The sequence below is a fragment of the Mus caroli genome, unplaced genomic scaffold (assembly GCF_978045245.1).
Source record: "Mus caroli unplaced genomic scaffold, Mus_caroli_1 scaffold_2, whole genome shotgun sequence".
In the NCBI taxonomy this organism is placed as follows: Eukaryota; Metazoa; Chordata; class Mammalia; order Rodentia; family Muridae; genus Mus; species Mus caroli.
Window position 1 is genome coordinate 29,223,519 of NW_028227257.1, and position 72,089 is coordinate 29,295,607.

Below are 72,089 nucleotides of genomic sequence, written 5' to 3' on the forward strand. Positions count from 1 at the left end.
CATTGAGAAGAGTGTTGTTCAGTTTCCATATGAATGTTGGCTTTCTATTCTTTATTTTGTTATTGAAGATCAGCCTTAGTCCATTGGTGGTCTGATAGGATGCATGGGACAATTTCAATATTTTTTATCTGTTGAGGCCTATTTTGTGACAAATTATATGGTCAATTTTGGAGAAGGTACCATGAGGTGCTGAGAAGAAGGTATATCCTTTTGTTTTAGGATAAAATGTTCTGAAGATATCTGTTAAGTCCATTTGTTTCATAACTTCTGTTAGTTTCACTGTGTCTCTGTTTAGTTTCTGTTTCCACGATCTGTCCTTTGATGAAAGTGGGGTGTTGAAGTCTCCCACTATTATTGGGTGAGGTGAAATATGTGCTCTGAGCTTTACTAAAGTGTCTTTAATGAATGTGGCTGCCCTTGCATTTGGAGCATAGATATTCAGAATTGAGAGTTCCTCTTGCAGGATTTTACCTTTGATGAGTATGAAGTGTCCCTCCTTGTCTTTTTTGATAACTTTGGGTTGGAAGTTGATTTTATTCGACATTAGAATGGCTACTCCAGCTTGTTTCTTTAGGCCATTTGCTTGGAAAATTGTTTTCCATTCTTTCACTCTGAGATAGTGTCTGTCTTTTTCCTTGAGATGGGTTTCCTGTAAGCAGCAAAATGTTGGGTCCTGTTTGTGTAGCCAGTCTGTTAGTCTATGTCTTTTTATTGGGAAATTGAGTCCATTGTTATTAAGAGATATTAAGGAAAAGTAATTGTTGCTTCCTGTTATTTTTGTTGTTAGAGTTGGCATTCTGTTCTTGTGGCTGTCTTCTTTTTGGTTTGTTGAAGGATTACTTTCTTGCTTTTTTCTAGGGTGTGATTTAGGTCCTTCTATTTTTTTTTTTTTTTTTCTGTTATCCTTTGAACGGCTGGATTCGTGGAAAGATAATGTGTGAATTTGGTTTTGTCGTGGAATACTTTGGTTTCTCCATCTGTGGTAATTGAGAGTTTGGCTGGGTATAGTAGCCTGGACTGGCATTTGTGTTCTCTTAGTGTCTGTATAACATCTGTCCAGGCTCTTCTGGCTTTCATAGTCTCTGGTGAAAAGTCTGGTATAATTCTGATAGGCCTGCCTTTATATGTTACTTGACCTTTTCCCCTTACTGCTTTTAATATTCTATCTTTATTTAGTGCATTTGTTGTTCTGATTATTATGTGTCGGAAGGAATTTCTTTTCTGGTCCAGTCTATTTGGAGTTCTGTAGGCTTCTTGTATGTTCATGGGCATCTCTTTCTTTAGGTTTGGGAAGTTTTCTTCTATAATTTTGTTGAAGATAATTGCTGGCCCTTTATGTTGAAAATCTTCATTCTCATCTACTCCTATTATCTGTAGGTTTGGTCTTCTCATTGTGTCCTGGATTTCCTGGATGTTTTGAGTTAGGATCTTTTTGCATTTTCCATTTTCTTTGATTGTTGTGCTGATGTTTTCTATGGAATCTTCTGCACCTGAGATTCTCTCTTCCATCTCTTGTATTCTGTTGCTGATGCTCGCATCAATGGTTCCAGATTTCATTCCTAGGTTTTCCATCTCCAGCGTTGCCTCACTTTGGGTTTTCTTTATTGTGTCTACTTCCCTTTTTAGGTCTTGGATGGTTTTTTTCAATTCCATCACCTGTTTGGTCGTGTTTTCCTGCAATTCTTTAAGGGATTTTTGTGCTTCTTCTTTAAGGCCTTCTACCTGTTTAGCAGTGTTCTCCTGTATTTCTTTAAGTGAGTTATTAAAGTCCCTCTTGATGTCCTCTACCATCATCATGAGATATGCTTTTAAATCCAGGTCTATCTTTTCGGGTGTGTTGGGGTGCCCAGGACTGGGTGGGGTGGGAGTGCTGCGTTCTGATGATGGTGAGTGGTCTTGGTTTCTGTTAGTAAGATTCTTATGTTTGCCTTTCACCCTCTGGTAATCTCTGGACTTTGTTGTTATAATTGTCTCTGGTTAGAGCTTGTTCCTCAGGTGATTATGTTAGCCTCTCTCAGCAGACCTGCGTGACTAGCTCTCTCATGAGTTTCAGTGGTCAGTGTACTCTCTGCAGGCAAGCTCTCCTCTTGCAGGGAAGGTGCTCAGATATCTGGTGTTCGAACCTGCCTCCTGGCAGAAGTTGTGTTCCACTCACCAGAGGTCCTAAGATCCCGTGGAGAGTCCTCTGGGGACCTTGGGGGTGTCCGCAGACTTCATGCCCAAGGTGCGTTAGTGTTGGAGCTGACTGGAAGGGACTCCTCTTAGTAATCTTGACAGACGATAGGGGATGCTGCTTTTTTTGTTTGTTTTGTTTTTTTTTTTTTTTTTCCGAGACAGGGTTTCTCTGTGTAGCCCTGGCTGTCCTGGAACTCACTCTGTAGACCAGGCTGGCCTGGAACTCAGAAATCCACCTGCCTCTCTCTCCCAAGTGCTAGGATTAAAGGTGTGTGCCACCACGCCCATCTGGGGATGCTGCATTTTGTGTTCTAATCCAATGCTATAGAAAACTGAAAATTGCATCTAGGGTAACTGTGGCAAATATATGGACAGCCTAAGTTGTCTTCTGCCAAGCATAGCATATGGTTGAGAAGGTGTTTCTTTGTGAGTAGGGGCTGGGACACATAGATGGAGCAGAAAAAGAAGGGCATTTGGGGATTATCTGTGGTATTTATTGGGACCATGGAAACTGGGACAGAAAGCTTTCCCTGATATTGTGCTTTAGCAACTAAGAGCTTATCACCATTAATGTGAAGGCCATTGCTCTGGATTTGCAGCCTAAGAAGGTGCCCTAAGAGTAATAATTTCTTCTGCCATGCCTTCAATTAATGGAAGGAGTTGGCACTCCCAGGATGGAACTACATATAAAACCTGCTACAACTAAGGTACATGCGTGGCATGCTCCATTCCAATTGAGGAGCCAAATTTCTCAGGCTCATCCATATTGTGCTCGTTCTGAAATCAAGAAAGTTGTGAAATTATGGTCATGGATTCTTCCTTTCTAGTTTCAGTTCAGCACTAGTCCATCCTTCTATATTTGTCAGAGTTGCAGCCCCAGTGAGGATACTGTGAGTGTTCATGTTATGAAGCTGTGCAGATGATGCCTAGCTGAGACCACAAGATGTTGAGATACTTATGATATGAGAATCTGCCATGGAGAGATGCATATAGGGAGTGGAAGTACCAAAACTGAAAGATGTATGAGAAGTATCAGGGATAGAGCCCTTTAAGCACTTTAAAACTGAAGCATCATGTGGCTGGGACAGAGCTACAGGATTTAGAGTTTGCCCTGTTGGGTTTCTTGTCATGGTCCAATGTACACATTCTTCCATATTGGAATGTAAAGGGTTGTTTATGCCATTGCATATTTGAAAGATATAATGTTTCCTGATTTTACAAGGTGTGGCAGTCACAAGATTGCTTTGAGTGTCAAAGGAGTCTTTGGAAGTTTGAACAGGGCAGGGGCTGTTATAGCCATTGAATTTAGACAAATATATTTTCATGAGAGAATGACCATGAATCTATAATGACCTGAGTCACCATGTACTCAATACGTTGAAATATGTCTACTATGTTGTGGTTGAATCAGTTTCTTTCTTCTGCTGTCATAGCCTCATCATTATAGACTCTATCACTAAATCATATAAGACACAATAGAAGCAACTGTAATTCAGTGCTAAGGTATTTCACTGATATTTTTATAGTTTTGGTTTTGTTGTTTTTATTTTTGATTTTGAATGCAATGTATCCATGTGCGGCCCTGGCTGTCGTGAAAGTAGGTTTGCAGACCAGGGAGCACTTGAATTTAGTGATCCACCTGCCTCTCTTTCTAGTGTGCTGGGTGGGATTAGAGGTGGGCCAAAATGCCTGGCTTGTTTTGTTTTTATGTTATTAGCTTGGAATATAAATTTTGTATATGCATGCATAAGCTGATGTGCTGAACTTCAGGCACACTCAGATTTTGAAACTTGACAGTCTGTATATTATATTTCTCAGGATGTCCTGTGATAACTACTACATGGATATTCCATTGGATTGCGGGTGTGTGGCATTATTACTACCTGTGGGATTTGTTTTGAATTTTTGTGTGAATATGAGTATTTTCCCTGTATGCATGAATGCATTTATCTTGTGTACCTGATGCTCACAGTAGGCAGAAGATGGCCTAACAGCTCCTGAACTTGGTCCAATGGACGGTTATGTGCCTCCATGTAAATATTGGTAATTTGCTCCAATTATATGTAACATAAGAAATACCTGTGGTGAGCCTCTCTCCCTCCCTATGTTGCTAATTCATGATCAAGACTTATATAGCAAAGCTGGGCGTGGTGTCACACGCCTTTAATCCTAGTACTCTGGAGGCAGAGACAGGCAGATTTCTGAGTTTGAGGCCAGCCTGGTCTACAAAGTGAGTTCGAGGACAGCCAGGACTATACAGAGAAACCCTGTCTCAACAAACAAACAAACAGACTTATATAGCGAATATTTAATTTTTTTTCTTTTTTTCTTGCTAATATTTTCATTTGTCCATTTGTAAATGTTTAAACATGCATACCTTATTAATAAGCACTTATTTATTTTACTGTTGAAACTGGGTCACTTGAGGCTTTGGAAGATGAATACAGACCTGCAGTGAATATATAATTCTTTGTAGGAACTTCAGTGAAGACCTCTGAGTTCTTTCCATCTTTTTTGGTTTCTTTGTTTGATTTGTACAGGGGAGTTAGTGTCTTAATATGGACCTCCTGATGTCGTGGAACTAATGGCATAGACCAGGCTTACCCTACCATTCAAGGAGATACACCTGGGTCTGCCTCCTGAGTGTTGGGATTCAAGGCACAAGTAATACACCCAGCATGCTCATCATTTTCTTAGTTAGTAATTATTAATACATTTTATCTAATGTGTGCTCGGTACTTTTGAACTGTTTACTTGTGAGTTAATGTCTATTAATTACCACTTTCTTGCAGGGATTTATCCTCTTCAAGGGGTGTAGAAATGACAGAGGTGAAGTTCATTCATTATTCAGTTTCCTTCTTAAATGCCTTGATTGCATTAAGGTGTTTGTGTCAGGAATTAAGTGCAGGAAGTACCAGAATGATATGACTATATTCTCAATGAAGTATGTATTTACAGTGTTCTCAGTAATATGTTTTCTCATGCACACATGCCTGGGATATTTTAGGGTAGAGTGACCTATGATGATGTGCATGTGAACTTCACTCGGGAAGAGTGGGCTTTGCTGGATTCTTCTCAGAAGAGTCTCTACAAAGATGTGATGCTGGAGACCTACAGGAATCTCGCTGCTATAGGTAAGACACTGAATTTCCTTTCACTTTGTAAAAGTCATACAACTGTTTTTCTGTTATTGTTATTTGTTCTTGTAATTTCAATTGAGAATGAGGAAGAATGAGGTGAATTAATCAGGCATGGTTGTAAAGTTCACTGAAGTTAGTAACCTAAACTTTCCTAATTTCCAATAGTATAACATATGGCCTCTATATTTTAGGCTACGTTTGGGAAAACCATAATATGGAAGAACATCTTCATATTTCTAGAAGATATGGAAGGTAATTTTTATGTGCAAACTGGTAAGAATATGCCTTGGAAGCACTGCTTTAAGTTATGAATGATTATTAAATTGTGATAAACTGTGTATGTCAATGCCAGGCATCTATTTTGTGTTTTCAAACCATTCCTCTAAGTACAAAAACAAACAAACAATGAGTTAACAGATTTACCATTTAAATCATAGCCCAATAGAGCTATGCTGAAGAACTGCCAGTGTGTTTAACCTCCTACCACTTAGACATTGTAAAATATACACATTGAATAGGTGGTAAGTTTATGTACAAAACCTTCTAAATCGTATATACTCCATACTAAAGCTGAGTCAGTCATATACTTGTAAAAACATTGCTAAGTTTAGTAAGATGGGCGGTTTATGATAGTCAAGAATGCTGTGCTGGAGAAACCTTAATCCCTATAACAAAATTGTATGTGGAAAAATACCAAACTGTTAGTACATTGGAAGCCTTTTACTTGTTATTCTTTTATTAGGGATGTCATATGTTACAATGGATATAAGCCATGGGACAATAGGAATATATTGAAAGAAGCAACACACCTCTCTTATCTTCCTGCACAATTAGAAGATATGTAGTACTCCCCACTTTGGGTAGGCTTTCTAAATGTGCTACAAGTTTACAAATAATTGGCTTTCCAACTGTATTGTGGACATCTACAAACTAATACTGCGGACCATCTCTGTAATATTAGGAACGTGGAAATTCTTATATTTGCCTTGGTTTGCAAACATAGTATTACTTTCACAATAGCAAAATTTATGTGTTCAGTGTGGTAAAGTTCTTCCTGTTCTATTGAGATATATGAACCACCTCTTACCTCTTAGAGTTGAAAGGTGCTGTAATATAAGCTATGGAATCAATGCTCTTCTTAGTCCAAGTATCCTCAAAGATACAAAACCATCCATAATGAAGGGGAACTCCATGAGTGTAAACAAAGTGATAGTACATTAAAATCAGGTTGTTCTTTACAATTAGACCAAATCCTAAAACATGTTCATACAAATGAAAAGATTCATCAGTGTAAAGGTGTGAGAAAGATTTCACACGTGCCAATTGTCTTTGCAGGCATGAAAGAAGTCATACTGAACAGCTGCTCTCTGAGTTTATCCAAGGTGATAAAGCCTTTGCATTTCATAACCAAAGACAAGAAAGAATTCATACTTCAGAGACATCCTATGAATGTAACCAATGTTGTAAATCCTTTGCAAGAAAGAGTCATCTCCTAAGACATAAAAGAATACATACTGGTGAGAAACCCTATGTGTGTAACCAGTGTGAGAAAGACTTTGCAAGTCCCAGTTATCTTCAGTACCATAAGAGAGTTCGTACAGGAGAGAAACCTTATAAATGTAAACAATGTGGTAAAGCCTTTGCATTTTCAACTGGTCTCCGAATACATAAAAGAACACATACAGAAGAGAAACCCTATGAATGCAATCAATGTGATAAAGCCTTTGCAGGTCAAAGTGGTCTCCTGTATCATAAAAGAACACATACTGGAGAGAAACCCTTTCAATGTAACCAATGTGGTAAAACTTTTGCTCCAAATACTCATCTCCTACAACATAAAAGAGTACACACTGGAGAGAAACCCTATGAATGCAATCAATGTGACAAAGCCTCTGTATGTCATAAAAGAACACATGCTGGAGAGAGACCATATGAATGTAATGAATGTGGTAAATCCTTTGTATATCACAGTTGTATTAAACATCGTAAAAGAAGACATACTAGAGAAAAACCCTTTGAATGTGACCAATGTGGTAAATCCTTTGCAAGAAAGAGTCATGTCCTAAGACATAAAAGAATACATACTGGTGAGAAACCTTATAAGTGTGACCAATGTGGTAAATCCTTTGCAAGAAAGAGTCATGTCCTAAGACATAAAAGAATACATACTGGTGAGAAACCTTATAAGTGTGACCAATGTGGTAAAGATTTTGCAAGTCCCAGTTCTCTTCAATACCATAAAAGAATACATACTGGTGAGAAACCATATAAGTGTGACCAATGTGGTAAAGATTTTGCAAGTCCCAAATCTCTTCAATACCATAAAAGAATAATACATACTGGTGAGAAACCTTATAAGTGTGACCAATGTGGTAAAGACTTTGCAAGTCCCAGTTCTCTTCAATACCATAAAAGAGTTCTTCATACAGGAGAGAAACCTTATGAATGTAAACAATGTGGTAAAGCCTTTGCATGTTCAAGTATTCTCCGAAGACATAAAAGAACACATACTGGAGAGAAACCCTTTGAATGTAACCAATGTGGTAAATCCTTTGCAAGTAAGAGTTATCTCCTAAGTCATAAAAGAATACATACTGGTGAGAAACCTTATAAGTGTGACCAGTGTGGTAAAGACTTTGCAAGACCCAGTTCTCTTCAGTACCATAAAAGAATACATACTGGTGAGAAACCTTATAAGTGTGACCAATGTGGTAAAGACTTTGCAATTCCCAGTTCTCTTCAATACCATAAAAGAGTTCATACAGGAGAGAAACCTTATGAATGTAAACAATGTGGTAAAGCCTTTGCATGTTCAAGTATTCTCCGAAGACATAAAAGAACACATACTGGAGAGAAACCCTTTGAATGTAACCAATGTGGTAAATCCTTTGCAAGTAAGAGTTATCTCCTAAGACATAAAAGAATACATGCTGGTGAGAAACCTTATAAGTGTGACCAATGTGGTAAAGACTTTGCAAGTCCCAGTTCTCTTCAATACCATAAAAGAGTTCTTCATACAGGAGAGAAACCTTATGAATGTAAACAATGTGGTAAAGCCTTTGCATGTTCAAGTATTCTCCGAAGACATAAAAGAACACATACTGGAGAGAAACCCTTTGAATGTAACCAATGTGGTAAATCCTTTGCAAGTAAGAGTTATCTCCTAAGACATAAAAGAATACATACTGGTGAGAAACCTTGTAAGTGTGACCAATGTGATAAAGACTTTGCAAGACCCAGTTCTCTTCAGTATCATAAAAGAGTTCATACAGGAGAGAAACCTTATGAATGTAAACAATGTGGTAAAGCCTTTGCATGTTCAACTAGTCTCTGAATACATAAAAGAAGACATACAGGAGAGAAACCTTATGAATGTAAACAATGTGGTTAAGCCTTTGCATGTTCAACTAGTCTCTGAATACATAAAAGAAGACATACAGGAGAGAAACCCTATGAATGTAATCAATGTGATAAAGCCTTTTCTTGTCGAAGTGGACTCCTGTATCATAAACGAACACATACTGGAGAGAGACCATATGAATGCAATGAATGTGGTAAATCCTTCATACATCACAGTCATTTTCGAATGCATAAAAGAACACATACTTTGAATGTGACCAATGTAGTAAAAGCTTTGCACAAAACACTTATCTTTTACAACATAAAAGAGTACACACTGGAGAAAAACCCTATGAATGTAAGCATTGTGGCAAAGCCTTTGCATATTCTAATAATCTCCAAGTGCATATTGGAACACATACTAAGTATTTAGTATTGTAAAGCCTTTTCAAATGTCACAAGTCTTCATAATCATGAAAGAGAAACCCTATGAGTGTATTCAGTATATTTAAACCTTTGCACATTTCTACAATCTTCATCATGAACGTATTCATATTGTAGAGAAAGTCTGTGAGTGTAAGCAATGTGGTAAAGCCTTTGTGTAATAGGGTCCTCTGAGATCCAACACAACTCAAACACATGTAATGCAAGTGACTAGAATTTATTGTAACGAAGCTGCTGCTGATGGAACAGGGCTAGAGAACACACTTGAAAGCTGAACTGTGACAGTCCCCACACTCACCTTGATACTGAACCAGAGTGTTATATATAGAATTTTTATGTTTGAAAACCAGAAACATTTGTGCCAAATTACAGCTATATTTTCCCACCACTCAGAATTTAATGATAGGGGCTTTCCTCATGTAGTCTTCTATGTCAGCTGATACAGAATGTGGGTGTTACAATCTAATCAATCATATCCATTTGTTGTTTTGTGGTTAGGAATAGACATTGTTTTGATGAATAAAAGATGCATAGAAAAAGAAATTGTTAGGGACAGTCATGGTTTTTATGAACAAAAGATGCATAATTGAAGCTGGTCCCCTATTTGTAAGTCTCCAGCTCCTCTAGGGCCTATCAATTTGACCTTAGATTCAAATATGATTAAATTGATGCTGATAACAAAAAGGCAATTCTTAGGACAAGTTTCATTTGCTTATTCCCAAGATTTGCATACCACAGTCATTTTTGAATACATAAGAAAAAAATCCACATTGGAGAGAAACCCAGCAAATCTAATCAATGTGATAACAATTTTTCACAACACAGCCATTCACAAATTCATAAACAACATATAGTGGATAGGAATCTTATGAATATACAATTTGTAAGTCATTTGCATGTAGTAGTAGTGTGAACAGATAAAGAGTCATAGTGCAAAGGAAACCCTAATTGCAATCAGGGGTGTAATACTTGCACTTCATGGTATATTCATACAAAATGTTTTGTGTATAATCCATCTTTTAAAGCCTTTGCATATCAAAGTAGTCCTGGAGAACCTAACGAACTCATATTGAAGGCAATTTATGACTAAAAAATTTGGTAACATCTATACCTGACACACTTATATTCAGTTACACAAGATTATTTTTCTGGATTCTATATATATTTTACATATTAGCTGTCTATTGGATATAGGGTTAGTGAAGATCTTTTCCCAATCTGTAAGTTGCTGTTTTGTCTTACTGACAGTGTCCTTGTCTTACAGAAACTTTTCAGTTTTATGTGGTCCCACTTGTCATTTGTTGATCTTAGAACCTCAGTCATTGGTTTTCTATTTAGAAAATTTTCACTGTGCAAATGTGTTCGAGGCAATATCCCACTCTTCTATTAGGTTCATTGTATCTGGTTTTATGTTGAGGTCTCCAAAACCCAATTAAAAAAATGGAGACAGAACTAAACAAGATTCTTGACATATCATGAATAGGTGAGAAGCCCTTAAAAAATCGTTGAAAATCCTTAGTCATCAGGGAATTGCAAATCAAAATGACCTTGAGATTTACCTTACACCAATCAGAATGGTGAAGATGATAAACTCAAGTGACAGCACATGCTGGTGAGGATGTAGAGCAAGAGGATCACTCCATTGCTGATGGACTTGCAAACTGGTACAACCACTCTGGATATCATCCTGGCAGTTCCTCAGAAAATTGGAAATCAATCTTCCAGCTATAGCACTCTTGGACATATAGCCAAAAGATGCTCACCTATACCAAAAGGACAGGTTCTCCACTACCTTCATAGCAGCTTTATTCATAATAGGCTGAAGCTGGAAACAACCCAGATGTCCCTCAACCGAAGAATGATTACAGAAAATGTGTTTCATTTCTGTGTTTCATTTCAACTATTAAAAGCATGGACCTCATGAGATTTTCAGGCCAATGGATGGAACTAGAAAATATCCTGTGTTCTGTAAGCCAGACCCAAAAGACATGCATAGTAAGTATTTACTAATAAGTGGATTTAACCAGAAAGTTCAAACCACCCATGATAAAACTAAGACCTTTTGAAGTTTAACATAAAGGCCCAAGTGAGGATGCTTCAATCCCACTTAGAAGATTGAACGAGCTGGGCTGTGGTGGCTCACACAGCACTTGGCAGGCAGAGGCAGGCAGATTTCTGATTTGGAGGCCAGCCTGGTCTACTGAGTGAGTTCCAGGACAGCCAGGGCTATAAGAGAAACCCTGTCTCGAAAAACAAACAAAAGACAGCAACAACAAAAAAAGAGTGAATGAAATAATCACTGTAGGCAGACAGAAGGGGGATCTTTGTGGGAGGCAGAGGAAAAAGGGGGCAGGAGAGAAGCTTAGATTGCCTGGAGAATGAAAGGAAGTGTGCTGCTATGGGGTGTGGGGTAAACTCCAGAATGTCCTAGAGTCCTGTGATGTGAGAGGCTTTTAGGACTCGATGGTGATAACCTTAGCTGAAATGCACAAGATGGGGAAGCTGGAACCTGAAGAGACAATCTGCAGTAAATAGACAGAGCCCCCAGTGGAGAGATGGAGTCACCCACCCATCTTCAAAATGTTTAACTCAGAATTGTTCCTGTCTAAAGGAAACAGACAAAAATGGAGCAGAGAATGACTGAAAGGCCATCCAGTTACCTGCCCACCTTAGGATCCATTCTATGGGCTTGTACTAAACCCTGACACTATTACTGATCCCATGTTGTGCTTGCAGATAGGAGTCTAGCATGGTTGTCATCTGAGAGCCTCTACCAGCAACTGACAAATGCATATACTTAGAGCCAACGATTGTACTGAGGTTGGGTCCAATATGAAAGAGTTAGGGGAAGGATATTATAAGCTGAAGGAGATGGCAACCACATAGGAAGAAGAACAGTATCTACTACCCTGGACCTCTCAGAGCTCCCAAAGACTAAGACACCAACCAAAGAGCATACATGGTCTGGTCTGTGGCCCTAGACACTTACCAGAGGACTGCCTGGTCTAGCCTCTGGGAGTGGATGCACCTGACCTTGTAGTGACTTGATACCCCATGGATAGGGGATCCGTGGGGTGGGGTGGGGTGGGGTGCAGGGGATGCTTGTGGGTAGGGTAACATTATTTTAAGAGGAAAAGGGTAGGGGGAATGGGGTGAGGAACTCTCACAGAGAAGAACAAAGGCGATGATGCCCCCTTTGTTGTGTTTGTACTTGCAAATGCAATACTCTTCAATTACATGAAATTACTTATCCAGGTGTAAAACTATGGGTATGTATTCCTGTCTTTTCTCTCACTGTGATAAAACACAATGTCTAAGACATTGTAAAATATTTTAATTTGGCTTGTATTTTAACAGGAGGATGGGACCACCTTGAAATTGACAATGCTAGTGTCACAATTTCCCTTTAAATGCTGGGCTGTGTTATCTAGCCTGCATTGGATGTCAGTCATTAGTCAAGGCTACATTTTATCTCTTGATTCTCATGTGTTAGTCTCTTGTGTACATTAAAGAATAGAATATGTATCACAATGTGTGCTATGTTGTCAACACTTTAACAGTTCTAATATTAAAATGTTTAATAGAATATAACATTAAATGCCTCACGTGTTTTCAAAATTGCATTTTCATGTATCTGCCAGAGATATAGTGGAGTAGGATAATCAGCACTCAACTGTATATCCTACTGCATAGCTTCATTGGCAGATATGTACATATCATTTGATGTTCCATGCTTCTTCATGTTCCCATTAGTTACCATGTGGCACTTCACTGGAAGTATCCCAACAAACAGGATTATCTAGAAATGTTAGATGATGTAACAGAAGTAAGTTTTTTTTTTTTTTAAATAAAGTGTTTCTGGGGTGTGTGTGTGTGTAATGTGATTATGGGTTTTTAGACCATGTCAGATAAGCAGAGACTTGGTGACAGCATTATAGCATCTATTTTGGCCATCTTTATACAATGATCAAGGTCAGGTTGCTATCATTGTATACTGTAGTCACTTCCTACTGAGCCATCTCACTGATGTAAAAATAAAATTGGCAGAAGCATTACAGAAGTAAAATATCCTCTTCTTTTCATACTGTAAACAGGAAGTCATTTTCAACTATTGTCTTTTCCATAAAGATAAGCAGCCTAGTTTTGGGAATAGTATCCACAGGCAGGCAACAGGGTCTGGGACTCTTCCTGCTCCAATTCTTGGGTATGGTGTCTGAATACCAAGCTGCATGGATGCTACACATGTGTGTGGGAGGGGAGCATAGTACTAGCCATGAATGCATTTTGATTGGTGGTTCAGTATCTGAGAACACCCAAGGGTCCAGGTCAGTTGACTTTGTTGCTCTACTTGTGAAGTTTTTATTCCCCTCTGGGTTCCCCAATCTCTCCTACAAATCCTCCACAAGACTTTTGGAGCTTCCTCCAATGTTTGGGGGGTCAGTCTCAACTTCAGATTTGGATAGCTGATGTCTGGAGGCTCTAAGAGGAAAGTTAGGTTAGGCCCTGGTGCGTAATCATGACAGAGTACTATTAATATTGTCAGGGTTTGGTTCTTGTTAATGCTATGGATGTGAAGGCATTGGTAGGCCATGCACTCAGACTCCCCATCTTCTTTGTCTATACACCTCCTGTAGGGCAAGAAGGTTTTGTAGGTGAGTTGGAATCATCATTTCTTCACTGGGGTCTTGCTTGGCTATAGGAGGTAGTCACTTCAGGCTCCATATCACCCACTGCTAGGACCAAATCTCAGCTACAGTCACCCTCCTAGATTCCCTAGGGCCTCCCCAATTCCTGGTCTCTGGCATATCCTACAGATGTCCTCCACCTATAGCTAGAGCTGCAGCTCTCCACCCTCTCTTCCCACACATTGTCCCCCATCACTCCCCTCACCTTCCCATCTCCCACACAGTTCTCTCCCTCTATTCACCTGTGAAGACTGGTATTTCCTCTTCTGAATGAGAGTCAAGCATCCTTCCTTGTGACCTCCTTGTGATTTAGCTTCTTTAGCTTTGTGGATTGTACCATGAAAATCCTATAATTTGTGGCTGAAATCCACATATAATTAAGTACATAACTATGCATGTCCCGAGTCTAGGATACTTCACTGGTCTATCTGATTTTTATGGTTCGATCCATTATTTTTCCTTGTTTTAATAATTGAATAGTATTCCATTGTATAAATTACACTTTTTTTCACCCGTTCTCCTGCTGAAGGACATCTGGATGGTTTCCAGTTTCTGGTTATTAAAAATAAAGCTTCTCCCTTCCGGTCAGCACCAGCACAGGGTCACTTAGGGCATGGAGTCCGCAGACACCCCTAAGGTCCCCCGAGGACTCTCCTCGAGATCTTAGGATCACTGGTGAGTGGAACACAACACTTGTTCCAATCCAATCCTGCGGGACCTGAGACAGCAGAAGGGAAGTAGAAAACCGGCTTGACCAGGGGCACAAGTCCCTTCCACTTGGCACCAGCACCGAGTCACCTTGGGCGTGGAATTGACAAACAGCGCTGCAGTCCCCAAAGTACACTCCAGGAGGTCTTAGGATCACTGACCAGACAGCTTTATGGTCCTCAAAGGAGACAGCACTTCCAGGCACTGTAACACGCCTAGGATCTTAGGACAACAGGATCCCAGGATAATAGGAGCTGGGTCACACCAGTATTTCAGGGTCTCAGAGGAAGCTTGACTGCCAAAAACTCTGACACACCCAGAATCTCAGGTTCACAGGAGCCCACAATCAAAGGATCACAGAGAAAGCTGGACTCACTCTGAGGAGTCCTGAATCAACCTGGATTATAGGAAAGACAGGCTCCAATCAGATATATTGAGGGCAGCAAGCACTTGAGATAATCAGAGTGCAGGAGTCAAGAGTAAGAACAGAATCATCAGAAACCAAGGTTACTTGGAATAATCAGAACCATACTCTCCCACCATAGCAAGTCCTGGATACACCATCACACCAGGAAAACAAGACATGGATCTAAAGTCACTTCTCATGATGATGATGGAGGACTTTAAGAGGGAAATAAAGGAAAAAATAGGTAAACAGCCAGAAGCCTTTAAAGAGGAAACACAAAAATCCCTTAGAGAGTTACAGGAAAACACTACCAAACAGGTGATGGAATTGAACAAAACCATCCAGGATCTAAAAATGGAAGTAGAAACAATAAAGAAAACCCAAAGGGAGAGAACTCTGGAGATAGAAACACTAGGAAAGGAATCAGAAACCTTAGATGGAGCATCAGCAAGAGAATACAAGAGATGGAAGAGAGAATCTCAGGTGCAGAAGATTCCATAGAGAACATGGACACAACAATCAAAGAAAATGCAAAATGCAAAAAGACCCTAACTCAAAACATCCAGGAAATCCAGGACACAATGAGAAGACCAAACCTATGGATAATAGGAGTACATGAGAATGAACATTTTCAACTTAAAGGACCAGTACATATTTTCAACAAAATTAAACAATAAAACACCCCTAACCTAAAGAAAGAGATGCCCATGAACATACAAGTAGCCTACAGGACCCCAAATAGACTGGACCAGAAAAGAAACTCCCTGCTACACATAATAATCAGAATAACAAATGCACTAAATAAAGATAAAATATTAAAAGCAGTAAGGAAATAAGGCCAAGTAACATATAAAGGCAGACCTATTAGAATTAAACCTGACTTCTCATCAGAGACTATGAAAGCCAGATGATCCTGGACAGAGGGTATAAGACCCTAAGAGAACACAAATGCCAGCCCAGAATACTATACCCAGCAAAACTCTAAATGACCATAGATGGAGAAACCAAGGTATTCTATGACAAAACCAAATTCACACAATATCATTCCATGAATCCAGCCCTTCAAAGGATAATAAAGGGAAAACTCCAACCCCAGGAGGAAAATTATGCCCTAGAAAAAGCAAGAAAGTAATCCGTCAACAAACCTAGAAAGATAGCCACAAGAACAGAATCCCAGCTCTAACAACAAAAATAACAGGAAGCAACAATTACGTTTCCTTAACATCTCTTAATATAAATGAACTCAATTCCCCCCAAAAAAGACATAGACTAACAGACTGGCCACATAAACAGGACCCAACATTTTGCTGCATACAGGAAACCTACCTCAGGGACAAAGACAGACACTACCTCTGAGTAAAAAGTTGGAAAACAATTTTCCAAGCAAATGGTCCCAAGAAAAAAGCTGGAGTAGCCATTCTAATATCGAATAAAATCGACTTCCAACCTAAAGTTATCAAAAAAGATGAGGAGGGGCACTTCATACTCCTCAAAGGGAAAATCACCCAAGAGGAACTCTCAATTCTGAATATCTATGCTCCAAATGCAAGGGCATCCACATTGACTAAGGAAACTTTAGTAAAGTTCAAAGCACACAATGTACCTCATACAATAATAGTGGGAGACTTCAACACACCACTTTCATCAATGGACAGATCCTGGAAACAGAAACTAAACAGAGACACATTGAAACTAACATAAGTTTTGAAACAAATGGATTTAACAGATAACTAGAAAACATTTTATCCTAAAACAAAAGGATATACCTTCTTCTCAGCACCTCATGGTACCTTCTCCAAAAATGACCATATAATTGGTCACAAAAAAGGCCTCAACAGATACAAAAATATTGAAATTATCCCATGCATCCTATCAGATCACCACAGACTAAGGCTGATCGTCAATAACAACATAAAGAATAGAAAGCAAACATTCATGTGGAAGCTGAACAACACTCTTCTCAATGATACCTTGGTCAAGGAAGGAATAAAGAAATTAAAGACTTTTTAGAGTTTAATGAAAATGAAGCCACAACATACCCGAACTGAAGGAACACGATGAAAGCATTCCTAAGAGAAAAAGTCATAGCTCTGAGTGCCACCAAAAAGAAACTAGAGAGCATACACTAGCAGCTTGACAGCAAACCTAAAAGCTCTAGAACAAACGGAAGCAAATTCACCCAAGAGGAGTACAACGAGGAAATAATCAAACTTAGGGCTGAAATCAACCAAGTGGAAACAAGAAGAAGTATACAAAGAATCAACCAAGCCAGGAGCTGGTTCTTTTAGAAAATCAACAAGGTAGATAAACCCTTAGTCAGACTATCTAAAGGGCAAAGGTACAGTATCCTAACTAATAAAATCAGAAATTACAAAGGGAGACATAACAACAGAACCTGAGGAAATCTAAAGCAACATCAGATATTAATACAAAAAGCTATTCTTAATGAAACTGGAAAACCTGGATGAAATGGACAATTTTCTAAACAAATACCAGGTATCAAAGTTAAATCAGGATCAGATTAACAATTTAAAAAGCTCCTGTCCCCTAAAGAAAAAGAAGCAGACATTAATAGTCTCCCAAACAATAAAAGCCCAGGACCAGATGGGTTTAGTGCAGAGTTCTATCAGAACTTCAAAGAAGACCTAATTCTAATTCACCTCAAACTATTTCACAAAATAGAAACAGAAGGTACTCTACCCAATTTGTTCTATGAAACCACAATTACTCAGATACCTAAACCACACCAAGACCCATCAAAAAAGAGAACTTCAGACCAATTTCCCTTATGAATATCAATGCAAAAAAACTCAATAAAATGATCGCAAACTGAATCCAAGAACACATCAGAATGATCATCATGATCAAGTAGACTTCATACCAGGGATGCAGGGATCTTTTAATATATGGAAATACATCCACGTAATCCACTATATATACAAACTCAAAGACAAAAACCACATGATCATCTCTTTAGATGCTGAGAAAGCATTTGACAAAATCCAACACCCATTCATGATAAAAGTCATGGAAAGATCAGGAATTCAAGGCCCATACCTAAACATAATAAAAGCAATCTACAGCAAACCAGTAGCCAACATCAAACTAAATGGAGAGAAACTGGAAGCAATCCCACTAAAATCAGGGACTAGACAAGGCTGCGCACTTTCTCCCAGCCTAATCAATATAGTACTTGAAGTCCTAGCCAGAGTAATTAGCAACAAAAGGAGGTCAAGGGGATACAAATTGGAAAGGAAGAAGTCAAAATATCACTATTTGCAGGTGATATGATAGTATATATAAGTGACACCAGAGAACTTCTAAACCTGATTAACAGCTTCAGTGCAGTAGCTGGATATAAAATTAACTCAAACAAATCAGTGGCCTTTCTCTACACAAAGGATAAACAGGCTGAGAAAGAAATTAGGCAAACAACACCCTTCACGATAGTCACAAATAATATAAAATACCTTGGTGTGACTCTAACTAAGGAAGTAAAACATCTGTATAATAACTTCATGTCTCTGAAGAAAGAAATCAAAGACGATCTCAGAAGATATGAAGATCTCCCATGCTCATGGATTGGCAGGATTAATATAGCAAAAATGGCCATCTTGCTGAAAGCTATCTACCTATTCAATGCAATCCCTGTCAAAATTTCAACTTAATTTTTCATAGATTTAGAAAGAGCAATTTCCAAATTCATCTGGAATAACAAAAAACCCAGGACAGTGAAAACTGTTCTTAATGATAAAATAACTTCTGGGGGAGTCACCATTCCTGACCTCAAGCTGTTCTACAGAGCAATTGTGATTAAAAACTGCATGGTATTGGTACAGTGACAGACAGGTAGATCAATGCAATAGAATTAAAGACCCAGAAATGAATCCACACACCATCACTTGATCTTTGTCAGAGCAGCTAAAACCATCCAGTGGAAAGAAGACAGCATTTTCAACAAATGGTGCTGGCTCACTGGCAGTTAGCAGGTAGAAGAAGGCTAATTGATCCATTCTTATCTCCTTGTAAAAAGTTCACGTCCAATTGGCTCAAGGACCTTCTCATAAAACCAGATACACTGAATCTAATAGAATAGAAAGTAGGGAAGAGCCTCAAATATATGGGCACTGGGGAAATTTTCCTAAATGGAACACCAATGACTTTGTCCTGTAAGATCAAGAATCAAATGGAACAAATGGAACCTCATAAAATTGCAAAGCTTCTGTATGGCAAGGGATACTGTCAATAAGGCATAAAGGCAACCAAAAGATCTTCACCAATCCTACATCCAATATAGAGCTAATATTCAATATATACAAAGAACTCAAGAAGTTAGACTCCAGAGAAACAAATAACACTATCAATAATGGGGTACAGAGCTAAACAAAGAATTCTCATCTGAGGAATTCCAAATGGCTGAGAAGCACCTAAAGAAATGTTCAACTTCCTTAGTCATCAGAGAAATGCAAATCAAAGCAACCCTGAGATTCCACCTCATACTAGTCAGAATGGCTAAGATCAAAATCTCAGGTGACAGCAGATGCTGGCAAGGATGTGGAGAAAGAGGAACACTCCTCCATTGTTAGTGGGATTGCAAGTGGTACAACCACTCTGAAAATCAGTTTTGCAGTTCCTCAGAAAATTGGACATAGTGCTACTTGAGGACCCAGCAATACCACTCCTAGGCAAATACCCAGAAGATGCTCTAACAAGTAATAAAAACATATGTTTCAGTATGTTCATAGCAGCCTTATTTATAATAGCCAGAAGCTGGAAAGAGCCTAGATTTCCCTCAACATAGGAATAGATACTGGAAATGTGGTACATTTACAATCAAGTATTACTCAGTTATTAAAAACATGTGAGACTATGCCTGGGGCCTAGCAAACACAGAAGTGGATGCTCACAGTCAGCTATTGGATGGGTCACACAGCCCCCAATGGAGGAGCCAGAGAAAGTACCCAAGGGGCTAAAGGGAACTTCAACCCTATAGGTGGAACAACAATATGAACTAACCAGTACCCAGGAGCTCTCATCTCTATCTGCATATGTGTCAAAAGATGGCCTAGTCAGCCATCACTGGAAAGAGAGGCCCTTTGGACTTGCAAACTTTATATGTCCCAGTACAGGGGAACGCCAGGGCCAAAAAGGGGGAGTGGGTGGGTAGGGGATTGGGGGGGGGTGAGTATGGGGGACTTTTGGGATAGCATTGGAAATGTAAACTAGGAAAATACCTAATTAAAAAAAAACAATGGATAAATGCAATTCATAGGCAAATGGAAGGATCTGGAGGATATCATCCTGAGTGAGGTAACGGAATCACAAAAGAACACACACGATATGCACTCACTGATAAGTGGATATTAGTCCAGAAGCCCAGAAGCTTGGAATACCCAAGATACTATTCACAAACCACATGAAACTCAAGAAGGAAGACCAGAGTTGGATACTTTGATCCATCTTAGAAGGGGGGAACAAACCACCCATGCAAGGAGTTACAGAGACAAAGTGTGGAGTAGAGATTGAAGAAATGATCATCCAGAGACTGACTCATCTGGGGATCCATCCCATATACAATCACCAAACCCAGACACTGTTGTGAATGTCAACAAGATTTTGCTGACAGGAGTCTGCTATAGCTGTCACCTGAGAGGCTCTGCCAGTGCCTGACAAATACAGAAGTGGATGCTCACAGTCATCCACTAGACAGAACACAGGTTCCCCAGTTAAGGAACTAGAGTAACTACCCAAGGAGCTGAAGGGGTTTGCAGCCCCATAGGAGGAACAACAATATGAACTTCCCAATACCTCCAGAGCACCCAGGGACTAAACCACAACCCAAAGAGCACACATGGTGGGGCTCACTACTCCAGCTGCATATGCAGCAGAGGAAGGCCTAGTCTGACATCAATGAGGAGAAAGGTCCTTTGTCCTATGAATGTTCTGTCTCAGTTTGGGGGAATACCAGGGCCAGGAAGCAGGAGTGTGTAGGTTTGTGAACAGGGCGAGGGGGGAGGCTTTAAAGGGAGGAGGAGGCTTTAGGGGAAGGGGGAGCTTTAGGGGGAGAATGTTTTTCGGAGGGGAAACCAGGAAAGGTGAGAATATTTGAAATGTAAATAAAGAAAATAGCCAATAAAAAAGAAATTACATGAAATTCAATTTTCATAAATTGTCATTTGTGAAATGTTATTAAAATATTATTAAAATATGGCCAGGTTAACTTGCAAAACAAAATGGGGTACTGAGCTAAACAGAGTTTTCAACGGAGAAATCTCAAATGGCCAAGAAATATTAAAGAACTGTTTAACATTCTTAGTCATCAGAGAAATGCAAATCAAACCAACTCTGAGATTCCACCTCACATCAGTCTGAATGGCTAAGGTCAAATATTCACCTGACAGCAGATACTGCCAAAGATGTGGTGTAAGAGGAACACTCCTTCATTTTTGGTGGGATTGCAAGCTGATACAACCACTCTAGGAATCAGTCTGTCAGTTCCTCAGAAAATTGGACATAGTACTACCTTAGGACCCAGCTATACCTCTTCTGGGCATATACCCAAAGATGCTCCAACATATAACTAGAACACATGCTCCACTATGTTTAAAGTAGCCTTAATTATAATACCCAGAAGCTCAAAAGAACCCAGATGTCCTTCAATGGAGATACAGAAAATTTTGTACTTTTACACAATAGAGTACTATTAAGTTATTAAGAACAATGACTTCATGAAATTCGCAGGCAACTGGATGGAACTGGAATATATCAGGTTGAGTGGAGTAACCCAGTCACAAAAGAACACATATGGTATGTACTCACTGATAAGTGGACATTATCCCCCAAATTCAGAATATCCACCATACAACTTACAGCTTAAGAAGAAGGAACACCAAAGTGTGGATGGGGGAACAATATCATCATCAGGAGGTAGAGGGAGGGAGAGAGGGGCTTGGGAGGGAGAGAGAAGGGGGAGGAGAAAAAAGAGGGGCAGGACTAGGTGTGGGAGGAGAGGAGGGAGATGTACACAGGGTGAGGAAATTGAACAGAGCTGTGCAGCAGTGGGTGATGAGGAACTGGGGTAACATCAGAAACTGCCAGGAAAGCAAGAAGCTCCCAGGACCCAGTGGGGATGACATTAGCTGAAGTACCCAACAAAGGGGAGAGAGCACCTGTAGATTCATATCCAGAAGTTAAGCATGGCCCCTGTTTGAGTGATGGTGCCACCGACCCATCTCAAAATTATTAACCCAGAATTGCTCTTTTCTAAAGGAAATACAGAAATAAAGTGCAGAGCTGAGACTGAAGGAAAAGTGACCCAGAGACTGCCCCATCTGGGGATTCATCCCATAGGCAGTCACCAATCCAGAACACTATTGCTGATGCCAAGAAGTGCTTACTGTGAGGAGCCTGATATAGCTGTCTTCTGAGAGCCTCTGCCAGAGCCTTACTGATACAGATGCAGATGCTTCCAGCCAACTATTGGACTGACCACGGGGACCCCAATGGAGGACTTTGGAGCAGAACTGAAGGAGTTAAAGGGGTTTGCAACCCCATAGGAAGAAGAACAATATCAACCAACCAGATCCCCAGAGCTCCCAGGGACTAAACCACCAACCAAAGAATACACATGGAAGGACCCATGGCTCCAGCTGCATATGTAGCAGAAGATGGCCTTATCTGGTGTTAATGTGAGGCGAGACCCTTGGTCCTGTGAAGGATTCATGCCTCATTGTATGGGGATGCTAGGGCAGTGAGGCGGGAGTGGGTGTGTGGGTAGAGTGCACCCTCAGAGAAGCAGGGGGAAGAGGGAATGGGATAGGGATTTAGAGGAGGGGATGCTGGGGAGGGGGATACCATCTGAAATGTAAATAAATAAAATAAACAATAAAAATTTTAAAAAATGATTGATATTATGGAAACTGGTGGGTAATAACTGAAAATATTTTAAGAGACATTTTCCCATTTCACTGTGCCTTTTCCTTGCTTACTAAGTTTTCTTCTCCTTCCCCCTCACACTCCCCCTCTCCCTACTCCCCCTCCTTCTCTTCTTATTCTTCCTCCTCTCCCTCCTTCTCCTTGTCTTTCTCTTCTTTGAGTGTATGTTAATGGTTCATGGGTTTTCCTCAAATGACAATGGTCTTTTTGCCTCTACATTCCAAGTCCTGTGATTTAAGGACTTGTGCGGTAACATGCACAGGCTGAAAAATAAATCTTATGCTGCAAGTTGTCTTTTTGTTATTGTTGTTTTAGTCATTATTTAATGTACATATAGTTGTTTTGCTTGTAAGTATGTCTGTGTATCCAGTTCTTACTTGGTGGTAAGGGAAGCAGAAAGAAGATATCAGATTCCATGGAACTGGAATTACAGATTGCTTGAACCACCATATTTGGAGTGGAATGGATCTTTTAGGCTCAAAAAGAGTCTGCAGGGCTCTTATATTTGAGTTATTTCTTCAGCTCTTGTTTTCTACTCTAAACTATGTTTTCTGTCTAAGGGAGCCTGGATCACAAGGGGATCAGACTCTTCTTCATCATTATGGAGTAGTGTAGCCTCCCTAAGACTTGAAGCAGGCTGATCCAGACTTTGACCTTGCTGCCACTAAGGAGATTACCTAGGGTAGAGCCTTCTCACCTTGATGGCTCTATTTGCTCTTCTCCAAGACTATGCTTCCTGCTGAAAGGTCCTTGAGACGTTCCAGAGACACACCCTGTAGGTCGCCTATGGGCTGGCTCCAGGTACCAAGAATGGGCTGGCAGGGGGATGGGCCTACCCTCTTTATAAGCACCGACTCTTAGTAAACTTCAGAGGCTTTGACAGAAAGGTTTGTCTTGGCCTTGTTCTTTTCTGACCATCTGATCTCTTTCAGCCACAGCCTGCCTTTCAGGGGAACCCAGTTCACGTGGCCCCAGGCGGCTATAGAGTAGAATCTCCCTCAAGTGTGATAATTGATTTCACTAAGACCCTAGAACCCACAGGTTCAGAAATTTAAATGCTGTTGAGACTATTGTAGACCATGGGGACATTTGAAGTTGGACTGAATGCATTTTTGCACTCTGACATGGCTAAAGGCAATGGGCAGGGCAGAGAATGGAATCTAGTGGTTTGAATAAGATTATTCACAAGTTCCTATAACATCCACCATTTTCAAAATTGACTATCATGTTAGTATATTCTGTAGAGTTTATGAACTCTCTAACTGCATAAATAATTTCCAGTTCGATGTTAACCCTGAAACTATATAGATACAACCAAAAAAAATTTGACTCATCGTGTTATATTCATATATCTGTGCACAGTTATTCATAAAACTGTATATAGAAAATTGACAAGGAAGAGGGCTGAGTAGGGAACTTGTGAAAAAATGGATGAGTGGCAAGAAAGAAGGAAATTGGAGAAGTTATATTTGAATTGAAATTGAATTAAAATAAAATGAAAATTAGAGGGTCTAGATCAGGGGTTCTTAACCTGACAGTCACAATTGCTTTGGTGGTGGAATAAAACTTTTGCGAGGTTATCATATCACATACTCTGCATAGCATGTATTTATATAATTGATAACAGCAGGAAAATTACACTTATGAAGTAGCAATGAAATAAGTTTTATGGCTGGTGATCAACAAAACATGAGAAGCTGTATTAAAATGTTGAAGCATTGGGAAGAATATCTGACATTGGGAAATAGCTCAGTGTTTAAGGTCTTGGGTGGGGGTGGGGGTGATCCAGAGGACCTAGGTTCTATTGCCAGCATTCATATGTTGGCTAACAAGCGGCTATAACAAGTGGTTCTAGGGAATCTGATATTCTCTTCTGAACTCTTCAGGTAGTAAGCACAACACATATAAGTAACCATTAAATACATAAAATGAACTTTAAAAGAAGGAACAATAATGTCAAAGCCCATAGTAACACAGCAGCCAAGGCTAGCTGAAATGAACTCTTTTTTTGTCCTGCATGTAAGCAAGTGTGGCCTTCTTCTGAACCGACGTGCTCAGAGTCAGAAACAGCTATATTCTTTGGTTAGAACATCTCAGAGTAGCTGTTCATCTAACCACATCATCCACAGGGCTGATAAGTGATTTTTCCTTAATGTTTTATCTATTTGTGTCCTCTGTCCTTTTTGGTCTTGAGAAATGAGGCATTGATACATGTATCTTTTAGATAATACATCATATTTAATAACATTAGATACTTAGCCATTATGTTTCACAGTATCATTTACTTGATTTTTCAGTTAGGAACTTATGACACAAGATGAACATAACAGAAGTATTTCTGTGCAACATTTTTATATTTTACAAAGATTTCTGCATGACTTTGAGCTAACAATGCTCATATACGTCTCTGTTTTTACATTTTGATCACGATCAGAAGGGATCTTCAGCATGCTTAGAAATCTTGGAAATGATTACTGTCCTCTCCTAGCTTGCTACAAATAAGAAATGTTTCTCATCGATCCAGTATCAGCACATGTGATGGCTATTCTTCATTGTCAACTTAAATTCATCTGGAAATAATGAAAGCTCATTCATCTGGGTACACCTGTAAGGGATTTTTCTTAATGAAATTATATGAAGTGGGAAAACCCATCGTTAATCTTGTTCTTTTGAGGTGAGATAATCCACCTTTAAATTGGGCTTTACCTGTTAGTGGTCTAAATACGAAACATGGAAGAAGGAAGTTCTTGTTCTTTTTCAGTTTACCCAAGTACTCTCTAGTAAGCTCATTTCTTTAATGGTATTAAAGTTCTCAAAATCCTGCTTATATAGCTGATATATCCAGCCTTGAGGACTGTACAGCTACTTGGGGCTTGGTTAAGTGAGGGAAGACAGCACAGTCAGCTTTTGGAGGACAGGTATGAAGGACTGTGAATTGCAAGTCTCTGCAGAACTGAACCTAATCGGTTTCTGGGGTGGAAGCCAGGATAGGTAAGGACTGTGCTGTGTGTCTTTAAGTACTTTGAGTCCTAAAGCAAGCTGTACTTGTCACTCAGGATTTAATAGCCAATCATGGCATCCAACTATGTCCACCAGCTTGAAAAATAGAGGGCTCTTCTAGCTTCCAAGTTGTAGGCTTGGTCCACCATTCATGTAGGAGCATGTGAAGCACTCTAAAACCACTGCTGTGATCTGTGTGGAGAGTATGTGTGAGTCCATTTAGCTCAGACGACCTCACGTAGTGAGAGCTAGGAGGTGCTTTTCAGAGATATGAAGGATTGGGGAAGCAACAAGAAGCTAGGTACAGTATCCAGGTGTTACTCAAGTGGTGTTTGCATCTACCTGGGTCAGGGCACTGGCCTCTTAACGACTTTGTTCTGCAAACTGAGTTTCCTCTAGCATGGGGTGAAGTGCCTGTGCCTAAAGACATATTTGTCATTTGCAATCATTGTTCAATGTGCTTTGAACATAGCTGTGTAAGTCAGTTTGCCAAACTCAGAGGAGGAATTTCTCTAGTGTCTTCAGGAGGTTCTGCACATGCATTCATCAATGAGGTTTAGGATCTATTTGGAAATAATTTTATTGCACACCCTCTGGATGATTCCTGGTTAGACGTCTTGTGACCAATACCAACAATCAGTTTAGGTACATCTGTAAGTAGATGCAGGTAACCTGGAAAACTTAAGTCTGTAACCCCAATGCTGTAAAGAGATCAGGTAGTAGAAAAAATAAAATACTCTGATATTTTTCTATAAGGTGCATACTTTATCCAACAGTGTATATTCAAATCATGCCTGTGTCCAGAAAACTCATGACTCTGTTCTTAAGGCCCAGAAATGAAGAGATACTGAAGAATAAAAATAGATAGACATGGAGCTTTTACTGAGAGCTACCCATCTATATAGAAACATGAAAGTAACCTAGAACATTTGCTATATCTTTTTTGGCTGCCCCTTGAGAGCATCCTTGGCAGAGGGTTTTTTTTTTAATTTAATTAATTAATTATTTTTTATTTTTATTTTTAAAAGATATTTTCTTTATCCCCTTTCCTAGTTTCCCCTCCAAAAATCCCCTATCCCCTCCTCCCTCCCCCTGCTACCCAACCCAAACAATCCCATTCCTGGTCCTGGTATTCCCCTGTACTTGGCAGAGTTTTAAGCTAATCTTTCTACTTTCATAGTTACTGTGGTGGATTGAATAGGAATGGCCACCATATCCTCATGTTTTTTAATGCTTGTCCTGTGAGGGGTGGCATTACAAGGAGTTATGGCCTTGTTGGAAGAAGTGTGTCAGCGTGGAGACTGGCTTTGAAATCTCATATGCTTAAGGTAAGGCTCATTTCGCAGGCTCCTTCTGCTGCTTATGGATTTAGGTGTAGAACTCAGTTCCTTCCCCAGCATCCTGTCTATTTACAGGCCACCATGCTTTCCTAAATCATGATAATGGACTACCCTCCGAAGTAGTGACCCAGCCACAATTAAATGTTTTCCTTTATAAGAGTTCCATGGTCAATGTTATCTCTCCTCAGTCATCAAATCTTAACTAAGAAAAGTAGAAGGATCCACTTCTCATATTAGCTGCTTTACAAATGTGTAACTGGAAACCTATAACTTCTTCCTATTTGTTTGTGAATTAGAAAACAGGGTTTTGTATGGATCATCGACTTCTAGACATTTGGCTCAGGAATACTTGAATTTTTTTGTCTGTCTAATTTTTAGCTGGCTGCTCAATCCTCATCTAGCAAACCCCTGAAAAGTGAATATTCAAACTTCCATGCCAAAACAACCAGTAACCTTCTAATGACTTTTGGGTTTGGAGAATTTTGATTGTCTTGTGGGCTAAACTTCCAATATTTCCTTGAAATTTTCCTGTAACCCTGTTCTCCAAATTTATAATCTGTAATCACTGTTGCATTTCTCACTCTAGATAGGAGGCAAGCTGGATAACACCCTGGCTAAATTCTCCTTCTTAGAGTTGACTGTCTTTAAGTCAGGCACCTTGAATTAGAACAGGATTAGTACACTTAAGCATTTGGTGTCTTAGCTTAAATATCTACAAACCAGAAAACATTGGATGCAGAAAGATCAAAATATAGAGCATAATGGATAAAGAATAACACTAGAATCTTTTTTCCTAGCATATTTATGTCATAGCAAGTAGAAAATGAAAACAGAAACATTAGTTTGCAATGATTCTCTATAATACATCATGGACACTTACTCAACTATGTTTGTAGAAGATTTATTCTTACCAGTCAGAAACTGGAAATAACCTAGACATCCCTCAACTAAAGAATGGCTTATAGAAAATGTGGCATATTTACACAACGGAGTATTACACACTTGGTTTCTTTTTTTAAACAACAACACAAAATTTCTATGCAAACCTGAAACTGGAAAATAATCATTATGAGTGAGGTTCTCAGACTCAGAAAGGGAAACATGATTTATACTCACTTACAAGTGAATAATAGCTATTAAGTAAATTTCATGCTAAAATCCACACATCCAAGGAGCCTAAGTACAAAGCGGGGCTCTAGGGAGTCTGGGTAGTAATGCATGAATCTCCCAGAGATGGGGAAATAGATTAGATTTTAAAGTAAGACTGGGGGCAGGAGGGGATGGGAATACTTAGAGGAAGGAGGGACAGAGGCAAGAGTACAGGGAAAGATAATTGGAATTAGGGGTCATTTGAGGGGCAATGTGGAAACCTAATGAAGTGGAAACTTCATTGAACCTTTGAGAGTGACCCTAGTGAGGAGTCCTAGCAATGGAGGGTATGGAACTTCATCCAGCTACCTTCTGTAACCAGGCAAGTTTTCCAATGGTGAGACTGCAACACCATCATAGCCACAAAAACTCTAACCTGTCCCTGTAAGATTTCCTGGAGTAATGGTGGGTCAGAGCTTGTTGAAGTGTGTTGTGCCAGGGAAATGTTAGTGATCCCTCCCAAAACAGACAGGAGCCGATCTGAGGCAACTTACATCAGTGTCTTTATTCTATTAGAGGTAGTTCACACACCCCTTCCCCGCCATGCACTGCTGTCACACAGGCTGATTTTGGTGGTGGGAGAGCCCGGAATGTCTATCAGGGTAAGGCTTTATAGTAAGCCCCAAGTAAAGAGTACATGCGCAAGCATCTAATTGGAAAGCTACTGTGGCCTTTAACATATTCACCTGGTGCTGGGAGTCATATCATAAATTTAATTTCTGCTCTCCTCTGCTTTGGTGGTTGTTATGCAGGGTTGGGCTTGTAACCCGGGGTTCGGGTTTGTTAGGGGAATAACCTGGAGACACTTGTCTTGTTGAAGGTATAACCTGGAAACCCTGGTCTTGTTGGGGATTAGCCTAGAGACTGGAGACAGGCTGGGGTTTCGTTGTGGGACAACTTGGAAACTAATGCTAGGTACAAGCGTGTTAGTTTCCCTGACTTCAAACTTAGGTCAGATTCTATAAAATGGGGTCTGAACTTAAAAGATTTGGCATCTTAATGGACAACAAATAAGTGGTCTAACTTGAGGCCCAAGCAAGAAGATGGAGTTCGTGCTTATGGCCAATAACACTGTCTGGATGGTCATCAACCCCAAGCTCCATTGCTCTGAGATCTAGGGTAGAATCAAACATAACTCTCAGGAAGAATGTTAATGAAATGATTCCTAATGATATTTTGATATACTAATTGATCAGAGCCTAACCTAATTCTCATCAGAGGGGTTTCCTCCAGGAGCTGATATGAGCAGCTGCAGAGACTCTCAGCCAAACATTAGGCAGAGCTTGAGAACCATGAAGACCGTAGGGAGGGGACATTGTAGGAGCCAGATGGGTTGAACACAACAGAACATGGTCCACAGATTCAACTAAGCAAGACTTATTCAGGCTCATAGACTGGAATGGCAATCACAGAGGCTGCAGGGGACTGAGGAGGTCCTCTGCATATATGTTATGGCTGTGTAGTTTGATGTTTTTGTGGGACTCCTAACAATAGATTGGACAGTATCTATGACTTGTATGCCTGTTCTTGGTATCCCTTCCTACTGGTAGCCTAGTCCTGCCTTGATATGAAGTGTTCTGCCTACTACTACTGTAACTTATTATGCTGTGTTAGGTTCATATCCTGGGGAAGCCTACTGTTTTCTGAAAAGTAATATAGACACAGTGGTTCTCTAAGAAAGAGGATGGTAGGAATAGGAGGAGTGAAAGGAAGCAAAGATGTGTAAGGATATATTGCATGAAAGAAGAATTTTTTTTATTTAAAGGAAGTAAGTTATCTGCATATATACACTTGTTCCATGATGTACATTTGGCAGGACAACTTACAGATGTCTACTATATTCTTCCCTTATGTGATCTTTAGAGCACAACTTTAATCTCAGCACTTGGGAAGCAGAGGATCTCCGAGTTCAAGTCCACCATGATCTTGAGACATAATTTTTGGACAACTAGGATTACCCAGAAAAAATTTGTCTTGAAAACAAAATAAAATGAAATGAAACAAATCAAAACAACAAAACAAAGCAAAAAGAAAGAAGGGAAAGGAAGGGAAGGGAAGGGAAGGGAAGGAAGGTATAGAAAGGAAGGAAGGAAGGAAGAAAGAAAAAGAAAGAAAGGAAGGAAGGGAGAGAGAAAGGGAGAGAAAGGAAGGAAGGAAGGAAAGAAGGAAGGGAGAGAGAAAGAAAGAAAGAAAGAAAGAAAGAAAGAGAGAGAGAGAAAGGAAGGAAGGAAGAAAGAGAGAGAGAGAAAGAGAGAGAGAAAGGAAGGAAGGAAGGAAGGAAGAAAGAAAGAAAGAAAGAAAGAAAGAAAGAAAGAAAGAAAGAAAGAAAGAAAGAAAGAAAGAAAGAAAGAAAGAAAGAGAGAGAAAAACTTTCAGGCTAGGAAAATGGCTTAGCAGTAAAATGCAATTTCTTCTACTGCATCTTAGTTTATTTAGGGGTAGCTTGTAAAGCATGACAGGTGAAATCATGACAACAGGACAAGGAAACTGATTGATCAGTTTCAACCACAGGAATTTAGACAAAAAAATGAGAATGAGGTAAGGATATAGATGCTAACATCCCATCTCCAGTGAGAATGTTCCCCCACAAAGACTCCTCCTCCTAGGGCTTCCAAAAGTACCTCAAAGAAAGTTACCAATAAGATACATGCATTTAAATGTATTATCCTATCTGGGAGAATTTACTTTCAGTCAACTGCATCCTCATCCAACTTACTATAGGTTTATGCTCAATGCATTTAGTCTAACCTCAAAGATCCCCATATTTTGTAATAGCGGCAATAATGATCAAATGTTGAAAGTTTCTACTGACACTCCAGACAATGTCTTTGCTGTGATATCCTGTAAAATTAAGAAACAAATTAGATGTCACAGGATACACCCCTATGAATTTAATTTCTATTTTTCTGTACTAACTGTTATTTCAGAGGCTTACTGCCTCAGTCTGGTAACTTAGGCCTAATTAGAAGCTTCTAGCCTCTGTGCAATCTAATCTAGGCCTACAATGTTTCCAGCCCCTGAGATTCGGCTGAATAAACTCACCCCTTCCTACTTCTTTCTGATCTCTAGCTGGCTGTTTCAACTCAGCTCTTCTGGTTCAAACTCCTCACCAAGCTGACTGATTCAGTCTGGTTTCTCTCATCTCCTGAATTAATCGGAATAGCCTCAAACTAACTGTGACAGTCAATTGTAATTGTCTGGGTTTTTCTCATTCCCCTGTTTGTTCTGTATATCTATATTGTTTTCTCTGTAACTAGTCTCTATAACTGTTGTGGTAAAACTGCCTGCCTCCCTTCTCTTCACTCTCTCTTAAGTAGCTTTCTTTCCTGTCTCTTCTCATGAGAATTGGGCTTATCCCGTTTTGTCAAATCTTTCTCTGATTAGCCACTTTGTCTGCAATTAGACACCACTTTGAAACATGAGTTGATTCATTCTATGGACTGACTTCACCTTCACTTTTTCTGAATACAAGTTTGTACTCAGGCTCGGGGGACCCAGAAGTTTTATGGTCTGCCTTGTCCTTTCTGAGTTCCATATTCTAGTCCATACATTTACCTGTAATCAAGGATCCTCATCCCACTCCTCAACCCACAGCTCTGTCTGCCTCCTGTGAGGCCGGTGCCCACACCTAGACAACCAGGTGAGACATCCACACCCAATCCCCTGCCTGCTGGGCCCCCTGGCAATCCAGCAGGCATAAGGTCTGACTCTTTCTTCCTGATCCCTATCTTCCAGTTCACACTTCTACCTGCAATTTCAGATCTGCAGTTCACTCCCATGGACACAGTTCTGCCTGCCTCTTGGGAGGACTGCTCCCATTCACAACAACCAGGTGTGACACCCATGCCCCAAACCTTACTGCCACCTGGGAAGAACAGTCCCAGAAGACTCCTACTCCCAGGGACTACCAGGCTGACAAAACCAGAGACAACCAGATGGCTAAAGGCAAGGACAGGACATAATCAACAAGAGCCAGTACAATGAGACATCATCAGAAACCAGCACTCCTACTACAGCAGGCCCTGGGTATCCTAACACACATGAAGAACAAAATTCTGACTTTATAGCTCATCTTATGAAGATGATTGAGGTCTTTAAAGGGGAAATAAATAAATCCCTTAAAGAAATAAAGTAAAATATAATCAAACGGGTGAAGGAATTGGCCAAAATTATCCAAGATCTAAAAATGGAAATAGAAGCAATAGAGAAATCACAAATGGAGGCAACCCTGGAGATGGAAAACATAGGAGAGAGCACAGAAACTACATATGTAGCCATCACTGACAGAATATAAGAAAAGTAAGAGAGAATACCAGGTGTAGAAGACACCATAGAATATATTCATATACCAGTTAAAGAAAATGCAAAATGTAAAAAGATCTTAACAAAAAGACCAAATCTAACAATAACAGAAATAAAAGAGGGAGAAAATTCCCAGTTCAATGGGCTAGAAATACCTTCAACAAAATCATAGAAGAAAACTTCCTAACCTAAAGAAAGAAATGGCCAAAAACATACAAGAAACCTACAGAACCTAAACACTAAAAGCACAGAAAAAATATTAAAAGCTGTAAGGCTATGAATAGGCCAAGTATAAAATAAAGACAGACCTATTAAAATTATACCAGAATTCTCAACAGAGTCTGTAAAATCAGAAGATCCTAGACAGAAGTCATGCAAACCCTTAGAGACAACAGATGCCAGACCAGGCTATGCTACCAGCAAAACTCTCAATTATCATAGATGGAGAAATCAATATATTCCATGAAAAAACAAATTTAAACAATATCTTTCTACTAATCCAGCCATATGTAGGATAGTAGGAGGAAGACTCCAACTCAAGGAGGGCATTTAAACCCAAGAAAACACAAGAAACTAATTATTTCACAACAAACCCAAAAGAAGAGAATCATACATACATAATACTACCTCTGTATCAGATCACCATGGACTAAAGCTGATCTTCAATAACAAAATAAATAATAGAAAGCCAACCTTCACGTGGAAACTGAACAACACTCTTCTCAATGATACCTTGGTCAAGGAAGGAATAAAGAAAGAAATTAAGGACTTTTTAGAGTTCAATGAAAATGAAGCCACAACATACCCAAACTTATGGGACGCAATGAAAGCATTTCTAAGAGGAAAACTCATAGCTCTGAGTGCCTCCAAAAGGAAACTAGAGAGAGCACACATTAGCAGCTTGACAACACACCTAAAAGCACTAGAACAAAAGGAAGCAAATTCACCCAAGAGGAGTAGACGGCAGGAATTAATCAAACTCAGGGGCGAAATCAAACAAGTGGAAACAAGAAAAACTATTCAAAGAATCAACCAATCAAGGAGCTGGTTCTTTGAGAAAATCAACAAGATAGATAAACCCTTAGCCAGACTCACTAGAGGGCACAGGGAAAGCATCCTAATTAACAAAATCAGAAATGAAAAAGGAGACATAACAACAGATCCTGAAGACATCCAAAACACCATCAGATCCTTCTACCAAAGGCTATACTCAACAAAACTGGAGAACCTGGATGAAATGGAGAAGTTCCTAGACAGATACCAGGTACCAAAGTTGAATCAAGATCAGGTCAATGATCTAAACAGCCCTATATCCCCCAAAGAAATAGAAGCAGTCATTAATAGTCTCCCAACTAAAAAAAGCCCAGGACCAGATGGGTTTAGTGCAGAGTTCTATCAGACCTTCAAAGAAGATCTAATCCCAGTTCTTCACAAACTATTCCACAAAATAGAAACAGAAGGTACTCTACCCAACTCATTCTATGAAGCCACAATAACTCTGAAACCTAAACCACAAAAAGACCCAACAAAGATAGAAAACTTCAGACCAATATCCCTTATGAATATTGATGCAAAAATCCTCAATAAAGTTCTTGCTAACCGAATCCAAGAACACATCAAAACAATCATCCATCCTGACCAAGTAGGTTTCATCCCAGGGATGCAGGGATGGTTCAATATACGGAAATCCATCAACGTAATCCAGTATATAAACAAACTCAAAGACAAAAACCACATGGTCATCTCGTTAGATTCGGAAAAAGCATTTGACAAGATCCAACACCCATTCATGATAAAAGTCTTGGAAAGATCAGGAATTCAAGGCCCATACCTAAACATGATAAAAGCAATCTACAGCAAACCAGTAGCCAACATCAAAGTAAATGGTGAGAAGCTTGAAGCAATCCCTCTAAAATCAGGGACTAGACAAGGCTGTCCACTTTCTCCATACCTATTCAACATTGTACTTGAAGTCCTAGCTAGAGCAATTCGACAACAAAAGGAGATCAAAGGGATACAAATTGGAAAAGATGAAGTCAAAATATCACTTTTTGCAGATGATATGATAGTATATATAAGTGACCCTAAAAATTCCACCAGAGAACTCCTAAGCCTGATAAACAGCTTCGGTGAAGTAGCTGGATATAAAATTAACTCAAACAAATCAATGGCCTTTCTCTACACAAAGAATAAACAGGCTGAGAAAGAAATTAGGGAAACAACACCCTTCTCAATAGTCACAAATAATATAAAATATCTTGGCGTGACTCTAATCTAAGGAAGTGAAAGATCTGTATGATAAAAACTTCAAGTCTCTGAAGAAAGAAATTATAGAAGATCTCAGAAGATGGAAAGATCTCCCATGCTCATGGATTGGCAGGATCAACATTGTAAAAATGGCTATCTTGCCAAAAGTAATCTACAGATTCAATGCAATCCCCATCAAAATTCCAACTCAATTCTTCAACGAATTAGAAAGTGCAATCTGCAAATTCATCTGGAATAACAAAAAACCTAGGATAGCAAAAACTCTTCTCAAGGATAAAAGAACCTCTGGTGGAATCACCATGCCGGACCTAAAGCTCTACTACAGAGCAATTGTGATAAAAACTGCATGGTACTGGTATAGTGACAGACAAATAGACCAATGGAATAGAATTGAAGACCCAGAAATGAACCCACACACCTACGGTCACTTGATCTTCGACAAGGGAGCTAAAAACATCCAGTGGAAGAAAGACAGCATTTTCAACAAATGGTGCTGGCACAACTGGTTGTTAACATGTAGAAGAATGCGAATCGATCCATTCCTATCTCCTTGTACTAAGGTCAAGTCTAAGTGGATCAAGGAACTTCACATAAAACCAGAGACACTGAAACTTATAGAGGAGAAAGTGGGGAAAAGCCTTGAAGATATGGCCACAGGGGAAAAATTCCTGAATAGAACAGTAATGGCTTGTGCTGTAAGATCGAGAAGTGGGACCTCATGAAACTACAAAGCTTCTGCAAGGCTAAAGACACCATCAATAAGACAAAAAAACCACCAACAGATTGGGAAAGGATCTTTACCTATCCTAAATCAGATAAGGGACTAATATCCAATATATATAAAGAACTCAAGAAGGTGGACTCCAGAAAGTCAAATAACCCCATTAAAAAATGGGGCTCAGAACTGAACAAAGAATTCTCACCTGAGGAATACCGAATGGCAGAGAAGCACCTGAAAAAATGTTCAACATCCTTAATCATCAGGGAAATGCAAATCAAAACAACCCTGAGATTCCACCTCACACCAGTCAGAATGGCTAAGATCAAAAATTCAGGTGACAGCAGATGCTGGCGAGGATGTGGAGAAAGAGGAACACTCCTCCATTGTTGGTGGGATTGCAAGCTTGTACAACCACTCTGGAAATCAGTCTGGCGGTTCCTCAGAAAATTGGACATAGTACTACCGGAGGATCCAGCAATACCTCTCCTGGGCATATATCCAGAATATCCATATATCCATATATCCAGAATATCTATTTAGTAGAAATTAGAATGTCTATTCTGGCTTTTTCATAGGTCAATTTCATGGAAAACTTTTTCCAGCTCTTTACACTGAGGTAGTATCTACTTTTGGTGCTGAGAAATGTTTTCTGTATGCAGCAAAGTGATGGATCTTGTTTATGCATCCACTTTGTTACCCTGTGTCTTTTTATTAGGGGAATTGAGTCCACTGGTGTTGAGAGATATTAATGACTAATGATTGTTTGCTCCTGTTATTTTGATGTTAGTGACAGTACTGTGTATGTGGTGTGTGTGTATATGTATGTGTGTGCATGTGTGTGTGTGTGTGTATACATATATATCCATCTCACAGACACAGTGATTCTAGCACCATGCTTTCAATTATGAACAAGAACAGCCTCTTAATCTCTCAGTATTTAATGTCATTTACAACCCAGTTTTCCACCTTCACATTCCCCTAAAAAAAATGGTTAAAAGGCACAAACAGCCACAAATCCACATTATATTTCCTAACACCAGCTCTACTCGTCTGACAGCAACCCTATTTCACTCATTTATTTGTTTGTTTTCAATGAAGAAGTAAATAACAATAGCCCGACCAGTTCAACTTTTGAGAGAAAGGCTTTGTTTATTTAATTTATTTTTTATGTGTATGGCAGGTTTGACTGCATGTACATCTGTATAGCACATCCATGCCTGATGCTTGTAGAGGTCTGAAATTGGGGTAGATCCCCATGGAGCTGGAGTTATACATGGAAGTGTGTCCTGTGGATATGCCAGGCATTAAGAGAAAATTATGAAAACATGTAGTAGAATGTTAACCCTGTTAGTTACCAAAAAATCCCATTGGTTTCAATTTTTATTTTCAACAATAAAACTGGCAGAAAGACAGTTCAAAACACACAGGAAATATGGTTAAAGACACAAGAACAAAACAGTTTCATTATCTGAGGCCTGGGAGATGATATTTTTACCTCATATGTTACCTCAGTGAGGTCTCAATCTGAAGAGAAGTTTCAGTAAGGGTAATGACTTCAAGAAGTGTGACAAAGAGGGCAATAAAATAAACTACCCTTAATGGAATCCTAAGCAGAAATAAGAGTTTCTCTCTCTCTCTCTCTCTCTCTCTCTCTCTCTCTCTCTCTCTCTCTCTCTCTCTCTCTCTCTCTCTCTCTCTCTCTCTCTCTCCCTCTCTCTCTCTCTCTCTGTCTCTCTCTCTGTCTCTCTCTCTCTCCTAACCCTTCCTGGATACTCAGTGAGAATGTGATAACTCAAGACAATACCTGACACCTTGTGTGGGGACCAAACTGGATGGATGACCTCCCCATGCCTTGCTCCAGTGTTTGCCACCAGCCAGCTAAAAAGAACCCAGACTTGTAGCTCCCTGGTAGTTCATGTCCTGGAACCCACACTGGACAGCTCTACTTTCTATTTAATCAGCATGGACAAGGCGGGATCCATGAGTTGCTTCTGTGCTGGCTTTCCCGTGTCCTGCTGTGCTCTCTCTACTGCTTGAATAAGAAGTTCTTCCTTCCGTTCTCGATGTCGAGCTTTCTCCTCCAGAATTTTTTCCATAGCTTTTGTTTTCTTGAAATTAGGATCTGAGGGATCCAAATTGAACAGCTTCTCTCATTGAAGTGAGAGCTCATCAACTGGCTGGCTGTCAGCAGGCCCCTGGGATCCTTCTGTGTCCATTCCCTGCAGCTCCAGGGTTATAGAAATATGCTGCTGCTCCGAGCTTTTATATCAGTTTCTTCCTTTGAAGATGCACTGTCTTTTGCAGATTTCATTGATTTTTTTCTTTATACCTGGTTCAGCAAAACAACATAGGAAGGTTAAAAGATAGGCTCAACAGCGAAAATTTGTTTATACTTTGAACACAATAAAAAATATCCAGAAGTAAAAAAAAAAAAAACTAAAAAAACAAAAACATACTTCAAATAGGTATTTTTGTTATAGATGTGGGGTTGAAACTTTGTTCTTGGTATTAAATGTAAAAACATCAGTTTGAATACTGTCAAAACCAGACCATTGATAAGATATTTGGTTAATATTCCATAATGGTTATGTTCCTTCTAACAGATGACAGTAACTTATTAAGGAACTTCATAACGCATCATTCCTAGAAAAAGTGTTGATTACTCATGTTGTTTCTGTGAGAAAACTTCTAAGGCTTGCTATTTTGTTTGACTGGTTACCATAGGTGAAAGCCTAAGCACTTGGCTGGCAAAGAATGACATCAAAGTGGATATTAGCCCAGAAACTTAGAATACCCAAGATATAAGATACAATTTGCTAAACACATGAAACTCAATAAGAATGAAGACCAAAGTGTGGACACTTTGCCCCTTCTTAGAATTGGGGACAAAACACCCATGGAAGGAGTTACAGAGACAAAGTTTGGAGCTGAGACGAAAGAATGGACCATCTAGAGACTGCCATATCTGGGGATCCATCCCATAATCAGCTTCCAAATGCTGACACCATTGCATACACTAGCAAGATTTTGCTGAAAGGACCCAGATATAGCTGTCTCTTGTGAGACTATGCTGGGGCCTAGCAAACACAAAAGTGGATGCTCACAGTCAGCTATTGGTTGTATCACAGGGCCCCCAATGGAGGAGCTAGAGAAAGTAACCAAGGAGCTAAAGGGATCTGCAACCCTATAGGTGGAACAACAATATGAACTAACCAGTATCCCCCGGAGCTTGTGTCTCTAGCTGCATATATATCAGAAGATGGCCTTGTTGGCCATCAGTGGAAAGAGAGGCCCATTGGTCATGCAAACTTTATATGCCTCAGTACAGGGGAACACTAGGGCCAAGAAGTGGGAGTGGGTGGGTGAGGGAGTGGGTGGGGGAGTGTGTGGGGGACTTTTGGGATAGCATTGGAAATGTAATGAAATAAATACCTAATTAAAAAAAATTACTCACTGTGCTCCCATTGTATCTTCTTTATGATGATGACCCAAAAAGTAGACTGCCTTACACTTCAGTCTGTGATCTAGCTATTATCTACCTCATTTATTCCTCAGTGTACCTCATAAACTATCCATCCATTTGTGGTCTGAAACCAGAGCCATGATCTACATGCAAATCCTTTCCTGTTATTGCAATAGACATCCACTACATGACTCAAAGAGGTTTTTTGTTGTTGTTTCTTTGTTTTGTTTTGTTTTGTTTTGTTTTGTTTTGTTTTGTTTTGTTTTGTTTGTTTTGTTTTGTTTTAGAGACAGGGTTTCTCTGTGTAGCCCTGGCTGTCCTGGAACTCACTTTGTAGATCAGGTTGGCCTGGAACTCAGAAATCTGCCTGCCTCTGCCTCCCGAGTGCTGGGATTAAAGGCCTGCACCACCACGCCCAGCCTCAAAGAGGTTATTTTAAGCTGTGGTGGTACAGTCCTTTAATTTTAGAGTTTTTAAATTTTAGTCAGAATGACAGCAAGGACAATATCTTGTAGAGCAACAAACTAGGACTAAGGTGACCCCACTCACCACAGTGTTGGTATATTTCCAAGTCCATGGGAAAAATCCAATTTTCAGGAATAGGCAGGTACAGAAATTTAGGCTATACTTCTCTGGATTCCATTTTAAAAGAGACAGGTGAATCCAAGTCTTACAACTTTTTGATGCCATGAATTTAACATGAAGTTTTAGTTTACAAAAATAGATATATTAGCAATAGCATTGTATTGAAATCCATATTGTAGAAAAAGCAGTATACAGGTGTCTGTAAGACAACAGGAGCAGATTCATGTCTTTATGACCCAGCAAAATTCCAGATTTTGTGAAAAGTCATGAACATATACACCTGCTGAATAAGAATATATCTATATCTATCTATATTTCAGGATCAAATTCAACATAGGTGATCTTTATATATGTAACTATGCTAAAGCTGCTGGCTTCTAAAAAATACTGAGAACTTTGTTCCTTATTCTGAGATTAAAACCCACTGGCTTGGGCAATTAACATCTGTTCCTTAACAGTGAGAGATGAGGTAATGGATGAATTGCTAGGGCTACTTTCTTTCTTGCCCAGAAGCCTCACCTTGCACTTGCTAGGTGGGAGAGAGGTTTGGAACAATAAACGTTTATTGAACCAGCAGAGTCATGCTCACAGAAGGGAAAACTTTTACACAAGCAAATATGCATAAACACACATGTATTCATACATACACACTCATTATCACATACTTATTCACTGAGCTTAACAATCTGTCTAAGCAACTTACATACTTACACAGACACCCTATACTTACATACATATGCATATGAAGGAAATGCCCACACACCAGTGCAGAAAGAACTCATTCATTCTGGATGGAAAATATGCTTCAGCATTTATTGCGTAATTAAGGAAAAGGCTTGCACTCTTTTATTGGTAAATGAATTAAACCTAAGTTTGTAAGAAAATAGTATTTCCCTCTTTAGTAAAACTAAACTTGCTTTGTGTTAAGAAAAAAAAAATCTGTTTTTCCTCATGGTAGTGAGAAGCCTAACTGCTCTTTCTGCTGTCTCTGAAGGTTCTGCTTTGTCCCTCTTCATCTCTCTTTTATGTTCTATTATCTTTTACTATACCTTAGTTTCTAATTCTTTGTCTGCATTCTGTGTTTTGCTATCTCTCTTTGCCCTTTCTAACATTATCATTCCTACTTTTTTTGTACCTGATTTTAGGAAAATGTATCACATGATTTTTCCAAGCATCCTACTTTCTTATTTTTACAAAAGTTCACTAGAAGTTCAGACATAAATTCAAATCATAAAATGATAAGAGTTTACAACAGAGATGCTCTCATGTGTTTTCTTTAAGACTACTTACCTAAGTATACATTTTCTGTCACTAGCTCCACAGGCTCTTTGAATGTTAAAAGCCATAATTGTTAAACAAAACAAAGCAAAACACAAAACAAAACAAAACAAAACACCATAACTCTTGTGTCCAAGTTAACAGTGGAGTTTGGTATAGATAAATGCAGGAATTATTTTTTCTTCTGTCCTTGCACCTACAATAAATCATTCATTTCTTCTTATGACCTGTAGTTTATGTTTTTACAGCTCTATGGAATGTATTTAAGTTGGAAATGCTGCTTTGTATCTCAGAAACAATTAACTCATGACACAGGGAAGCCTGTCAGAGTTCTAACAGCAGTTTTTATATTAGACAAAGATTTAATAGCAGTCCTATCATATAGGGCTTAATAATTACTAATACAACTTTAGGAAATATAATAGAATCATCATTAGGTATTAAGAAATCGTCTGTTTGCCTATATAGCATCAATACAAGGCAGTACATCTTCATTGATCTGTGGAAAATCTGCCCAATAGGGTAGGCTAATACCCAGGGATTATTATTTAATTTAATTACGGCAAGAAAATCATCTCAATAAGAGGGATCAAATCCTGAAAATGTCATCCCTTTGGCCTTGCCTGCAAGGGCTCATCCATCCTGCTTTACAGTCCATGGTGAGACAATCTCAGGAAGAGACGCTAGTCTTTAACCTTTCTTAGATGCCTCCAGACAAAAAAAGGATGACAGTTTTCTAATTTAAGCTTGCTCAATATCAAAATGAGACTTGTAAATATAAAGATTGGATACATGATTAAATATTATATGCTGTTTCATTATAGAACATGACAGTTTTCTTCTATGACTCAGTTTGCCAAAAAGCTAAAGCTTTCTAATGATTGTAAAAACAAGGTTAGATATATATGTCATTCATCTGTCTATCTATCTATCTATCTATCTATCTATCTATCTATCTATCTATCTATGCAGAGACTTCGATTTTAAGAACTGATTCTAATGAAATTATTTTTTTCACAGGTACAATTTTAAATCTTTGTACATTTGATTATATTTTATATTTTTATTATATTTTATTATATAATATTTATATTATATTTTAAAAACTGCACATGTTGAAATTAAAGGGTATATTGATTGATTTATTGATTGATTCACATCCTGATCACAGCCCCACTTCTCCTTCCAGTACCACTTATATTTCCTTCCCACTTTCCACTTTGATGTTCCCCCATGGGTACCAACCTACTCTGGCACAACAATTTGTAGCAGGACTAGATGTATCCTGTCCCACTATGGTCAGACCAGGCAGCACAACTAGCAGAAAGGAATCTAAGGCCAGGCAAGAGTGTCAGACACAACTCCTGCTCCAGTTGTTAGGGAAACCATATGAAGAACAAGCTGCGCATGTACGATATATGTGCAAGGGCCAAGGGCCAGCCAATGCATGCTCTTTACAGGGTGTTTTAGTCTCTGTGAGCCCCAAAGGGACCAGGTTAGTTGACTGTGTAGGTCATCTTGTAGTGTACTTGACCATTCTGTCTCTTTAATCATTCCCCCAACTTCCTACAAGACTTCCCAAGATCTGTCTAACACATTCCACTGTGTGTCTTTGTATCTGCTTCCAGCAGATGCTTGGTGAATGCAGGTAAGATTTGCTGAAGGACATGGCAGTCTCTAGATGGTCCATCCTTTCGTCTCAGCTCCAAACTCTGTCTCTGTAACTCCTTCCATGGGTGCTTTGCTCCCAATTCCAAGAAGGGGCACAGTATCCACACCTTGGTCTTCGTTCTTCCCGACCTTCATGTGTTTCACAAATTGTATCTTATATCTTGGGTATTCTAAGTTTCTGGGCTAATATAGACTTATCAGTGAGTACATATCGTGTGAGTTCTTTTGTGATTGAGTTACCTCACTCAGGATGATGCCGTCCAGGTCCATCCATTTGCCTAGCAATTTCATAAATTCATTCTTTTTAATAGCTGAGTAGTACTCCATTGTGTAAATGTACCATAATTTCTGTATCCATTCCTCTGTTGAGGGGCATCTGGGTTCTTTCCAGCTTCTGGCTATTATAAATAAGGCTGCTATGAACATAGTGGAGCATGTGTCCTTCTTACCGGTTGGAACATCTTCTGGATCTATACCCAGGAGAGGTATTGCGGGATCCTCCGGTAGAACTATGTCCAATTTTTTGAGGAACCACTGGACTGATTTCTAGAGTGGTTGTACCAGCTTGCAATCCCACCAACAATGGAGGAGTGTTCCTTCTCCACATCCTAGCCAGCATCTGCTGTCACCTGAATTTTTGATCTTAGCCGTTCTGACTGGTGTGAGGTGGAATCTCAGGGTTCTTTTGATTTGCATTTCCCTGATGGTTAAGGATGTTGAACATTTTTTTTCAGGTGCTTCTCAGCCATTCGGTATTCCTCAGGTGAGAATTCTTTGTTTAGCTCTGAGCCCCTGGGGATCCATCCCATATTCAGCCTCCAGATGCTGACACCATTGCATACACTGGCAAGATTTTGCTGAAAGGACCCTGATATAGCTGTCTCTTGTGAGACTATGCCCAGACCTAGCAAACACAGAAGTGGATGCTCACAGTCAGCTATTGAACGGATCACAGGGCCCCCAATGGAGGAGCTGGAGGAAGTACCCAGGGAGCTGGGGGGATCTGCAACCCTATAGGTGGAACAACAATATGAACTAACCAGTACCCACCCCCCTTCCCCCAGAGCTCATGTCTCTAGCTGCATATGTATCAGAAGATGGTCTGGTCGGCCATCAGCGGAAAGAGAGGCCCATTGGTCATGTAGACCTTATATGCCTCAGTACAGGGGATCGCCAGGGCCAAGAGGTGGGAGTAGGTAGTTGGGGGAGTGTGTGTGGGAGGGTGTGGGGGACTTTTGGGATAGCACTGGAAATGTAAATGAAATAAATACCTAATAATAATTAAAAATATTTTTAAATGAAAAAAAAAAAAAGATTTGCTGAAGGAAGGAAAAGCCAAGATCACAAGTTTGAGGACATCCTAGACATATATGTTTAAATTAGTCTCTGTTAGCTTGAACAGACCTTAGAAGAAGAAAGACACATTTTTAAGCCAGTGATAATTCAAAAATTTTAAATGTTTTGGTGACCCCAAGTATAAAATAAATATCTGATTTGCAGGCAACCATAGAAAATGCAGGGAGTGGGATGGAGCAGAGACTGATGTCAAGGCCAGTCAATAATTAGATCAACTTGGTTTCCATCCCACAGGCAGGGACCAATTCCTGACATGATTAATGATACTCTGTTATGCTTACAGACACTGTCTAGCATGTTTGCCCTCTGAGAGGCTCCACCCAGTAACTGAACTCAGAGGGATCCAAAAATCCACAGCCAAACAGTAGATGGAGCTTGGAGACTCTTATAGAAGAGTTGAGGGAAGGATTGTGGGCCCCAAAGGAGATAGAACTTTACAGGAAGACAGAAGAGCTGAATCAACTAACATGGGCCATTGGGGCTCTTGCAGATTGAACCACCAACCAAAGAGCATACACAGACTGGACCTAGGCCCCCATGCACATATGTAGTAGGTGTGCAGCTTGATCTTGATGTTGGTCCCAAACATCTGGAACAGGGGTTATCCCAAAAGCTATTGCCTGCTTCTGGAATATGATCTTATAGCTGAGCTGCCTTGTCTGACCTCAGTAGGAAAGGCCATATCTAGCCTCACAGAGACTTGAAGTGCAAGTGTGTGGGAATACCCATAGGGGCCACCACACACTCATAGGAGAAATAGATGGGGGAATGGGGTAAGGATTGTGGGAGGCAATGCTTACAAGGGGGCAGTGAGTTGAAAATATAGTGAATAAGTTAAAAAAAAGTATCTGGTTGATGTACGGTATTGGTTCTAATGCTTTGATTTAGTCAGGAATCTGTGTTCAAATGCTAAAGATCTTTGTTACCATTTGTTTTCTGATCCATCAATGAAGATGCCAATAGTCAATGGTTGAGCACAGGCTGGGACATTTAGAGTTGCACGGGTAGGACACAGAGAGGACAGAGAGATTTGCCATGACCCAGAAGGACAGAGATGGGACAGACTTGGAGCTGAAGAGGAGATCATCTAATATGTAGGTGAAAAGTGAAAATAGAGCATCAAGGGGCATTCCAAAATCTTGGCCAACAAGGACAATAGGCTTCATAAAAGGAACCAGGCAGCTAAGCTGAGGACAGATTTAGAGGTGTTTAGTCAGGAGTACCAGAGGGAAGGGCATGCTAGCCATGGGAGTCTTAGGTGTACCCAGCCACTGAGCCAAATGACATGTTAAAAATGAACTATTGTGTGTGTGTCTGTGTCTTTCATTCTGTGGATCCTTAGTCATCAGGGAAATGCAAATAAAAATCACACTGATATTCCACCTTACACCCATCAGAATGGCTACAATTAAAAAAAAAAAACAGCTCAAGGAACTGCACATCTGGCAAGGCTGTGGAGCAAGAAGAACACTTCTCCATTGCTGGTGGGAGTGAAAATTTGTACAACCTCTCTGGACATTAATTTGGCAGTTTCTCAGAAAACTGAAAATAATTCTACTCATGATACAGCCATAAAACTCTGGGTATTGGGAACAAAACACCCATGGAAGGAGTTACAGAGACAAAATTTGGAGCTGTGACAAAATGATGGACCATCTAGTGATTGCCATATCCAGGGATCCATCCCATAATCAGCTTCCAAACGCTGACACCATTGCATACGCTAGCAAGATTTTGCTGAAAGGACCCAGATATAGCTGTCTCTTGTAAGACTAGACCAGGGCTTAGCAAACACAGAAGTGGATGCTCATAGTCAGCGGTTGGATGGACCACATGGCCCCCAATGGAGGAGCTAGAGAAAGTACTCAAGGAGCTAAAGGGAACTGCAACCCTATAGGTGGAACAACAATATGAACTAACCCCGGAGCTCTTGTCTCTAGCTGCATATGTATCAAAAGATGGCCTAGTCAGCCATCACTGCAAAGAGAGGCCCATTGGACTTGCAAACTTTATATGCCCCAGTACAAGGGAACGCCAGGGCCAAAAAGGGGGAGTGTTTGGGTAGGGGATTGTGGGGGTGGGTATGAGGGACTTTTGAGATAGCATTGGAAATGTAAATGAGGAAAATACCTCATAATAATAAAAAAAAACTCTGGGCATATACCCAACCTATGTTCCACCATACCACAGGACACCTGCTTCATTCTGATCATAGGAGCTTTATTTGTAATAGCAGAAACTGGAAACCATCCAGATGTCTCTCAACAGACGAATGGGTAAAGAAAATATTACATTTATACAATAGAATACTATGCAGTTATTAAAAACAAGGACAAAAAGGGCTTTAAACATTGATTGCATCCATGGGGTTTCTCTCCTATGTTTTGTGTTCTTATATGATATGTGAAACTAGACTTGCAAAGGCTTTGCCACATTAATGACATTCATAGGGTTTCTCTCCTGTATGTGTTCTTTTATGTCTTAGGAGTCCACTGCTTCTTGCAAAGGTTTTACCGCATTGGTTATATTCAAAAGGTTTCTCTCCTGTGTGGATTCTTTTATGTGTTAGAAGACCACTACTTTGTGCAAAGGCTTTACTACATTGGTTACATTCAAAAGGTTTCTCTCCTGTATGTGTTCTTCTATGTATTTGAAGATGAGTGTAAAATCTAAAGGCTTTACCACAGTGATGACACTCATAGGATTTCCCTCCTGTATGTGTCTTTTTATATAAGAGACCATACTGATGTGCAAAGTGTTTACCACAATGAGTACATTCATGAGTTTTCTCTCCAGTATGTGTTCTTTTATGTGTTAGGAGATGATCGTTTTGTGCAAAAACTTTACCACATTGGTTACATTCAAAAGGTTTCTCTCCTGTACGGACTCTTTTATGTGTTAGAAGACTACAACTTTGTGCAAAGGCTTTACCACATTGATAACATTCAAAACCTTTCTCTCCTGGATGAACTCTTTTATGGCTTTGAAGAGACCTGTGAGATACAAAGTCTCTACCACATTGGTTACTCTCATATGTATTCTCTCCAGCAAGTGTTGTTTTATGTATCTGGAGACTACTGTTATATGCAAAGGCTTCAAAATTTTGGACATCTCTATAGGGTTTCTCTCCAGTATAAATTCTCTCATGTCTTTGGTTATGACTCTGAAATACATAGGCTTTCTTCCCACGTTGAATAAACTCAGAGGGTTGCTCTTCAGCATGCCTTCTTTCATGCCTGCAAAGACAATTGGCACGTGTGAAAGCTTTCTCACATTCAAAACACAGATGAATCTTTTTGTTTGTGTGAGTAAGTTTTACAATTTAGTCTAATTGTAAAGAACAAGCTGATCTTAATCTATTATTCCTTTGTTTACATCCATGGAGTTCCCAGTCATTGTGGGTTCTTTTGCATCTTTGAAGATACACGGGATGGGAAGAACATTGATGACATAGCATCCTTTTTCTATATGAGTGTGTTCACATATTTGAAGATAACAGGAAGAACTCAGAGATTTACCACACTGATTTCATTCATTAATTTGCAAAGTGAACCAAATCAAACAGAAGAATTGTCACATCCTTAGTACTCAGCCATTTTCTGCAGTGTGATTTGTCGAAATACCCACATTAAAGTTGGAAAACAAATTAGTTGTAAACTTCTAGCACTTTTAGAAGTCTACTCAAAGTAGGGAGTACTACATATCTTCTAATTGTGCTGGAAGAGAGAGGTTATTGTTTCTTTCAATACTCCTTTGTTCACGTGGCTTGTATCCATTCTAACTAATGACATCTCTATTAAAAACAGAATAAGAGGTATAGGGATGAAGTTTTTTCCACAACAGCTTTTTTGACGCTCATAAACTGTCCATCTCACAAAATTTGGCAACATCATTACAAGTATGTGATTGACACCAACTTTAATATGGACTATATACTTCTTAGAAGTTTTTAGACATCGCCTCTCGGCCTTTTGGCTAAGGTCAAGTGTAGAAGTTTTTATACACACACTTATCACCTATTCAATGTTTCTATCATTTGCAATATCTAAGGAGTAGATTAACCACACTGGTATTTCTAGAGCATAACTCTATTGGGCTGTGATTCAAATGGTGAGATCTGTTAAGGTATTATTTCCTTGTCTTTGTACTTAGAGGAATGCCTTGCAAACACAAATTAGCGGAGACATCTAGCCACTATTGGATTCTTCAACTGTCCATAGTAGTTAGTCATTGTTGGATGGACTAGTGGAACTATAGAATGTGATTTATTCTAATAAATCCATTTTCTACATAATAGAAAGTTTCGTTCTATCAGTTCTGTTCATCTGAAAAACCTTCACTAACAGAGCCGCGGGTTTGTTGTTGTTGTTTTGTTTGCTTTACAGACCCATTGAGGAAGATGTATGTGCTGGTTTACAAGAGGGCTCCACAGTGTTTGTCGTGTGTTTCCTGCTTTGCTCTGAGTGTTGTCTCATTACCATCAGGTGAAAAATATGTGCAGGTTGCCTGAATTCAGCCTGAAACCACAAAACAAAATTTTCTTTCCAAAAATCTTCTTTAGTTGCTAATATTCTGGATACCCATCCACTTGAGGGACCCACTGTTGGTTGATTTTTAAAATTTCTTTAAAAAAAATGATTTATTTATTTCATGTATATGAGTATACCATTGCTCTCTTCAGACACACCAGAAGAGGGCATCAGACACCACTGCAGATGGCTGTGAGCCACCATATAGTTGCTGGGAATTGGACTCAGCACCTCTGGAAGAGCAGTCAGTGCTCTTTAACCACTGAGCCAACTCTCCAGCCCCACTGTTAGTTGATAAATCGGCTATGCAAGCTTTCCAGCTTGATTGCAGGAGAAAGAAGGGGAAGTGACTACTGAGTACTGGGAGCTCAGAAAAAGTCCAATTTTGCAAAGTTGTGAACACAGGGTTGCTGCCCATAATGGGGAGAAATGGGCAGCTGAGCAGCAGGTATCTGGAGTTGTAGATGCTCTGAGGTGCTCTGTGGGAGGAGAGACAGGCAGGCTATTGGAGGACAGGCACTGTGCTACTGAAATGCAAATCAGCTGATCTGGAAAAGGACTGCTCCCAAGATGGAACCACTAGGTACACTAGGTAGTTTCTCTTCAGTACACTAGACCCCTAAGGGTGGTGCTCATGTCACTCAAGACGCACTAGCCAATCAGAACCTCCAGCCGGACCTGCCATTCAGGAGAAGAGGAGGCTCTTCCTGTTACCAAGCCTGTAAGTTCCTGTCTGAATCTGAGCCCGCAAGGTTTCTTTGTGGTGTGCTCTGAGTACCTCTGTTGGGTGCTGTGAGGGAGCTCCGAAAAGCTTAAAATTTCCAGATATGGTAAGTGCAGGATCATCTCCCACAAAGGGAGGAGCAAGCGGTTTAGTAAATGGTGCACATGTGGTGGGTTTTCCCAACAGCTGATTGTAAGCAGCAGCCAGACAGATATGGCCACGTGTGAGGTCCTTTGTGGTTCTAGTCTCTCCCTGTACCTGGCGGTGGCCTCTGAAAAAGCTTATTATGGGGGCTGTATTTTTACAAAGCATTTGGGGCAGGGGCTTGTGTGCCCAAAAAAATACTTAGCAGGATGCCAAACCTGAGAACCGTAGTTTCTCTATTTTCTGTAAGTTCTGCCTGTAGCATTTAATATGGGGGTGTAAGATCCATTGGAGTTAATATTGTGGAGGCTGTGCCCGGCTTGGTGGCGCACGCCTTTAATCCCAGCACTCGGGAGGCAGAGGCAGGCGGATTTCTGAGTTCGAGGCCAGCCTGGTCTACAGAGTGAGTTCCAGGATAGCCAGGGCTATACAGAGAAACCCTGTCTCGAAAAACAAAAAACAAACAAACAAAAATATTGTGGAGGCTGTAAAAGCCCTATCATATGTTGAGTAGCACTCCAATATTAAGCTGTGATGTAGACGAGTAGAATTGATAATGCTAAGAATTTGATTGGGAAGTAGGAAGTGGCACCAAGTAGAATGTAGGAGAGAGAGGACTGCCTGTAAAACGCCCCCCAGGTACATTGCATGCTAACCTGGCTTGCTAGAGAACAGTATGGCTGTGTTTGTTTACCAGGATTGTTCAGACATTTGTCTCCAAACTATAAAAATAGAGACCGCTTTCCTTTACAATCAACAACAAGGCTCATCTTGATAGCAAAGAACAGGCACCTAACAAGGTGCTCAAGGTGGCATTATAGGGTCACAACCAATACTAAGGCATGGTGTTGACTGGACTCAGGTCAATGAGAAGAGATATAGACCAGTGAATGGGTGTCCTCCAACCTCTCTGGATTGGGGTGAGGGGATTACAAAAAGAGAGTCCTGTGTAAGCATTGAGTTCTCTGACCAATTTTGAAGCTGGTGTAGTCACAGCAGAGAAAAGGAGGAGAAGACGGAAGGTGAGGGCCTTTCTACTTTGACAGTAGTTGACAATAGCAATGAGTATTCAGGTAGTCAGTTTTAGACAACAGTAAAAGTACAAACCGGCGATCTTGGTGGGTTCCTAGAGCAGGGCACTCAGAAAACTGGGCGAAGAACTGAACTTATTTCTAGAAACCAAATTTCCATATTTACACTAGTTCAAAGAACACAAGATCTAGACAATCTGATGTGGTGTGCCTAATGGGAATGTTAATTTTCCTGTTTGAAAATACAGCATGTGAGAGAAAAGACTTGGTGCGCTCTAGTACTTATGCTTAGTCCCTGAAGAATATTGGACCGTAAAGTGTGTTTCAACTTGTACAAATAATCTTTGCGAGTATGATTCAATCCTATCATTCTTCTTTGTCCCTGCAAATAAGTCTGAAACCCCTGGACAATTGGTTGAGAGCTTATTTAACAAGTCACAGCAGACCAGGCTGTCAGCAGACCTCAGTCCCTACCTATTATGTCATATGGCTGGCATACCTCACCCTCTAGCCCAGGGGTAGGGCTACCCTTCACCCAGCTGCCATTCCTTATGCAATCCAACCTTTTGATTACCTGTTTGTTTTATTATTAATCTGTCATTATTATTTATGTGTCATCTTGATCTCTTTGTCTGGATCTTGCTTTTCTCCTTCTCTCCACGTGGTTTAGAGTCATGTTCACTTTGTACTCTGTTCTCCTATATATTCCTGGATTTGATTATGTTCTTTCTTTTATGTATAATAAACTTTCTATTCCACCATACATACGAGCAGTTGTATCCTTTAATCTTTCTTTCTTTCCTTTTTTTTTTTTTCATTCACCTCCCATTAACCACTCCTTGTTAAGAAATTCATAGGCACTTTTTCTTTTAACTATTGCTACTGTTCTAATGGGACTGCAGTTTGGCTGCAGGACTTCCCAACTATGAAGCAGACATGGCTGTACTGAACATGGCATGTGTAAAGGAATATGCAAACAAAGGACCCTGTGCCTGGAAAAAGGAAAACAAGTGCTCTGGGAGACTGGAACATTCTGTTAAATACAATTTCTCCAGACCAGGGCTTTGTGTGCACATAGAGTGGAAAGGCAGATCTGGAAAGGTTTCAGCTGGCCGAGGCATTTGCTCTCTGATCCCCCAGTAGAGGGGCTGCAACTGGCCTGAGGCATATCTGAGTTTTGTAAACTAATGAGGGACCCTGGGTAGGCCTAACAATCAGGCACAGCAGTGGAAGGTAGCTTGCAGGTTCTTTCCAGGATTCCCCTCCTGTAGCAAGATGGGAGGAAGACCACAAGCCACGCCATGCTGAGACTGAAATGGACTGTGGGTCAGACTATGGATTGATTGGTTCATGTGGTGATATGCTCAGAGGCCCTTGGCCTCTGACCTTCCCAAGCCTGAATTCCAATGGAAGGCGAGGGTGGGGGGTGGCGCTGTAGAGCACTGGTAGTGGAAGTCTGTGGTGTTCATACTGTCATTTTTCAGTGTGTACACACCAGCATTGCTTTTGATATGTAGTAGGAAGACATATTGGAAGAATGAAGGTCTGGTTTCTAGAATTTCAGAAACGTCCACATTCAGTTATGTGGTACAAATAATTTAGGAATTAGTAGAAAGAAAGTGATAGGGGCCATCCTTCAGTAGTGTTTGATTAGACTCCTCTTACCTTTCTACTGCCTCCATTTACAATGGTATTCATGGAAATTCAGTTCCAGAGTACAAAAGGTGTTTCTATGATGCATACCTTCTCAGGTGTGCATGGTGTTGGGTAGGTGGATAAAACAGATTGCACATCTTGTGATATAATCCATGTGGCAGGCAGCACACATTAAATTATTTTTCAACATTGTTCTCTGTGAGGCTTCAGTGGGGCTAGTTTTACCTGAAATCCCAAGGGGTCATGAGGGGTTGCAGAGCCATAGCCCATCTTTCTGATCACCTTTATTTATAGAGAGAACTCTGGAACATGGGGAGTTTGAATGACACATCAGCAGTTGCTGGAGGAACAGATGAATAACTCTTTAGGGGTAACTTTGAGTAATTGTTATTGGAGTCATGAATTCTCGGTTTATTTAATTTCTTTATACATACAATCACAGGTAACATTGGTCAAGTTCAAGGTCAGTCATGGTGATTCCACCAGAGGTTCTTTTATCCTTGAGAAGAGTTTTGCTATCCTAGGTTTTTTGTTATTCCAGATGAATTTGCAGATTGCTCTTTCTAATTGGTTGAAGAATTGAGTTGGAATTTTGATGGGGATTGCATTGAATCTGCAGATTGCTTTTGGCAAGATAGCCATTTTTACAAAGTTGATCCTGCCAATCCATGAGCATGGGAGATCTTTCCATCTTCTGAGATCTTCTTTAATTTCTTTCTTCAGAGAGTTGAAGTTCTTTTTTTTTTTTTTTTTTAGGTTTTTTGAGACAGGGTTTCTCTGTATAGCCCTGGCTGTCCTGGCACTCACTTTGTAGACCAGGCTGGCCTCGAACTCAGAAATCCGCCTGCCTCTGCCTCCCGAGTGCTGGGATTAAAGGCGTGCGCCACCACGCCCGGCTGACTTGAAGTTCTTATCATACAGATCTTTCACTTCCTTAGTTAGAGTCACACCAAGGTATTTTATATTATTTGTGACTATTGAGAAGGGTGTTGTTTTCCTAATTTCTTTCTCAGCCTGTTTACTCTTTGTGTAGAGAAAGCCATTGACTTGTTTGAGTTAATTTTATATCCAACTACTTCACCAAAGCTGTTTATCAGGTTTAGAAGTTCTCTTGTGGAATTCTTAGGGTCACTTATATATACTATCATATCATCTGCAAAAAGTGATATTTTGACTTCTTCCTTTCCAATTTGTATCCCCTTGATGTCCTTTTGTTGTCGAATTGCTCTGGCTAGGACTTCAAGTACTATGTTGAATAGGTAGGGAGAAAGTGGGCAGCCTTGTCTAGTCCCTGATTTTAGTGGGATTGCTTCAAGCTTCTCTTCATTTACTTTGATGTTGGCTACTGGTTTGCTGTAGATTGCTTTTATCATGTTTAGGTATGGGCCTTGAATTCCTGATCTTTCCAAGACTTTCATCATGAATGGGTGTTGGATTTTGTCAAATAATTTCTCTGCATCTAAGGAGATGATCATGTGGTTTTTGTCTTTGAGTTTGTTTATATAATGGATTACTTTGATGTATTTCCGTATATTAAACCATCCCTGCATCCCTGGAATAAAACCTACTTGGTCAGGATGGATGATTGTTCTAATGTGTTCTTGGATTCGGTTAGCGAGAATTTTATTGAGTATTTTTGCATCAATATTCATAAGGGAAATTGGTCTGAAGTTCTCTATTTTTGTTGGATTTTTCTGTGGTTTAGGTATCAGAGTAATTGTGGCTTCATAGAATGAGTTGGGTAGAGTACCTTCTACTTCTTATTTGTGGAATAGTTTGTGAAGAACTGGAATTATATCTTCTTTGAAGGTCTGATAGAACTCTGCACTAAACCCATCTGGTCCTGGGCTTTTTTTTTGGTTGGGAGACTATTAATGACTGCTTCTATTTCTTTAGGGGATATGGGACTGTTTAGATCGTTAACTTGATCCTGATTTAACTTTGGTACCTGGTATCTGTCTAGAAATTTGTCCATTTCGTCCAGGTTTTCCAGTTTTGTTGAGTATAGCCTTTTGTAGAACGATCTGATGGTGTTTTGTATTTCTTCAGGATCTGTTGTTATCTCTCCCTTTTCATTTCTGATTTTGTTAATTAGGATGATGTCCCTGTGCCCTCTAGTGAGTCTGGCTAAGGGTTTATCTATCTTGTTGATTTTCTCAAAGAATCAGCTCCTCATTTGGTTGTTTCTTTGAATAGTTCTTCTTGTTTCCACTTGGTTGATTTTGCCCCTGAGTTTGATTATTTCCTGCCGTCTACTCCTCTTGTGTGAATTTGCATCCTTCTTTTCTAGAGCTTTTAGGTGTGTTGTCAAGCTGCTAGTGTGTGCTCTCGCTAGTTTCTTTTTGGAGGCACTCAGAGCTATGAGTTTCCCTCTTAGAAATGCTTTCAATGTGTCCCATAAGTTTGGGTATGTTGTGGCTTCATTTTCATTAAACTCTAAAAAGTCTTTAATTTCTTTCTTTATTCCTTCCTTGACCAAGGTATCATTGAGAAGAGTGTTGTTCAGTTTCCATATGAATGTTGGCTTTCTATTCTTTATTTTGTTATTGAAGATCAGCCTTAGTCCATTGGTGGTCTGATAGGATGCATGGGACAATTTCAATATTTTTGTATCTGTTGAGGCCTATTTTGTGACAAATTATATGGTCAATTTTGGAGAAGGTACCATGAGGTGCTGAGAAGAAGGTATATCCTTTTGTTTTAGGATAAAATGTTCTGAAGATATCTGTTAAGTCCATTTGTTTCATAACTTCTGTTAGTTTCATTGTGTCTCTGTTTAGTTTCTGTTTCCACAATCTGTCCTTTGATGAAAGTGGGGTGTTGAAGTCTCCCACTATTATTGGGTGAGGTGAAATATGTGCTCTGAGCTTTACTAAAGTGTCTTTAATGAATGTGGCTGCCCTTGCATTTGGAGCATAGATATTCAGAATTGAGAGTTCCTCTTGCAGGATTTTACCTTTGATGAGTATGAAGTGTTCCTCCTTGTCTTTTTTGATAACTTTGGGTTGGAAGTTGATTTTATTCGACATTAGAATGGCTACTCCAGCTTGTTTCTTTAGGCCATTTGCTTGGAAAATTGTTTTCCATTCTTTCACTCTGAGATAGTGTCTGTCTTTTTCCTTGAGATGGGTTTCCTGTAAGCAGCAAAATGTTGGGTCCTGTTTGTGTAGCCAGTCTGTTAGTCTATGTCTTTTTATTGGGAAATTGAGTCCATTGATATTAAGAGATATTAAGGAAAAGTAATTGTTGCTTCCTGTTATTTTTGTTGTTAGAGTTGGCATTCTGTTCTTGTGGCTGTCTTCTTTTTGGTTTGTTGAAGGATTACTTTCTTGCTTTTTTCTAGGGTGTGATTTAGGTCCTTCTATTTTTTTTTTTTTCTGTTATCCTTTGAACGGCTGGATTCGTGGAAAGATAATGTGTGAATTTGGTTTTGTCGTGGAATACTTTGGTTTCTCCATCTGTGGTAATTGAGAGTTTGGCTGGGTATAGTAGCCTGGACTGGCATTTGTGTTCCCTTAGTGTCTGTATAACATCTGTCCAGGCTCTTCTGGCTTTCATAGTCTCTGGTGAAAAGTCTGGTATAATTCTGATAGGCCTGCCTTTATATGTTACTTGACCTTTTCCCCTTACTGCTTTTAATATTCTATCTTTATTTAGTGCATTTGTTGTTCTGATTATTATGTGTCGGAAGGAATTTCTTTTCTGGTCCAGTCTATTTGGAGTTCTGTAGGCTTCTTGTATGTTCATGGGCATCTCTTTCTTTAGGTTTGGGAAGTTTTCTTCTATAATTTTTGTTGAAGATAATTGCTGGCCCTTTATGTTGAAAATCTTCATTCTCATCTACTCCTATTATCTGTAGGTTTGGTCTTCTCATTGTGTCCTGGATTTCCTGGATGTTTTGAGTTAGGATCTTTTTGCATTTTCCATTTTCTTTGATTGTTGTGCTGATGTTTTCTATGGAATCTTCTGCACCTGAGATTCTCTCTTCCATCTCTTGTATTCTGTTGCTGATGCTCGCATCAATGGTTCCAGATTTCATTCCTAGGTTTTCCATCTCCAGCGTTGCCTCACTTTGGGTTTTCTTTATTGTGTCTACTTCCCTTTTTAGGTCTTGGATGGTTTTTTTTCAATTCTATCACCTGTTTGGTCGTGTTTTCCTGCAATTCTTTAAGGGATTTTTGTGCTTCTTCTTTAAGGCCTTCTACCTGTTTAGCAGTGTTCTCCTGTATTTCTTTAAGTGAGTTATTAAAGTCCCTCTTGATGTCCTCTACCATCATCATGAGATATGCTTTTAAATCCAGGTCTATCTTTTCGGGTGTGTTGGGGTGCCCAGGACTGGGTGGGGTGGGAGTGCTGCGTTCTGATGATGGTGAGTGGTCTTGGTTTCTGTTAGTAAGATTCTTATGTTTGCCTTTCACCCTCTGGTAATCTCTGGACTTTGTTGTTATAATTGTCTCTGGTTAGAGCTTGTTCCTCAGGTGATTATGTTAGCCTCTCTCAGCAGACCTGCGTGACTAGCTCTCTCATGAGTTTCAGTGGTCAGTGTACTCTCTGCAGGCAAGCTCTCCTCTTGCAGGGAAGGTGCTCAGATATCTGGTGTTCGAACCTGCCTCCTGGCAGAAGTTGTGTTCCACTCACCAGAGGTCCTAAGATCCCGTGGAGAGTCCTCTGGGGACCTTGGGGGTGTCCGCAGACTTCATGCCCAAGGTGCGTTAGTGTTGGAGCTGACTGGAAGGGACTCCTCTTAGTAATCTTGACAGACGATAGGGGATGCTGCTTTTTTTGTTTGTTTTGTTTTTTTTTTTTTTCCGAGACAGGGTTTCTCTGTGTAGCCCTGGCTGTCCTGGAACTCACTCTGTAGACCAGGCTGGCCTGGAACTCAGAAATCCACCTGCCTCTCTCTCCCAAGTGCTAGGATTAAAGGTGTGTGCCACCACGCCCATCTGGGGATGCTGCATTTTGTGTTCTAATCCAATGCTATAGAAAACTGAAAATTGCATCTAGGGTAACTGTGGCAGATCTATGGACAGCCTGAGTTGTCTTCTGCCAAGCATAGCATATGGTTGAGAAGGTGTTTCTTTGTGAGTAGGGGCTGGGACACATAGATGGAGCAGAAAAAGAAGGGCATTTGGGGATTATCTGTGGTATTTATTGGGACCATGGAAACTGGGACAGAAAGCTTTCCCTGATATTGTGTTGCGGTGCTTCAGCAACTAAGAGCTTATCACCATTAATGTGAAGGCCATTGCTCTGGATTTGCAGCCTAAGAAGGTGCCCTAAGAGTAATAATTTCTTCTGCCATGCCTTCAATTAATGGAAGGAGTTGGCACTCCCAGGATGGAACTACATATAAAACCTGCTACAACTAAGGTACATGCTTGGCATGCTCCATTCCAATTGAGGAGCCAAATTTCTCAGGCTCATCCATATTGTGCTCGTTCTGAAATCAAGAAAGTTGTGAAATTATGGTCATGGATTCTTCCTTTCTAGTTTCAGTTCAGCACTAGTCCATCCTTCTATATTTGTCAGAGTTGCAGCCCCAGTGAGGATACTGTGAGTGTTCATGTTATGAAGCTGTGCAGATGATGCCTAGCTGAGACCACAAGATGTTGAGATACTTATGATATGAGAATCTGCCATGGAGAGATGCATATAGGGAGTGGAAGTACCAAAACTGAAAGATGTATGAGAAGTATCAGGGATAGAGCCCTTTAAGCACTTTAAAACTGAAGCATCATGTGGCTGGGACAGAGCTACAGGATTTAGAGTTTGCCCTGTTGGGTTTCTTGTCATGGTCCAATGTACACATTCTTCCATATTGGAATGGAAAGGGTTGTTTATGCCATTGCATATTTGAAAGATATAATGTTTCCTGATTTTACAAGGTGTGGCAGTCACAAGATTGCTTTGAGTGTCAAAGGAGTCTTTGGAAGTTTGAACAGGGCAGGGGCTGTTATAGCCATTGAATTTAGACAAATATATTTTCATGAGAGAATGACCATGAATCTATAATGACCTGAGTCACCATGTACTCAATACGTTGAAATATGTCTACTATGTTGTGGTTGAATCAGTTTCTTTCTTCTGCTGTCATAGCCTCATCATTATAGACTCTATCACTAAATCATATAAGACACAATAGAAGCAACTGTAATTCAGTGCTAAGGTATTTCACTGATATTTTTATAGTTTTGGTTTTGTTGTTTTTATTTTTGATTTTGAATGCAATGTATCCGTGTGCGGCCCTGGCTGTCGTGAAAGTAGGTTTGCAGACCAGGGAGCACTTGAATTTAGTGATCCACCTGCCTCTCTTTCTAGCGTGCTGGGTGGGATTAGAGGTGGGCCAAAATGCCTGGCTTGTTTTGTTTTTATGTTATTAGCTTGGAATATAAATTTTGTATATGCATGCATAAGCTGATGTGCTGAACTTCAGGCACACTCAGATTTTGAAACTTGACAGTCTGTATATTATATTTCTCAGGATGTCCTGTGATAACTACTACATGGATATTCCATTGGATTGCGGGTGTGTGGCATTATTACTACCTGTGGGATTTGTTTTGAATTTTTGTGTGAATATGAGTATTTTCCCTGTATGCATGAATGCATTTATCTTGTGTACCTGATGCTCACAGTAGGCAGAAGATGGCCTAACAGCTCCTGAACTTGGTCCAATGGACGGTTATGTGCCTCCATGTAAATATTGGTAATTTGCTCCAATTATATGTAACATAAGAAATACCTGTGGTGAGCCTCTCTCCCTCCCTATGTTGCTAATTCATGATCAAGACTTATATAGCAAAGCTGGGCGTGGTGTCACACGCCTTTAATCCTAGTACTCTGGAGGCAGAGGCAGGCAGATTTCTGAGTTTGAGGCCAGCTTGGTCTACAAAGTGAGTTCGAGGACAGCCAGGACTATACAGAGAAACCCTGTCTCAACAAACAAACAAACAAACAAACAGACTTATATAGCGAATATTTAATTTTTTTTCTTTTTTTCTTGCTAATATTTTCATTTGTCCATTTGTAAATGTTTAAACATGCATACCTTATTAATAAGCACTTATTTATTTTACTGTTGAAACTGGGTCACTTGAGGCTTTTGGAAGATGAATACAGACCTGCAGTGAATATATAATTCTTTGTAGGAACTTCAGTGAAGACCTCTGAGTTCTTTCCATCTTTGTTGGTTTCTTTGTTTGATTTGTACAGGGGAGTTAGTGTCTTAATATGGACCTCCTGATGTCGTGGAACTAATGGCATAGACCAGGCTTACCCTACCATTCAAGGAGATACACCTGGGTCTGCCTCCTGAGTGTTGGGATTCAAGGCACAAGTAATACACCCAGCATGCTCATCATTTTCTTAGTTAGTAATTATTAATACATTTTATCTAATGTGTGCTCGGTACTTTTGAACTGTTTACTTGTGAGTTAATGTCTATTAATTACCACTTTCTTGCAGGGATTTATCCTCTTCAAGGGGTGTAGAAATGACAGAGGTGAAGTTCATTCATTATTCAGTTTCCTTCTTAAATGCCTTGATTGCATTAAGGTGTTTGTGTCAGGAATTAAGTGCAGGAAGTACCAGAATGATATGACTATTCTCAATGAAGTATGTATTTACAGTGTTCTCAGTAATATGTTTTCTCATGCACACATGCCTGGGATATTTTAGGGTAGAGTGACCTATGATGATGTGCATGTGAACTTCACTCGGGAAGAGTGGGCTTTGCTGGATTCTTCTCAGAAGAGTCTCTACAAAGATGTGATGCTGGAGACCTACAGGAATCTCGCTGCTATAGGTAAGACACTGAATTTCCTTTCACTTTGTAAAAGTCATACAACTGTTTTTCTGTTATTGTTATTTGTTCTTGTAATTTCAATTGAGAATGAGGAAGAATGAGGTGAATTAATCAGGCATGGTTGTAAAGTTCACTGAAGTTAGTAACCTAAACTTTCCTAATTTCCAATAGTATAACATATGGCCTCTATATTTTAGGCTACGTTTGGGAAAACCATAATATGGAAGAACATCTTCATATTTCTAGAAGATATGGAAGGTAATTTTTATGTGCAAACTGGTAAGAATATGCCTTGGAAGCACTGCTTTAAGTTATGAATGATTATTAAATTGTGATAAACTGTGTATGTCAATGCCAGGCATCTATTTTGTGTTTTCAAACCATTCCTCTAAGTACAAAAACAAACAAACAATGAGTTAACAGATTTACCATTTAAATCATAGCCCAATAGAGCTATGCTGAAGAACTGCCAGTGTGTTTAACCTCCTACCACTTAGACATTGTAAAATATACACTTTGAATAGGTGGTAAGTTTATGTACAAAACCTTCTAAATCGTATATACTCCATACTAAAGCTGAGTCAGTCATATACTTGTAAAAACATTGCTAAGTTTAGTAAGATGGGCGGTTTATGATAGTCAAGAATGCTGTGCTGGAGAAACCTTAATCCCTATAACAAAATTGTATGTGGAAAAATACCAAACTGTTAGTACATTGGAAGCCTTTTACTTGTTATTCTTTTATTAGGGATGTCATATGTTACAATGGATATAAGCCATGGGACAATAGGAATATATTGAAAGAAGCAACACACCTCTCTTATCTTCCTGCACAATTAGAAGATATGTAGTACTCCCCACTTTGGGTAGGCTTTCTAAATGTGCTACAAGTTTACAAATAATTGGCTTTCCAACTGTATTGTGGACATCTACAAACTAATACTGCGGACCATCTCTGTAATATTAGGAACGTGGAAATTCTTATATTTGCCTTGGTTTGCAAACATAGTATTACTTTCACAATAGCAAAATTTATGTGTTCAGTGTGGTAAAGTTCTTCCTGTTCTATTGAGATATATGAACCACCTCTTACCTCTTAGAGTTGAAAGGTGCTGTAATATAAGCTATGGAATCAATGCTCTTCTTAGTCCAAGTATCCTCAAAGATACAAAACCATCCATAATGAAGGGGAACTCCATGAGTGTAAACAAAGTGATAGTACATTAAAATCAGGTTGTTCTTTACAATTAGACCAAATCCTAAAACATGTTCATACAAATGAAAAGATTCATCAGTGTAAAGGTGTGAGAAAGATTTCACACGTGCCAATTGTCTTTGCAGGCATGAAAGAAGTCATACTGAACAGCTGCTCTCTGAGTTTATCCAAGGTGATAAAGCCTTTGCATTTCAGAGTCATAACCAAAGACAAGAAAGAATTCATACTTCAGAGACATCCTATGAATGTAACCAATGTTGTAAATCCTTTGCAAGAAAGAGTCATCTCCTAAGACATAAAAGAATACATACTGGTGAGAAACCCTATGTGTGTAACCAGTGTGAGAAAGACTTTGCAAGTCCCAGTTATCTTCAGTACCATAAGAGAGTTCGTACAGGAGAGAAACCTTATAAATGTAAACAATGTGGTAAAGCCTTTGCATTTTCAACTGGTCTCCGAATACATAAAAGAATACATACAGAAGAGAAACCCTATGAATGCAATCAATGTGATAAAGCCTTTGCAGGTCAAAGTGGTCTCCTGTATCATAAAAGAACACATACTGGAGAGAAACCCTTTCAATGTAACCAATGTGGTAAAACTTTTGCTCCAAATACTCATCTCCTACAACATAAAAGAGTACACACTGGAGAGAAACCCTATGAATGCAATCAATGTGACAAAGCCTCTGTATGTCATAAAAGAACACATGCTGGAGAGAGACCATATGAATGTAATGAATGTGGTAAATCCTTTGTATATCACAGTTGTATTAAACATCGTAAAAGAAGACATACTAGAGAAAAACCCTTTGAATGTGACCAATGTGGTAAATCCTTTGCAAGAAAGAGTCATGTCCTAAGACATAAAAGAATACATACTGGTGAGAAACCTTATAAGTGTGACCAATGTGGTAAAGATTTTGCAAGTCCCAGTTCTCTTCAATACCATAAAAGAATACATACTGGTGAGAAACCATATAAGTGTGACCAATGTGGTAAAGATTTTGCAAGTCCCAAATCTCTTCAATACCATAAAAGAATAATACATACTGGTGAGAAACCTTATAAGTGTGACCAATGTGGTAAAGACTTTGCAAGTCCCAGTTCTCTTCAATACCATAAAAGAGTTCTTCATACAGGAGAGAAACCTTATGAATGTAAACAATGTGGTAAAGCCTTTGCATGTTCAAGTATTCTCCGAAGACATAAAAGAACACATACTGGAGAGAAACCTTATAAGTGTGACCAATGTGGTAAAGACTTTGCAATTCCCAGTTCTCTTCAATACCATAAAAGAGTTCATACAGGAGAGAAACCTTATGAATGTAAACAATGTGGTAAAGCCTTTGCATGTTCAAGTATTCTCCGAAGACATAAAAGAACACATACTGGAGAGAAACCCTTTGAATGTAACCAATGTGGTAAATCCTTTGCAAGTAAGAGTTATCTCCTAAGACATAAAAGAATACATACTGGTGAGAAACCTTATAAGTGTGACCAATGTGGTAAAGACTTTGCAAGTCCCAGTTCTCTTCAATACCATAAAAGAGTTCTTCATACAGGAGAGAAACCTTATGAATGTAAACAATGTGGTAAAGCCTTTGCATGTTCAAGTATTCTCCGAAGACATAAAAGAACACATACTGGAGAGAAACCCTTTGAATGTAACCAATGTGGTAAATCCTTTGCAAGTAAGAGTTATCTCCTAAGACATAAAAGAATACATACTGGTGAGAAACCTTGTAAGTGTGACCAATGTGATAAAGACTTTGCAAGACCCAGTTCTCTTCAGTACCATAAAAGAGTTCATACAGGAGAGAAACCTTATGAATGTAAACAATGTGGTAAAGCCTTTGCATGTTCAACTAGTCTCTGAATACATAAAAGAAGACATACAGGAGAGAAACCTTATGAATGTAAACAATGTGGTTAAGCCTTTGCATGTTCAACTAGTCTCTGAATACATAAAAGAAGACATACAGGAGAGAAACCCTATGAATGTAATCAATGTGATAAAGCCTTTTCTTGTCGAAGTGGACTCCTGTATCATAAACGAACACATACTGGAGAGAGACCATATGAATGCAATGAATGTGGTAAATCCTTCATACATCACAGTCATTTTCGAATGCATAAAAGAACACATACTTTGAATGTGACCAATGTAGTAAAAGCTTTGCACAAAACACTTATCTTTTACAACATAAAAGAGTACACACTGGAGAAAAACCCTATGAATGTAAGCATTGTGGCAAAGCCTTTGCATATTCTAATAATCTCCAAGTGCATATTGGAACACATACTAAGTATTTAGTATTGTAAAGCCTTTTCAAATGTCACAAGTCTTCATAATCATGAAAGAGAAACCCTATGAGTGTATTCAGTATATTTAAACCTTTGCACATTTCTACAATCTTCATCATGAACGTATTCATATTGTAGAGAAAGTCTGTGAGTGTAAGCAATGTGGTAAAGCCTTTGTGTAATAGGGTCCTCTGAGATCCAACACAACTCAAACACATGTAATGCAAGTGACTAGAATTTATTGTAACGAAGCTGCTGCTGATGGAACAGGGCTAGAGAACACACTTGAAAGCTGAACTGTGACAGTCCCCACACTCACCTTGATACTGAACCAGAGTGTTATATATAGAATTTTTATGTTTGAAAACCAGAAACATTTGTGCCAAATTACAGCTATATTTTCCCACCACTCAGAATTTAATGATAGGGGCTTTCCTCATGTAGTCTTCTATGTCAGCTGATACAGAATGTGGGTGTTACAATCTAATCAATCATATCCATTTGTTGTTAGGGAAATTGTTAGGGACAGTCATGGTTTTTATGAACAAAAGATGCATAATTGAAGCTGGTCCCCTATTTGTAAGTCTCCAGCTCCTCTAGGGCCTATCAATTTGACCTTAGATTCAAATATGATTAAATTGATGCTGATAACAAAAAGGCAATTCTTAGGACAAGTTTCATTTGCTTATTCCCAAGATTTGCATACCACAGTCATTTTTGAATACATAAGAAAAAAATCCACATTGGAGAGAAACCCAGCAAATCTAATCAATGTGATAACGATTTTTCACAACACAGCCATTCACAAATTCATAAACAACATATAGTGGATAGGAATCTTATGAATATACAATTTGTAAGTCATTTGCATGTAGTAGTAGTGTGAACAGATAAAGAGTCATAGTGCAAAGGAAACCCTAATTGCACTTCATGGTATATTCATACAAAATGTTTTGTGTATAATCCATCTTTTAAAGCCTTTGCATATCAAAGTAGTCCTGGAGAACCTAACAAACTCATATTGAAGGCAATTTATGACTAAAAAATTTGGTAACATCTATACCTGACACACTTATATTCAGTTACACAAGATTATTTTTCTGGATTCTATATATATTTTACATATTAGCTGTCTATTGGATATAGGGTTAGTGAAGATCTTTTCCCAATCTGTAAGTTGCTGTTTTGTCTTACTGACAGTGTCCTTGTCTTACAGAAACTTTTCAGTTTTATGTGGTCCCACTTGTCATTTGTTGATCTTAGAACCTCAGTCATTGGTTTTCTATTTAGAAAATTTTCACTGTGCAAATGTGTTCGAGGCAATATCCCACTCTTCTATTAGGTTCATTGTATCTGGTTTTATGTTGAGGTCTCCAAAACCCAATTAAAAAAATGGAGACAGAACTAAACAAGATTCTTGACATATCATGAATAGGTGAGAAGCCCTTAAAAAATCGTTGAAAATCCTTAGTCATCAGGGAATTGCAAATCAAAATGACCTTGAGATTTACCTTACACCAATCAGAATGGTGAAGATGATAAACTCAAGTGACAGCACATGCTGGTGAGGATGTAGAGCAAGAGGATCACTCCATTGCTGATGGACTTGCAAACTGGTACAACCACTCTGGATATCATCCTGGCAGTTCCTCAGAAAATTGGAAATCAATCTTCCAGCTATAGCACTCTTGGACATATAGCCAAAAGATGCTCACCTATACCAAAAGGACAGGTTCTCCACTACCTTCATAGCAGCTTTATTCATAATAGGCTGAAGCTGGAAACAACCCAGATGTCCCTCAACCGAAGAATGATTACAGAAAATGTGTTTCATTTCTGTGTTTCACTTCAACTATTAAAAGCAAGGACCTCATGAGATTTTCAGGCCAATGGATGGAACTAGAAAATATCCTGTGTTCTGTAAGCCAGACCCAAAAGACATGCATAGTAAGTATTTACTAATAAGTGGATTTAACCAGAAAGTTCAAACCACCCATGATAAAACTAAGACCTTTTGAAGTTTAACATAAAGGCCCAAGTGAGGATGCTTCAATCCCACTTAGAAGATTGAACGAGCTGGGCTGTGGTGGCTCACACAGCACTTGGCAGGCAGAGGCAGGCAGATTTCTGATTTGGAGGCCAGCCTGGTCTACTGAGTGAGTTCCAGGACAGCCAGGGCTATAAGAGAAACCCTGTCTCGAAAAACAAACAAAAGACAGCAACAACAAAAAAAGAGTGAATGAAATAATCACTGTAGGCAGACAGAAGGGGGATCTTTGTGGGAGGCAGAGGAAAAAGGGGGCAGGAGAGAAGCTTAGATTGCCTGGAGAATGAAAGGAAGTGTGCTGCTATGGGGTGTGGGGTAAACTCCAGAATGTCCTAGAGTCCTGTGATGTGAGAGGCTTTTAGGACTCGATGGTGATAACCTTAGCTGAAATGCACAAGATGGGGAAGCTGGAACCTGAAGAGACAATCTGCAGTAAATAGACAGAGCCCCCAGTGGAGAGATGGAGTCACCCACCCATCTTCAAAATGTTTAACTCAGAATTGTTCCTGTCTAAAGGAAACAGACAAAAATGGAGCAGAGAATGACTGAAAGGCCATCCAGTTACCTGCCCACCTTAGGATCCATTCTATGGGCTTGTACCAAACCCTGACACTATTACTGATCCCATGTTGTGCTTGCAGATAGGAGTCTAGCATGGTTGTCATCTGAGAGCCTCTACCAGCAACTGACAAATGCATATACTTAGAGCCAACGATTGTACTGAGGTTGGGTCCAATATGAAAGAGTTAGGGGAAGGATATTATAAGCTGAAGGAGATGGCAACCACATAGGAAGAAGAACAGTATCTACTACCCTGGACCTCTCAGAGCTCCCAAAGACTAAGACACCAACCAAAGAGCATACATGGTCTGGTCTGTGGCCCTAGACACTTACCAGAGGACTGCCTGGTCTAGCCTCTGGGAGTGGATGCACCTGACCTTGTAGTGACTTGATACCCCATGGATAGGGGATCCGTGGGGTGGGGTGGGGTGGGGTGCAGGGGATGCTTGTGGGTAGGGTAACATTATTTTAAGAGGAAAAGGGTAGGGGGAATGGGGTGAGGAACTCTCACAGAGAAGAACAAAGGCGATGATGCCCCCTTTGTTGTGTTTGTACTTGCAAATGCAATACTCTTCAATTACATGAAATTACTTATCCAGGTGTAAAACTATGGGTATGTATTCCTGTCTTTTCTCTCACTGTGATAAAACACAATGTCTAAGACATTGTAAAATATTTTAATTTGGCTTGTCTTTTAACAGGAGGATGGGACCACCTTGAAATTGACAATGCTAGTGTCACAATTTCCCTTTAAATGCTGGGCTGTGTTATCTAGCCTGCATTGGATGTCAGTCATTAGTCAAGGCTACATTTTATCTCTTGATTCTCATGTGTTAGTCTCTTGTGTACATTAAAGAATAGAATATGTATCACAATGTGTGCTATGTTGTCAACACTTTTTAACAGTTCTAATATTAAAATGTTTAATAGAATATAACATTAAATGCCTCACGTGTTTTCAAAATTGCATTTTCATGTATCTGCCAGAGATATAGTGGAGTAGGATAATCAGCACTCAACTGTATATCCTACTGCATAGCTTCATTGGCAGATATGTACATATCATTTGATGTTCCATGCTTCTTCATGTTCCCATTAGTTACCATGTGGCACTTCACTGGAAGTATCCCAACAAACAGGATTATCTAGAAATGTTAGATGATGTAACAGAAGTAAGTTTTTTTTTTTTAAATAAAGTGTTTCTGGGGTGTGTGTGTGTGTAATTATGGGTTTTTAGGCCATGTCAGATAAGCAGAGACTTGGTGACAGCATTATAGCATCTATTTTGGCCATCTTTATACAATGATCAAGGTCAGGTTGCTATCATTGTATACTGTAGTCACTTCCTACTGAGCCATCTCACTGATGTAAAAATAAAATTGGCAGAAGCATTACAGAAGTAAAATATCCTCTTCTTTTCATACTGTAAACAGGAAGTCATTTTCAACTATTGTCTTTTCCATAAAGATAAGCAGCCTAGTTTTGGGAATAGTATCCACAGGCAGGCAACAGGGTCTGGGACTCTTCCTGCTCCAATTCTTGGGTATGGTGTCTGAATACCAAGCTGCATGGATGCTACACATGTGTGTGGGAGGGGAGCATAGTACTAGCCATGAATGCATTTTGATTGGTGGTTCAGTATCTGAGAACACCCAAGGGTCCAGGTCAGTTGACTTTGTTGCTCTACTTGTGAAGTTTTTATTCCCCTCTGGGTTCCCCAATCTCTCCTACAAATCCTCCACAAGACTTTTGGAGCTTCCTCCAATGTTTGGGGGGTCAGTCTCAACTTCAGATTTGGATAGCTGATGTCTGGAGGCTCTAAGAGGAAAGTTAGGTTAGGCCCTGGTGCGTAATCATGACAGAGTACTATTAATATTGTCAGGGTTTGGTTCTTGTTAATGCTATGGATGTGAAGGCATTGGTAGGCCATGCACTCAGACTCCCCATCTTCTTTGTCTATACACCTCCTGTAGGGCAAGAAGGTTTTGTAGGTGAGTTGGAATCATCATTTCTTCACTGGGGTCTTGCTTGGCTATAGGAGGTAGTCACTTCAGGCTCCATATCACCCACTGCTAGGACCAAATCTCAGCTACAGTCACCCTCCTAGATTCCCTAGGGCCTCCCCAATTCCTGGTCTCTGGCATATCCTACAGATGTCCTCCACCTATAGCTAGAGCTGCAGCTCTCCACCCTCTCTTCCCACACATTGTCCCCCATCACTCCCCTCACCTTCCCATCTCCCACACAGTTCTCTCCCTCTATTCACCTGTGAAGACTGGTATTTCCTCTTCTGAATGAGAGTCAAGCATCCTTCCTTGTGACCTCCTTGTGATTTAGCTTCTTTAGCTTTGTGGATTGTACCATGAAAATCCTATAATTTGTGGCTGAAATCCACATATAATTAAGTACATAACTATGCATGTCCCGAGTCTAGGATACTTCACTGGTCTATCTGATTTTTATGGTTCGATCCATTATTTTTCCTTGTTTTAATAATTGAATAGTATTCCATTGTATAAATTACACTTTTTTTCACCCGTTCTCCTGCTGAAGGACATCTGGATGGTTTCCAGTTTCTGGTTATTAAAAATAAAGCTTCTTCCTTCCGGTCAGCACCAGCACAGGGTCACCTAGGGCATGGAGTCCGCAGACACCCCTAAGGTCCCCCGAGGACTCTCCTCGAGATCTTAGGATCACTGGTGAGTGGAACACAACACTTGTTCCAATCCAATCCTGCGGGACCTGAGACAGCAGAAGGGAAGTAGAAAACCGGCTTGACCAGGGGCACAAGTCCCTTCCACTTGGCACCAGCACCGAGTCACCTTGGGCGTGGAATTGACAAACAGCGCTGCAGTCCCCAAAGTACACTCCAGGAGATCTTAGGATCACTGACCAGACAGCTTTATGGTCCTCAAAGGAGACAGCACTTCCAGGCACTGTAACACACCTAGGATCTTAGGACAACAGGATCCCAGGATAATAGAAGCTGGGTCACACCAGTATTTCAGGGTCTCAGAGGAAGCTTGACTGCCAAAAACTCTGACACACCCAGAATCTCAGGTTCACAGGAGCCCACAATCAAAGGATCACAGAGAAAGCTGGACTCACTCTGAGGAGTCCTGAATCAACCTGGATTATAGGAAAGACAGGCTCCAATCAGATATATTGAGGGCAGCAAGCACTTGAGATAATCAGAGTGCAGGAGTCAAGAGTAAGAACAGAATCATCAGAAACCAAGGTTACTTGGAATAATCAGAACCATACTCTCCCACCATAGCAAGTCCTGGATACACCATCACACCAGGAAAACAAGACATGGATCTAAAGTCACTTCTCATGATGATGATGGAGGACTTTAAGAGGGAAATAAAGGAAAAAATAGGTAAACAGCCAGAAGCCTTTAAAGAGGAAACACAAAAATCCCTTAGAGAGTTACAGGAAAACACTACCAAACAGGTGATGGAATTGAACAAAACCATCCAGGATCTAAAAATGGAAGTAGAAACAATAAAGAAAACCCAAAGGGAGAGAACTCTGGAGATAGAAACACTAGGAAAGGAATCAGAAACCTTAGATGGAGCATCAGCAAGAGAATACAAGAGATGGAAGAGAGAATCTCAGGTGCAGAAGATTCCATAGAGAACATGGACACAACAATCAAAGAAAATGCAAAATGCAAAAAGACCCTAACTCAAAACATCCAGGAAATCCAGGACACAATGAGAAGACCAAACCTATGGATAATAGGAGTACATGAGAATGAACATTTTCAACTTAAAGGACCAGTACATATTTTCAACAAAATTAAACAATAAAACACCCCTAACCTAAAGAAAGAGATGCCCATGAACATACAAGTAGCCTACAGGACCCCAAATAGACTGGACCAGAAAAGAAACTCCCTGCTACCCATAATAATCAGAACAACAAATGCACTAAATAAAGATAAAATATTAAAAGCAGTAAGGAAATAAGGCCAAGTAACATATAAAGGCAGACCTATTAGAATTAAACCTGACTTCTCATCAGAGACTATGAAAGCCAGATGATCCTGGACAGAGGGTATAAGACCCTAAGAGAACACAAATGCCAGCCCAGAATACTATACCCAGCAAAACTCTAAATGACCATAGATGGAGAAACCAAGGTATTCTATGACAAAACCAAATTCACACAATATCATTCCATGAATCCAGCCCTTCAAAGGATAATAAAGGGAAAACTCCGACCCCAGGAGGAAAATTATGCCCTAGAAAAAGCAAGAAAGTAATCCGTCAACAAACCTAGAAAGATAGCCACAAGAACAGAATCCCAGCTCTAACAACAAAAATAACAGGAAGCAACAATTACGTTTCCTTAACATCTCTTAATATAAATGAACTCAATTCCCCCCAAAAAAGACATAGACTAACAGACTGGCCACATAAACAGGACCCAACATTTTGCTGCATACAGGAAACCTACCTCAGGGACAAAGACAGACACTACCTCTGAGTAAAAAGTTGGAAAACAATTTTCCAAGCAAATGGTCCCAAGAAAAAAGCTGGAGTAGCCATTCTAATATCGAATAAAATCGACTTCCAACCTAAAGTTATCAAAAAAGATGAGGAGGGGCACTTCATACTCCTCAAAGGGAAAATCACCCAAGAGGAACTCTCAATTCTGAATATCTATGCTCCAAATGCAAGGGCATCCACATTGACTAAGGAAACTTTAGTAAAGTTCAAAGCACACAATGTACCTCATACAATAATAGTGGGAGACTTCAACACACCACTTTCATCAATGGACAGATCCTGGAAACAGAAACTAAACAGAGACACATTGAAACTAACATAAGTTTTGAAACAAATGGATTTAACAGATAACTAGAAAACATTTTATCCTAAAACAAAAGGATATACCTTCTTCTCAGCACCTCATGGTACCTTCTCCAAAAATGACCATATAATTGGTCACAAAAAAGGCCTCAACAGATACAAAAATATTGAAATTATCCCATGCATCCTATCAGATCACCACAGACTAAGGCTGATCGTCAATAACAACATAAAGAATAGAAAGCAAACATTCATGTGGAAGCTGAACAACACTCTTCTCAATGATACCTTGGTCAAGGAAGGAATAAAGAAATTAAAGACTTTTTAGAGTTTAATGAAAATGAAGCCACAACATACCCGAACTGAAGGAACACGATGAAAGCATTCCTAAGAGAAAAAGTCATAGCTCTGAGTGCCACCAAAAAGAAACTAGAGAGCATACACTAGCAGCTTGACAGCAAACCTAAAAGCTCTAGAACAAACGGAAGCAAATTCACCCAAGAGGAGTACAACGAGGAAATAATCAAACTTAGGGCTGAAATCAACCAAGTGGAAACAAGAAGAAGTATACAAAGAATCAACCAAGCCAGGAGCTGGTTCTTTTAGAAAATCAACAAGGTAGATAAACCCTTAGTCAGACTATCTAAAGGGCAAAGGTACAGTATCCTAACTAATAAAATCAGAAATTACAAAGGGAGACATAACAACAGAACCTGAGGAAATCTAAAGCAACATCAGATATTAATACAAAAAGCTATTCTTAATGAAACTGGAAAACCTGGATGAAATGGACAATTTTCTAAACAAATACCAGGTATCAAAGTTAAATCAGGATCAGATTAACAATTTAAAAAGCTCCTGTCCCCTAAAGAAAAAGAAGCAGACATTAATAGTCTCCCAAACAATAAAAGCCCAGGACCAGATGGGTTTAGTGCAGAGTTCTATCAGAACTTCAAAGAAGACCTAATTCTAATTCACCTCAAACTATTTCACAAAATAGAAACAGAAGGTACTCTACCCAATTTGTTCTATGAAACCACAATTACTCAGATACCTAAACCACACCAAGACCCATCAAAAAAGAGAACTTCAGACCAATTTCCCTTATGAATATCAATGCAAAAAAACTCAATAAAATGATCGCAAACTGAATCCAAGAACACATCAGAATGATCATCATGATCAAGTAGGCTTCATACCAGGGATGCAGGGATCTTTTAATATATGGAAATACATCCACGTAATCCACTATATATACAAACTCAAAGACAAAAACCACATGATCA

At 39.6% G+C, this 72,089-nt stretch overlaps 2 protein-coding genes across 2 annotated transcripts; both read left to right on the forward strand.

Moving 5' to 3' along the window:
* Window positions 1-3,739: 3,739 nt before the first annotated feature.
* Window positions 3,740-27,839, forward strand: LOC147005780 (uncharacterized). Its single transcript, XM_085828172.1, has 8 exons — window positions 3,740-3,772; window positions 5,183-5,309; window positions 5,507-5,567; window positions 6,651-7,209; window positions 7,369-7,657; window positions 7,745-8,503; window positions 8,756-9,012; window positions 27,759-27,839. Exons 1-8 carry the CDS (start codon window positions 3,740-3,742, stop codon window positions 27,837-27,839), a joined length of 2,166 nt encoding a protein of 721 aa, XP_085684298.1.
* Window positions 27,840-58,276: 30,437 nt separating this feature from the next.
* On the forward strand, window positions 58,277-63,393 carry LOC147005781 (uncharacterized). Its single transcript, XM_085828177.1, is given in 7 exon segments — window positions 58,277-58,309; window positions 59,727-59,853; window positions 60,051-60,111; window positions 61,195-62,036; window positions 62,211-62,951; window positions 63,036-63,215; window positions 63,218-63,393. Coding segments are annotated over 7 exon segments (2,160 nt in total).
* The last annotated feature ends 8,696 nt before the right edge of the window (window positions 63,394-72,089 follow it).

Coding starts and splice junctions, on each gene's coding strand:
- LOC147005780 (XM_085828172.1), top strand. CDS start 3,740: ATGTATCCATGTGCGGCCCTGGCTGTCGTGAAA. Junction 5,310..5,506: donor CAGGAATCTCGCTGCTATAG/GTAAGACACTGA, acceptor TCTATATTTTAG/GCTACGTTTGGGAAAACCAT. Junction 8,504..8,755: donor ACATAAAAGAATACATACTG/GTGAGAAACCTT, acceptor GAAGACATACAG/GAGAGAAACCCTATGAATGT.